Source organism: Adiantum capillus-veneris, chromosome 4 (assembly GCF_014529385.1).
Source record: "Adiantum capillus-veneris isolate H3 chromosome 4, ASM1452938v2, whole genome shotgun sequence".
Taxonomy (NCBI): Eukaryota; Viridiplantae; Streptophyta; class Polypodiopsida; order Polypodiales; family Pteridaceae; genus Adiantum; species Adiantum capillus-veneris.
This window is the reverse complement of record NC_140934.1, coordinates 12,907,828-12,979,916: the sequence shown is the minus strand read 5'-3', so window position 1 is coordinate 12,979,916 and position 72,089 is coordinate 12,907,828.

The following is a 72,089-nucleotide window of genomic DNA, read 5'->3' as shown; positions in this document are numbered from 1 at the left end:
GCACTTTACATCTTGTCTTGTTTTATCCCAAGGGGGGATCATTGCCGCTAGACTTACATGCTTTTTCAGACTCAGACTGGGCTGGTTGTTTTGACATGCGAGTGTCCATAAGTGGTTTTTGTTTCATGCTTGGCAGTTCATGTATATCATGGTTGAGCAAGAAGCAGCCTATTGTGGCCACTTTGAGTTGTGAGGCTGAGTACAGGGAAGTCTTCACAGCTACGGTTAAGTGTGTATGGCTCAGACACCTTATGGATCATTTGGGTGTTGGACAGGAAACTTCTAACACTATTTATATCACCAGTCAGAGTGCATTGCCAGTTGCGAGGAACCCAGTTTTTCTCTTGCACAAAGCACATTGAGATGCATTACCACTATGTCAGGGAGAGTCTCTCAGCAGGAGAGATCAGCTTAGCTTATGTGCCAACACAACAAAACCTTGCAGATCTTTTCACAAAGGCATTGTCTTGTGAGAAGCTCAAAGCTTTCCGCAAAGCTTTGGGCTTACTCCCCTTTGTGGACTGATCATGTCCTCAGGGCATGGCACTTCCCTTTACTCATGTGCCAGCTCTCGTTCACCGCATCACTCCAGTGAGGATTTGTTACCATATACATGTGGTAGTGATGTGTGTGAACACACTAGAACCATCGGGGGCATTTTTTTCCCTCTTTAGGAGGTTTTTTCCCCCGTGCCTTGTATATACTCCCATCACTCTAGGGCTATCTATCTTTCCATTGCACACTAAGTAACACACTCTCTATTGTGTGCCTTGAGCTTCCTTCGTCTTCTCCAAGCTGTGTGCAATTCTCTACAAGCCTAATTACACTTTTTCTCCACTTGGGGTGGATATCCTCTGAGCCTTCTCCCTGCATATCCTTCTATAATCTTTCCTTTACCTGTAATAGCTCCACTTTGATCAAGGGGTATGGCAGTGATTGATGATGGCACTCTGCATTCATTTGGTTTGGAGTGAGTTGAGTTACATTGACTGAGTTACCCAATCCATCACCGATTTCCATTCATCCGTTTCCTGGGCAATCTGCTCTTTGCGTGCATCTTCCTCATATTTAGAAAGTTGGGTTATGGGCACTTGCTCAGCTTCAGTGAGTGGTACTTGAAAATCAGACTCCCCTTCTAGCCCTTCTGACGACTATGTTTCCATCTCAGCAAATGAGAGTGAGGGTATGTCAATAGTTGGTTGCTCAAAGGTCCTTGCTTCTTCTTGATGTTCTAGTTGTCCCTCTCTTAGAAACTGATTAATTCTTTTTAATTCGGCTATTTATTTGATCAGTTGCCCTTCTCTTTGGACCCGCATCAGTGCAAGGTCTCATCTTTGTGATTGCTCAGCTTCAGTGAGTGGTACTTGAAAATCAGACTCCCCTTCTAGCCCTTCTGACGACTGTGTTTCCATCTCAGCAAATGAGAGTGAGGGTATGTCAATAGTTGGTTGCTCAAAGGTCCTTGCTTCTTCTTGATGTTCTAGTTGTCCCTCTCTTAGAAACTGATTAATTCTTTTTAATTCGGCTATTTATTTGATCAGTTGCCCTTCTCTTTGGACCCGCATCAGTGCAAGGTCTCATCTTTGTGATTGCTCTAGCTTCAGCTCTAACTCAAGATCCTTGTTCCTCTTTTCCAAAGTCTTATAGATTCATCTGTACCTTTGATCGAGGCGACAACAAGATTTTCTCTTACCTATCTCAAATAGGCTGCCTGATCATTGATCCTTTTCTTAGAGTACTGCAAAGAAGCATTTGCTATATTGAGCTACACTTGGATCTTTTGTACTGACAGAGTAGTGGTGAGAAGTTCATTAGTTACTTCTGTCAGTTGTTGATCTTTACTTTTTCAGGCATCGGATAACTTGGTTAGAAGTTCTCCCAGCTCCTCCATTTCTTTCTGTTGCTTCTCTTTACAACCTGATGTTGTTTTGCTTCATCTTTCAGCTCTTTGATCTATCTTTGGAGATCTACAATAATGCTCATTCAGTCATCTAACTGTCCTTGTAGAGCTTTAATAACTAATGCCAACTCCCTAGCCTTAGCACTGTGGCTAAGTACTGTTGTTCGTATTTTATCTATCATCAACTGCATTTGCTTGGCATATTCATTGACCTGCATGATGACTTCGTCATTCGTTTCCCAATCTTCAGGCTCTACTTGAGTATGTCTAGAGGTTTTGACCGTTTTAGTGTGTGGCTCTTTGGGTGGTGCTATGGTGGCTACTTGTGGTTGCGACAGGGGTTCTTCTCCTTGAGGCATTGCAGTTTCCTCGGCTGCTTTTGCGTCTTGAGGCATTAGGAGAAAGTTGGACTCACTTTTGGGCATTTTAGTTCTAGAGAGAGAGTGATGCTCGACCAATGAGGAAGAGGCTAATGTGACATTGAGAATCGCCATTTTGGAGCCAAGATCTTTTAGAAAAAAGGGAGAAAATTTTATTTTTGTTCATCAAATTGCACAATTTCACGCTTTCAAGGCATCAATGCCATAAGTCGTACTAACTCTGTACCAACGAATTTCAAAACTTCATTGAAGACTCTATCTAGTATCTACGTTCCCGCCCAAATATGACTTTGATTAGCTCTACTTCCCTCTCAAAACTTCTTCCCTTTTTCATATTTGTGCTAACTTCCCTCTCAAAACTTCTTCCCTTTTTCATATTTGCGCTAACTTTTTTGTGTATTCTAGTGCACACCATGACTACTTCTCGAAGACCTAACACTACCATTGACTCTGTTAGCATTTTCAACAATTATACTAGAGATGATCAAGCATGGATACCATCTCGAATAACTATCGGAAGTTGGGTACTACTGCAAACTAGGAGGAGGAAGAGAAGGCAGCGCAATGATTTTTTCAAGGCTTTCAAGGGACAAGTTAAAGAGTTTAAAGTGTGTGCACAAAGCAAGTGGGTGAAAGAGGTCCTCATACAACATGCTTTCCAGCATGCAGACTTAAGGTTACAATCATCTTCTCCAAGTTTTCCATGGCATCGACCCAACAGTAAGTTATTTTGAGCATCTCACTCAGTGCATGATTATATTCGAAGGTTAAGTGGTGGATATCATCTTTGGATGTTTCAAATATTTATCCCCATCAAATAGGACGGATTGGCAACCAGTTGAGAGAATATTTGAGATTTTTGATGCTTTCTATGCATTTATTGGTGAGCAAATGTACCGAGGAAGACTGCATTTATTGGTGAGCAAATGTACCGAGGAAGACAACACAAGGAACTTGCAGATAATGGAATATTCTTTTATGATATGTCATATTTGGAACCAAGAACTTTCTTTGGTTGGGGTTGTGTAGCTTCTTTGTCACTTCCATCCTTTGACAACAAGGATTGGTCTCTGCCAGCTTCGCAAACTAGTGAAAGCTTTAGAAATAGGTTGTTTTAGGATATACAAAAGTCCCTCAAGTATTCAATTGCAGCAAAAATAGTTTGGCTTGCACTATTTATGCCTCTTGAAGTGTTTGTAGATTTCTTCTTTGATAAGCAAATAAGAACTACCGCAACAATGTTCATTTGCAAGTCTGAGAGCTGTTTGGACTTTTTAGATGATAATTGGGATAGGAAACAGTCACAGGGAAAAATTTGTATTTTGCAAAAGAAGTCCATAATTTGCAAGTTCATTATAAGCTCTCAAAATTTCATAGTGTTGTTTTACTATTTTAGATATCATCTTCTTAGGGGGCAGCTTATTCCACTCGACCAAGATACAGAGTCTAGCGTCGAGAACAAACCTTTATCAATGGAGCTCTACTTTTGAGACGGCCTACTTACGGTGATGGAGACAATGTCAAGCACAACTCTTGCACATCTCAGGGTAGATCTTACATGAAGAACTTCCACTTTTGCTGGAATTGTATGCATTCAATCTCAACAATAGAAAGGTGCTTACTAAATGGATGAATTTTGATTGTCTTTAATACATTAAGACATAGAATCTAACTCTTTCTTCTCCTCAGATTCCAAGATGCAAGGAGAAAACAACATTGTGCAAGGAGTCCCTCTCAAATACATTTCACTTAATTGCTTCCATCGGAAGCTAGGTCACATACCTTGTGCACGCAATGAGCTTTGATGCCATGCAAACCATGATGTACTCTTCAAATTGACTAATACAGAGACATTTTGTGCCGCTCAAAGAATGTTTAAAATGTACACGTTTTATTGTCTCAAAACTTTACAAATTGTGTTGTTTTTGTCAAGATGTATACAAAGAGAGGTAGTTATTCCCTACTACTTCTTCCTGTCCTCTCCCCCAGTTGGTGCCATTCATCCTCTGTCCTCTCCCCCAGTTACTGCCACTGCTCCCTTGCCCTCTTCCCCGGTTGCTACTTTTGCCTCGGGGGACTCTGGTCTCAGGCATCCTTTCGCATTGTTCGAAATCATGGGCCTCTTCCATGGCTTCCCATGCATCTTGCACCTGTGAAGCTTCCCTCTGTTCTTGCTCTTGCCACTAATGTGTAGCCCATTCCTCTACTTCTGCGGTGTCTTCATAATATTTTTTTATTGCTTCTTACATATTTTGAACCTCCTCTTGAATCTGATTGTAGCACTGCGTCATTTCGTCAATGCGAGGCTGTTCAAACTCCTCAGCTCTTGCCCCTTCCTCTCTTGTATGTCTGTTTACCGAGATTATAATATGCAGGGCCATTACAGAAAAATGTCACACATTAGAGGTGTAGTTATGTAATTGAAGTTCCTGTAGAAGCGTGGTAATAGGAAAGTAAGTAAAGATGTTGCTTCTTTTAACACAAATGTTGCAGTAAACAAATAATGAAACAATACAATTACTTACGTTTGATACATCCAAAATTTTACTGAGGAGCAACAAGGCATTCAAAAAAGTTCGTCAGCCACAGCTATAGTCATCAACCTACGTGGGCATGGTGACCCGTTCGTGTTGGATGGTAGTCCCTAGATCATGTTCTAACAAAACATGCTCTACACAACATACTTTTTGTGTTTGTGTTGAAGTTGGATGAGTGTGTAATTGTCAAAGGGAGAAAGTTGGAGAGAATGAGCATCACGCTTATGAATGTGCCTTATGTTTTTACACGACCATGAAACAACTTGCTCTGCCCGGAGTTTGTATAGTAGACAATCTTATCTTCAAGGTCAAATAACAACAAACTCCAAAGATCACTACATCAAAACCATCAAGTATGAGGAGAAAGAAGATCCTAAATCCAACATGGTTTTTACAAGGCAACAAGAAACTCACGATTGATTGTATGCAGTGACCAGAAAACGTGCTAGATCAAAATTGACTTTGCTAAACCAGCCCGACATAGCCAAAAAGGAAACTCTGTTGTTCTGAAGCATAGGCAAGATCAGTGGATCTATTACGTATATTTTATTCTAAACATCAGTGGATATAAGCGAGATAGCGTGCTAACATGAATCAATGGCAGAGATTAGACTTAAGATATTTCAGCGGGCTGTCACTACCACAAACCTGAAGGGGGTCGGGGAGCACCATAGACGGAGAGTGAGAAGAGGAAGGAGAAGAGCACACGATGTGGGTGGGGAGACTGTGAAGTGGCAGCTCCCCCTATACAATATACTCACTATAAGTATAGGGTAACAATGGGCGGGCGCCCATGACCTGGGCGACCGGTCAAGACACATAGGCCTTAACCCCAACAACCTCCCACTTAAAGGCCAATGTGCCTTTAAGCAAGATCTACTAGTGTACAACTAATAGAAGGTGAGAGATTCTCTCAACCTATGCCCACTGACTCTCGATGAGCTAGTGCATCCGGCTCTAATGATAGACAAACATCCCACTGTGGAAGCCACACAGAGCTAGCTCCAAGCTCTCCAAAGAGTCTACAAGAGCTCATGCACTCCTGCAAGTATTGGTCCAATACCTGCAAACCTCCCCTATGCTCTATGCCGAGATCAGTCATCGAACAACTAATCAACCCTGCTGCTGTAAATGCTCCCACTGCAGCTGCTATGTCGGGCCTCGAGATCAGTATCTCGTACATGAGGACACCGAACGTTGATGCAACCCTGGCAACCTCTGCCACCTCCAACTCAGAACTCAACTCATGGCAATCCTGTCCCCTATCATAGAGACCATGGCACTCTGACTCCGAGCTCTGGAGTGACTCCTCGTGCCCACCACATATCACATGTGTACCAAGAGTATCCATCTGTCCTGAATCTGCATCAAGCTCTGGCATAAGCATATCAAGAAATGACTCCACAATAGCCGACATCTCAACATCCATGTGAGTCATCTCTATCATCACCTCTGATGACTCATCCTGCTGTGACTCACTAGAGCTGTCCCGCTCTACCTGTGCATTCGTAGACGCAACCTGCACAACAAGGTCACTGCTCTGCACTCCATGCAAAGCATCTTGCAACCCACAAGCAAAAGAGACTCGCCTGCTCTCTCGCTCTCTACCTGGCTGCATGATCACAGACACAACACCGTCTCTCCCGTGATCCACATGCAATGGGTAACCTGTACCACTCCTGGCACCTCTCGCAATCACTAGCGAACCCAAATGCATCACAAAATCTTTTTCTCGTAGCGAAATCTGACATCCACAATCTCTAAGCTGACCAATCGAGATCAAACTCACTGTCAAATCTGGTACATAGCGCACATGTCGTAACAAGTAAGATTCACCACTCAATAATGACACTCTCACCTCTCCTGCACCTGCTATCGCATGCACCGATCCATCGATCAAACGTACACTGCCAAGCATCCCGCTAGAATAGCTACAAAACCATTCACGATGCGACGTGACATGAAACATAGCATCTGCGTCTAGCAACCACTGCGAAGGGAGTGCACTATCCACATGTATAGCATCTCGTGCATAGCTCGAGGTAAAAGTGACATCCCCGTCACTAGTATACTCCGACACTACATCTACCTCAACTGTCAAAGCAACTGATTCCATGGCATCACTACATACATTTCTGAGACTGCCATGCCTCCTACGATGTCGCATACGACGAGAACAGCGCCGTCTAACGTTTCTAGAATGACCACAATACCAACATGTCACCTGTCGACGTACTCGTGAATGTACATGTCTCACACGAGTCCTTGATGACTTAGACATATCATACATATAATGTAATCTGCGCCAAAGTGCTCTCGAAGTAGTCTCATACATAACAAGAGCATATACAGATTCCGAAAGGTGCAAAGAGAGCGTAGATAGTGCCATCTCCTCTAGCTCCCGCCATTGATTGTCAGACATGTTTGAAGGTCTACCTGCATCACCACTCAATGGTCGATGTAACCCTCGTTGTGTCAGTGCATCAAACATACAATCTCTCGATGTCGCAAAGTCTGACCCATCAAACACGCGCATCTGTGAGAGGTCACAATCTGATCGATCACCTGTCTCTGCCATGAGCACAAGTAGCAAGCTAGATAGCAAAACCACCTCACCAACAACACCTGGAAACTGTCTACAAATATGGCTAGAAACACTATGTAAAACCTGTGAGACACACTCCAAAATAGAGCGCCCGCAATGTCAATACAAGCCTCGCCTGCTCTAGTATCACACTTCAATCTATGAGCTAATCACCAAGCCCACACTGTGCGGTATCGATGCATACACACACACAAATCTCCCACCTGCAGAGAACACCGCACGTAATCACTGAGTGCAATCGCAATCACAACATGGATCGCATCAACTTATGCGTATAAAACTCCTGGGGAAAATTTTGCCAGAGTTTGGACGCACAATGGCTATCAACTCAAAATAACCATTGTCCTGCAAGCTCAATACAATGAGCAATAAATGCGCATCAAACTACACTCAAATACATGCATAAAACCTCTGCGAATCTGTGTCCACACTGCACATCAATTTTATGCATAAGTTGCTCTCCTCGAAACAATGTAACCAGAAACCAAGCTTCCACATGAGCTCAAATTACATGCACATAAACTATGCACAAAACCGATCACAAATAACTCCACACACTGACCGACAATGAGGCGTCACATGCACAAATCCACATATGGCATACATAAGCCAAATCTATGGCAATGAAGCTCACTCCCACATGAGGAGCTCTCTCGACACAAAGTCAAAACCTGTATACCTGTATCCGTAATCAATGCATACATAGCACGTCCGCAACCTGTAGAAGTCGTCTCGCGCATGCACTAATTTGCAATAGGCAAAACCACATTGTCTTGTCAAGCAATCTCGTCACGGATTTGTTTCCCCTTGTCAACAATGACTTCGGGTTTTGGAATGCATGATCCTTGTGGAACCTTAGGAGGATAAGTTTTCAAAACCTGCAAACCTGCAAAAAAACAAATGTGTGTGTGTGTGTGTGTATCTTCCTTGTGCTTATCTTGCAAACAACACGCTCTGACCTTGCTTCACATGATCATTGCCTTGCGGAATGTCAGTCTGTAGCAACCCATGCCTTGCAATCATGACCCACTAGAGCACCTTGCTCAGCCCAATGTCAATTTGCAGTAGCACCAGCACACACTATCATTCTGCAGTAGTTCGCAAAATAGCCCCCTCACTTAGCATACATGCTAACTAGAGCATTGCCCTACGCAATTTCACAGCCCTGACTTGCAACCTTTGCACTCTAGCTACAGAAGCCCATGAGTGAAATTCTTGCTCAGTAGAACCGCCACACAGTAGCATACATGCCTGTTTCCAGCTGCAACAGCCCGTGAGTGAAATTTGTGCTTAGTAGAACCACCACACAGTAGCATACATGCATGTTAAAGCATTTCCATGCTCAATGTCCACTACAACAGCTCAAGGCACACTCAAGCAGCCCGTAATAGCTCTTTGTTGCGCACCTTGCACAATGTTGTCCTAGCACCTGCCTTGCAAGCTCTTCTCACACAAGAGCACCGCCTTGCTCTTGCACTCAGATCTGCAGCAAATCAACAAGCTCCTGAGCTCACAAGCTCCATAGCTCAAGCTCCGCCGCCGCTTCTGCTCTAATACCAATTGAAGGGGGTTGGGGAGCACCACAGACGAAGAGTGAGAAGAGGAAGGAGAAGAGCACACGATGTGGGTGGGGAGACTGTGAAGTGGCAGCTCCCCCTATACAATATACTCACTATAAGTATAGGGTGACAGTGGGCGGGCGCCCATGACCTGGGAGACCGGTCAAGACACATAGGCCTTAACCCCAACAAAACCCATGAGTCAAAATCGAGCGATTGGGGCACCTATCGAATTCCATAAGCCACTGATTAGCTTGGTATTGACCCATGTCTTAGCGGTAGTGAACCATCTAATGAACCAAGCGTGACTTATAAAGAAAAGCTTGAGACGTAACACATACCAACGTTGACGACTACCACAAAGACATGGGTCAATACCGAGCGAGCGGTATCACTATCCAATTCCGTAAGCCACTGACTCCCTTGGTATTGACCCAAGTCTTAGCGGTGGTGAGTCATCTAATGAACCAAGCATGACTTATAAAGAAAATCTTGAGACGTAACACATAGCAACGTTGACGATTGAATCTAAGATATGGGTCAATACTGAGTGAGTGGTATAACTATCCAATTCCATAAGCCATAACTTGCTTGGTATTGACCCCTGTCTTAGAGAAAGTGAGCACCGCATCCGTTGCGTTGGAGTTGAAGAAATTGCGCATGCACAGAAAGTCTTGTTGATCGAGGTTGAAAATACAGGCCTCCTCTGACCTTCCAAGCAACAATATATGTGCATGCAGAGGCCTTGCACCGATTAGAACTTGCAACTCCTCTTTGTTTTTGTCGTTCATTTGCTCTAAAATAATCAATTCCTTTGATAAAGGCTCCTCGTTGGATGGCCCTTGTGAAGCAGAGCCTTTCCCTTGCCTTTCTTGAGCTTTATCCATGGCTGCCTCATTCTCCTCCCTTAATGGCACAAGCTCCTCCCTAAAATGATCCTCCCTTAGAGGCACAGGCTCCTCCCTTATAAGCACATGATCCTCCCTTACAGGCACAGGCTCCAAATCATCCATACCTTGTTCATTTTGCTTCAAAATTGGTTCCTCCATAACTGTCTCTATTTCTTCAATGACCACCTGAGGGTCCACCGTGACCTACTCATGCCCCTCATCGACTGGCTCAGCCTGCCCATCTGTGTCATTTCTCTCGACCCGTGATCGTATCCTTCTGCTGTTTAATCGAGCCCTAGAAAGCTCTGTCTGTCGTGCACGAGGATGGAGAGGGGGGATGTTAAGAATATCCATGGTTCTACTATCCCAAATGGATAGTGGCTGAAGCAGCCCATCATAGCGGAAGTGCAGCCTTCGAAGAGTGTCAAAATCCTGCGGCATGATAGTAACGTGGTGTGCATGGGCAGCCAGGATATATCCATCGCTGAAGAATTCAACGAGGTAGTCTTCTGCAATTTCTTGCAGGCAGAGAAGTGCATTGCTGGCCCATCGCATGCCCACTACTCGCTGGAAAGGAAGACGTGGAATTGCCGGTTGCATGTGTCTTTCGATCCTTCGCATCTCTTGCAGGACACCTCTATGTGCCTCATATCAGCATCTTCTTGCTTGAGCATTCAAAGAGTCACATGTTGCCCTTCTAGGCGTGGCCTTTGCATGAGGCATCTCTACAAATAACATAACACAAAACTACATGTCATTTGTTGCACAAGGGACTTAAGATTTCTAGGGTCAGCACGAAGCGAAGAAGTGCACCAAATATGGTTGTATTGCCTCTACTTGCTTGGTATTGACCTCAAAAAAGTATAATAGCAGACATCATTTATAAAGACGATGGTCAATACCAAGCGAACAGGTGCAATGAATAGAGTTTTACCTTCCCTTATTCGCTTGGTACTGACCTCAAAAAAGTATAATAGCAAACATCATCAATAAAGAGATGGTCAATACCAAGCGAACAGGTGCAACGAACAAAGTTTGCCTTCCCTTATTCACTTGGTATTGACCTCAAAAAAGTATAATAGCAAACATCATTAATAAAGACGATGGTTAGTACCAAGTGAACAGGTGCAACGAACAGAGTTTTCCTTCCCTTATTCGCTTGGTATTGACCTCAAAAAAGTATAATATCAAACATTATTAATAAAGACGATGGTCAGTACCAAGCGAACAGGTGCAATGAACAAAGTTTTCCTTCCCTTATTTGTTTTGTACTGACCTCAGAAAAGTATAATAGCAAACATCATTAATTAAGACGATGGTCAGTACCAAGCAAACACGTGCAATGAATAGAGTTTGCCTTCCCTTATTCACTTTGTACTGACCTTAGAAAAGTATAATGGCAAACATCATTAATAAAGACGATGGTCAGTACCAAGCAAACACGTGCAACGAATAGAGTTTGCCTTCCCTTATTCACTTTGTACTGACCTCAGAAAAGTATAGTAGCAAACATCATTAATAAAGACGATGGTCAGTACCAAGCAAACAGGTGCAACGAACAGATTTTTCCTTCCCTTATTCGCTTGGTGCTGACCTCACAAAATACAAGTGCACAAAAGTGTAGTAGCATACCTCTTCACTGTGTGTAGAGTTCTGTGTCACTAAAGCACTGCAACAGGAGTAAGAGGAGGATGCGCAAAAAGGAGGAGCACTAGAGAGTAAGAGGAGATGTGCAAAAAAGGTTGGGATCACAAAAGAGATTGTTTGCTTACTGCGTAGCCTTGACGGGGGAAGAGTTAAAACATTGGGTAGTAGAGGATGCAAAAGGGGCAGAAGAGCGCTCAAGATTTTACTGTTTGCTCAATGCATGTGCGCTCATTTGGGACGAGGGTATAGTTAAAATGTTAAGCGGGGGTACTGCCTCTAAACTTAGAATTCTTACCTCGGTTCTCTCTCTCTCTCTCTCTCTCTCTCTCTCTCTCTCTCTCTCTCTCTCTCTCTCTCTCTCTCTCTCTCTCTCTCTCTCTCTCACTCACTCTCACTCTCTCTCCCCTGCCTATGTGCTGTTAACTATGTGCGCACCGAAGCCAGTGCATTACGGGGTTAGAGCACAAGGGGAACAGCACTCCAAGGGCCAAGAGTGGTCGTTAGGGTAAGATTAGAAGTCTTGCACTGCATGGTTGGAATAATAACTCCTGAGTTTTTATTCAATGCTATGTTTGGGCATAGTGAGTGAGTAGGCCTATATATCTTTTATTGATATATAGGCCTACTCACTTGTTTTGAATGGACGTGGGTACAATGTAAATTCAACTTGGGTTAGAACCAAGCGAATAGGGCCCTTTGAAGATTATTGGGGCCCTTATTTGCTGGTTTTGACTCTAGTCACATCACCTATTATGACATTAGCGCATGGGACAGGACCAAGCGAATAGAGACCTTGAGGGATACTCCAGGCCCAATATTTGCGTGGTTATGACACCAAATACAGACCAATTTTGAATAGTAGTTTTGGCTGGCTTTTTCTTTCATACATGGGGATCATAGTCCTCGAGACAGACGATGTGGGCGAGGATACAAAGCATTTACTGATAACATTAAATGCTCTGTTCCAATCCACATGTTCCCAATGGACGTGGGTACAACGTAAATTCAACTTGGGTCAGAACCAAGCAAATAGGGCCCTTTGGAGATTCTTTGGGGCCCTATTTGCCTGGTTTTGACTCAAGGGATGCCACCTATTATGACATTAGCGCACGAGACAGAACCAAGCAAATAGAGACCTTGAGGGATACTCCATGCTGAATATTTGCTTGGTTATGACACCAAATACAAACCAATTTTCAATAGTAGTTTTGGCTTGATTTTTTTCCCAGTCATGGGGATCATAGTCCTGGAGGCAGACAATGTGGGCGAGGATACATGTGAAGAAAAACTATTCACGTTCTTATACAACACCCGTGCTCATCACAGTGCACCAGAAATATCAAGAATGTTTAATGCAGAGTTTTCTATACAGAGGATCATAGATTGCTCATTTAAGTACCTACAAACCCATTTGCAATAGTACGAGGCAGCCATTTGCGACAAATCCATGACATCTAATGGCATGAGATATGTGTACCCAACCGACCTTGACCCTAACAAGAGTGCAGCAAGGAGAGTGAATCGCTGACTAGAAAAGTGTCCCTCCAATGTAGTGCTTGTACAAGACATGTGTATGAAGCACTTAAAAAAGTGTCGTTTAGTGGAATTCTACCAGGGGTTTGTCTGTTACTTGTACTTGCAGATGGATGGTGAGTCAGAGACTTTTAGTCACCAACTTTTGGTAGTTGTCCATTGGTGCCGGAGGAAGAGGTAGAGGATGTGGAGGTGCACTTTGACCCAGAACAAGAGCAGGTAGAGGTATTAATGGAAACATTTGTTGCAAGCTTAACTCTTGCTTCTCTTATGGATGCATCATTAGAGTGCAAGCAAGAAAGCACAAATAAGGAAGTGACTTTGCCTCTGAATTGTGCTCCCAGATTTGCTATGGAGGGTGACACCCACTACGTTCTGCTCACAGATATCATGCATGAGCTGAATATACGGGAGGACTACTACCTAGCTTCAATTGTGAATTTTTGTGAGGCAAACATGGGATTGTGGATGATGGAGTGGACCAACATCTTATTGCTTACACAGGTCCACGACTCATAGTTCACTTCAGGGTGGAAACTGATCAAAGATACATTTAATGAAGTGAAGTCCAGAGAGGAAAATTTGCCAATAGATGAACAGTTTCAATCGACAACAAAACAACTCGGCTTGGAAAACATGGACAGGCCCGTGGCACCCAGAGCTTAGGTAATGAATAGTCAGTCTATTCACTTGTGGGGAAGGTCGATGCTGGAAATGGACGAGAATCTGATGGTAATTTTTAAAGGCATTCAGATGGTATTGGAGATGGCCCAGTGATAAAATATCATGATCAATCTTTTTGTTGACAGGTGCTAGTGTATGACGATAGTTTCCTTAGAAGAGCGAGAGGCTCACGGCAAGGACTTCTCACTGGAGTACAAGGCAAGCATGCGGCGTTGTCTCATTACATCGGGTGTTTCAACCACACAAAGGTATGTAAAAACAAATCGAGTACTTGGCAATTGTACTCATCTCACTTATGGTCCATAAATGTTTTACTATTGTTTTGTAGATCATAATATACCACAAGGAATACTCCGAGGACAATGCAAAGTTCCCACTGTTTGCAATGAAAGTTATTACAAAATTGTGTGGTGGACACCCCCTCCCACTAAATGCAGAAAGACTAATTCTGATTGAAAAATAGTTTGCTTTACGCGTCTTTGGCATTGGGTATGGGTGCCAAGCACTCAGAGCCCCCTATTTCATGTTCTACACAGCTCAAGCTCCGATTGTAGGGGTTGAAAACCGGGAGAGCTTAGATCCATACAACAAGCGGCTGTTTTTTAGGGAAAGAAGATGCCTGATGCCCATGGGGATGCTGCCATGAACAGAGGAACAAGCTCGTCTACAGAGCTTGCACATCGAAGAGGTACAAAGTGAGGAAGAAGGAGGTGCATTGAAGAGGATAAAAACGACGGGCTCAGGTCCATCTTCTCCCGCTCCTGACTCATGACTGTCGCCACCTTGCATGGCGCTCCCCCACATTTGAATGTCCCCAATCCATTTTTTTCTTCTCTTTGCGGATGTGTTGTAAAGATCGTGTAATTTCTGAACTCTTAAGAAGCTCCTTCTGCCTTGCTCTATGAATTAGTCATCTATAAGTCCATTGGTGTAACTCTAATAGGCTATTGGCCTTATCCTTTCCTCCCCCATGTCTAGTGTGCTTGAAGTAACCTGTTCTTGCCATGTAGTGGTTTTTTCCATACCGCTTTGTGTGGACCATATTGATAGAAAGTTGTGTGTCTTGGCAAAATATGGACCATGGTTGAACAGTATGTGCTGCATTGAAATAAAACAAAATGGTGAGTAGAGTACAATTTAAAATTTTGTTTTGTATACATAGAATGGTAACCCACCATGTAATGTGTGATATATTTCCCACCCCACCCTGTAAGGTAAGTCTTCTTTCAATCCAGCAAGGCTGCTTGAAATGATGTAAGCTTACTTTGGTCCCAAGAATGCTGCTCAACGTAGTGGAAAATTTTACCTAGTGATTTCCACACGTTCGCCTTGTGATTTTGGATTGCCCCACCACGAGCATTGTCTTTACCCACTTTATAACTGTTTCCATTTGTTGAATAGATCTTCTGGCCTTCTGTCGCCTATCGATGCTTTCCTAGGTACCTTGTAACGACTTTGAGACATTTTAGGGTCCTCTTCGATTTTGACATTGCCTCCATGCAAAGCAATGTCTGAGAGCACTCCCTCTAATGCTTTGATCACTCTTTTTGACTCACTCTCTGGCTTTAATGTCCATGCAAAACATATGTACAAATGAACAACCTTTTCAATTATCCGACAGAGTGCATGAAGTGTATAGACGTAAACTCTACTAAGAGGAGTATCAAGCACTGGCCTAAAAGTTTTATCTTGAAGATGTCTGTTGGGAGCTCTATTCCATTGCACACTCTTAAGAGATTGTGAATCAGCCATGCAATATAAGCATGGATTTTCCATAGCTGCTCCGTGTGTTATGTTGTACATACACTTAAGAGTCTTTAAGTCACCTGCCATGTGCCATTCCACTGTATAGTCATCAAAAAATTCTTCCACTAAAAGAATGACTCTATTTCTTTGTTCACTGATGATAGAAGGAATTTGGGTTTGACTAAAAACCCAATCGAGGATTTCAAAATCTTCCTTATCAACCTGCAACGAAAAACAAAAAGAGAAAATCAACAACCAAATAATCAATATTTTTGTTATTATAGAGTGTACTAAGTATACTTCAAATGATCCTAGAGTTAGAATGTTGTTTTCAGATTGCACGCTGAAGTATCGTGGATCCTCTTTCGTTATTGATGGATCCAGAGCTCTATTCATGAGGGTAATGGTGACTCTCTCCAGCTTCTTGTTCTTCAGGGCCTCGAACTTGTTGAGCTTCAAAACAAACTTGAGAACCCCACCGCACTCCTCTCGACTAATGTCAAAGAAGTGAACTGCATACCTTTACAATGCTTCAAGATCAATGAAGAGGTTGTTATACTCGTTAAACTGTACCTCTCTGCCGCCCTTACCTAAGAACATGGCTTCAATATAGAATGGTGACCCAAGTTTCTCAAACACCTCATCGTTTACGTGTCGGTGAGCATCCTTTACATGTGATGGCTTTGGCAGCAATGACCATGTATCCCATCTGCGAGATGCCACTCTCATCAAGTATTGCTTTCACTTCCATTGGTTCCAACTGATTCTCGTTCATGAAGGAGGTAAGGAGCCTCCCTTCCAAATTACAATTTTTTTTTTGAGTTATCATCTCTTCAACTACTTGTTTTGGAACTAAACGGCTGTAATGTAATGCACTCCGACATTGAAGCCTACACCGTCCGCGTTAAGATGCAGTAAAGACCTGCCAAAAAAGCACCATGCGTTATGATCATTTATAGGAAAGTGTATCCATTTCTTAGTGAAGCACATTGAAGATACAAAAGCAGAAACAAACTTTCATTTACCTTAAAGCTTGTATTTGTTTTTTCAGGCCACCACTACCAATCTTCATGTTCTCAATGTTGCAGAGATCTTGTTTTCTTTTCCGACTACCAAGCACGGTGTCGTTCTCTCGCAAACTTGTGATCTTCTTCTCAAGGCTTTGGATTGTGTCTTTGTTTGATGAAATCTTCCGAGAGCATGTTTCATTAAGTTTCTTCAGCTGCATGTTCTCCATCGCCAGGAGGTTTCTTTGCCTTTCCGTATTCAATCCTCTCATTTCCAAATGTTCAATGTATCCCAATAGCCCATCATTGCCATCGCCTGTGAAATGTAAGAAATTAGTGATATTAGCAAAGGGAGGTGGCACATTTGTCGTAGGATTCTTGGGATAAATAGACCCATCGGTCCACAAATCCAAATGATGTTCCTTGTTTGTCCTTCTAAGTTCTTTCTCCCATTGAGATAAGAAAGACTCCCTCCTATGTTTCTGCAATAGTGCATACTCTTGCAATACATCAACATGAAGATGATGTCTATTCTTTTTTGGGTAAGTGTTGAAGATGAAGGGGTTGAGGATTCCAAGTTCAAATTGGTGTTTTCATCAAAAAAATAAGCGTTCTCCATTCCTAGAGTTGATAGAGAAATAGACAAACACTCAAAACTCATGAAATATCTCAGGTTTCGGGAGGGACGGCCATATTCTCATGTTTAAAGTTGATAGAGTTTGTGTGGCTTATGTTTCTGGAGGGAACGCTTGTAAGTTGGCATTTCAAATCATTAGTCATACGGTTAGTTGGATTTTTGACTAGAGAACGAAGGAGAAGAATGATAAAGACGGCGGCTACCTACCAAAGAATGTCATTTTGTATTTTTGTTGGTGCAAAAAAAGTATCACATAAAATGCCCAATTTAACATTTTCATTTTCTCTCTCTAAGCTGATGTGGAACTTCTTACAGGGCCCAAAAGTGAGTCCAACTTTCTCCTAATGCTTAGTAGATACCTCAGCTATTTCTGGTTGGGTGGTTGTAGAAGATTCTACCTTAGTTTGTTCTGTTGGTTTTGGTTGTTCAAAACTTGTTGCTTCCTGCGGTTCAAGCTCTTTTTCTTTGGCTTCCTCTCCCTCATTGGGTTTAGCTGTTGTTGAAGGGCTCGGGCTTGGCATTGGGTGGTCTCCTTGTTCCATAGAGGGTGAGGTGGGTTTTGGAGACATCTCCCTCTGATCGTGATGTGTCTCACTTTGTTCAATAGCCTCAATTTGTTTTTGTTGTTCAGTTGCTTCCTCCTTTGCTTTCCTTTCAGCTTCTTGAGCTTCTTTCAACTTTAAAGCTTCTGCCTCTACATACATGCGTTCAAGAAAGACTGTGGGATCCTCTGCTCCTTTCCCTACAGAGCTTTTGGTTCTGGGTCCCCTTATGTCTCTTGGAACCCATCTTTCAGGGTCCTCACCTGTAGGTTGGCAGTTCCTTTCACAAGTCTGTTTTTCTCTTTCAAACCTCACCTTCTTTTGCTGAGGTTCTTCCTGGTGTGTGGCTACTGCTTTCTTCTTCATCTCTTCAAGTCTTGCCCTTCTTTCCTCATTGTATGAGCTCTCACTACTATGAGCTTCGTGGGAGCTTTTGGTAGATTCTTCATCTAAGTTAAACACTGTTTTTTATGAACAAGTGGTTCTTGGAGAAGATTGCGCAGATACAATCCATGTGTTCTGATATGGGGCTCGTGGCAAATTATCGGTTATGCCAATAGCATGATATGCTATCCTTGTCAGCACTTCAGGGGCACCCAAATATGTGATTTTGCCTTCTTTCTTCATGTCTTTCAACGTTGTCATCACATACTACGCATGATCAATTAGCTGCCTGGTTGTTTACTTCAAGACCTAAGTGAAGGTGGTTGCAACCGCATGGTTTGGGGTGGTGTACCGTGGCGGTCTCTTTGATAAAAAGTGGAAGTGTTGATGGTATAGGCAAGTTGGTTCTTCCACTTGCCTTTGAATGAGGTCAAAAAATGTGGTAGCAGTAGTCTCTTTGGTAAATGTGTCTGTTGTCTTTCTATCTCGGGCCCGCATCGTCATACCTTCAGTCGGCAGCTTCAGTGCCTCGGCCACAATCTCTTTTGTGAGTAGTACTTCTACCTTCTGCCCTTGTTGGTCGGTGATTTGGGCTGATCCATCTTTTTTTATTGTAGACAGTAGTTTATATGCTTTCTAGAAATATACGCCACATGGTTTTCGGTCGTAGAAGTCCTTTAGGCCCAACCTTCTGTTGGCTTCTTTGGTGTCTGGCTTTGCAGCTACATCATATATCTCTTTTGGAATCATTTGCAGTTCCACTTGGTGTCATTCTTCGCTCTTGAACCTTCCAATGAAAAATGTGGTGTTGTTTTCTTCTAGCTGTTCTTTTGACAAGTACGTTGCCTTGGTCGTCTTTACTGAACTTGGGTCTAGTTGGTAAGGTGGAAGCTCTTGCAACTTTTCTTTCTGGGACACCCTTTTCTTGGCCTTCTTGGAAGCTTGCATTGCTCCTATTAAGTGAATAGAGTGCTAAAGTTAGAAAATTTTACAAATTTCGCTGTGAAATGCCTTGAGTCTGAATTGCTGACAAATGATGTCCATTTTGCTTCAAATCAATTTTGGAGCATGCATAGATGCAGAAAAACATGTAAAGATCAAAATCATACAGTTCAGGCAAAAATTGCAACAAAAGTAAATAATTGCAATTATTTATAGCTGGGGATTTTTTCCAACTTTTTGCATTTTTGACTTGATAGCTTGAAGCAAATAGCATTTAGGTGCTCTGAGTGAAGTGTGGGCTCATTTGAGTGCACTGGGTGGAAATGGTGCCAGATTTAGGCTTTTCGTCTCCGACACAATAGATATACTAAGATTTTAAGTTTTTGAGCTCCAAACTTGCTCAAACTTGATCAGTGGACTTGGGAAATCATGTTCTTTGGTCGCATAAGGTCAAATTTTATAATTTTCACCCATTTTTGCAAGAAAGTAAATAATCGCGATTACTAACTTTTTCATCAAAATGTACATTTTTTGTTGCAACTTGGTTGTATGCATGATGTAGACTCTGTGTATGAGATATGGGGTGATTTGCATCAAAAATGTGATAGATGACTCAAAAATTGGATTGGAAAGACTTCTTTGCATTTTTTGACAATTTTCAAGTTTTTCTTGTTCATTTTGGTTCATACTTGAAATGTGGCATATAATAGATGTGTACAAGTGATATGTGAAGTGAAGGTGTCATTTTCAAGCAAAAAACAACACAAAAGTAAATAATCGCGATTATTTATAGCAGTCAATTTTTTTGCAAGACTTGACAATTTGATGACCTAGACATATTCAATACATCTAAAACAAGTCCTAAACTGAATTTGGTAAAGTTTTGTTGTGTCGACATCACTTCGTGCTCTTGTCGACTCTGAAATCACTGATTTTTGCGACTAGATGGCCTGTGGAGTTGGTCAGTCACTTTTGAAGCTATGGACTTGTCCACTACATGGTCTTGATGCTACCCATCCAGTTTTGGCCCATTTGGAGTCAGTTTGACTTCATATGTCAAATTTGACACTTTGTAGCTTTCGAGCTGTTTTCTGCTTTTCGAGAGCTTGCCTTGACGGTTTTCATGAAACCATCCATGTACATTGTGTATAGACCCAGTCTATAAGCTGTCTATGGAGTCAAAATCCAATTTTGGCATCTGGTAAAAACCTAGATTTTCTACTTGGGACCCCCCTCGACCCCTGCCGAATGGTCATCTGGTGATATAGAAGTGTTCTATTATATAGGGGATGCTACAGTTCAAGTCTCATCCACTTGTTTTTGACATCGAGGATAATTTTTTACAAATGAGTAAACATCACTCCTCATAGTTGGCCAAAATACTCCAAGTCTCAAGATCCATTGCATAGTTTGGTCTTCCGCAAAGTGAAGTCCTACTATGGTAATATGTGCTTGACTTAGGTATTAGGTTTTCTCCTCAAGATTAATGCATAAAAGCAGTATTCCATCTCGATTTCTTTTGTACAGTTTTCCAGCTAGTAATTGATACATAGCCGATTGCTCAATTAATCCAGTTCTAATAGGAAGTAGTATTTGCGAATCCACTTAAGCTATGGTCATCAATGATACCATATTTTTGGCTTGTTGATCAGGTACAATAAAGTTTGATGGTCCACAAAGAACACAAATTTGTTAGCTAGTAGGTAATGTCTATACTTTTTTATGGCACAGATCATTCCTAATCCTTCCCTTTTGGTGGTTGTATAGTTTTTCTCAACCATATTCAACTGTCTACTAGCATAAGAAATAGGAAAATGAATTTTCCCATCTCCTGGTTGAGCTAGTATACACCCAATTGCAAATGTGGAAGCATCTACATGTATGTGGAATATCTTATTCCAATCTGGTACTTTCAATATTGGAGCTGAAGTGAGAGCTTGCTTAAGCTTCATGAAGGATTCTTCACACTCATCAGTCCATTCAAAGATTGTAATCAAGTTGTACATGTGTTTTGCAATTATAGAGTACATGTAAATGAATCGTCTATAATATCCACAATGTCCCATGAAAGCTTGAACCCCTTTGATTGTTGTCGGTCTAGGAGATTCAGAAATAGCATGAACTTCATCCATATCAGTAGCTATGCCATTTTTAGACACTACATATCCAAGAATTTTTCCTTGTCTACCCATAAACTTGCACTTTTCAGGATTTAAGAAAATCCTATAAAGTCTACATTATTCGAATACCTTTTTGAGGTGTTCAAAATGATCAGCCCAGATTGATGAATGTACACATAGATCATCCATATATACTTCCAAGAAATTCCAAAGATATTCCCCGGCAGTGGCGCCAATGTTTTAGGGCAAGACTACTCCCCTGTTCATGCTCACAAGCACGACACAGACAACATACTTATCATCCGATGACACGACTAACCCGTAGGTGCACGGAGGCAATATCGTTAGCTTGTCATGCTGAGACCAATCTACACATACACACTTCTATGATGCATCAATCATTAATTCTTGTAGAATGCAACCCACTCTATCCCTAAACGCTCACAACACCGTTTACACCTCAAATGAACTCGGAATCGCATCAAACTTACTAGGCACCATCCTCTCAATAGGATATACTTACCTAAAAGTCTAATCTCACCAGATTTGAACCTTAGTTATCTCGAATACAGTCGCGATAGACTCACAGGTCATAATCCAAAAGTGTGTGAAACCTAAGTTTATGGGTATCTATGTGTAGCTATTCTCTTTCTCATTCCATGAAGCACTTGATTGTTGAAAACAAACACTGTTTGTGCTACTTACAAGCAAAACAAGCTCGAGGAAGGATTGATAGCGAACAACTTGAAAATGTGAATGCGTGGCGTGGGCGCGTAGCTCTCGGAGAGGCTACCGCGATGGTGTGGTCACATCGTGAATCCGGTGAGGGAGAAGCGCGTAGCAAAGAGGATAAGACTCTCTCTCTCTCTCTCTCTCTCTCTCTCTCTCTCTCTCTCTCTCTCTCTCTCTCTCTCTCTCTCTCTCTCTCTCTCTCTGTCAGACTCGTACGACCCAGGATTAATATTCAAATGTTATATTTAAAAAAATGGTTCTAAGGTGACTTTTATACTTTAGTCACCTTAGCTCAAAAATATACATTGGGGTTCTCTTTATCATAATTACAAAGTGGGAACAAATCTAGGTCCTGACTGACTGATTAATCTTTACATAACCCACACAAGTGGATCAAATTGATAAGACATCTTTGACATAAAAATGGGAATTTAATAGGCTTTACAAGGTGGGCTCATTACAACAGTTGGACAAGTTGGGATCCAACACTAATGTTTTAGGGCAAGACTACTCCCATGTTCATGCTCACAAGCACGACACAGACAACATACTTATCATCCAATGACACTACTAACCCGTAGGTGCACGGAGGCAATCTCGTTAGCTTGTCAGGCTGAGACCAATCTACACATACACACTTCTATGATGCATCAATCATTAACCCTTGTAGAATGAAACCCACTCTATCCCTAAACGCTCACAACACCGTTTACACTTCAAATGAACTCGGAATCGCATCAAACATACTAGGCACCATCCTCTCAATAGGATATACTTACCTATAAGTCTAATCTCATCATATTTGAACCCTAGTTATCTCGAATACAGTCGCGATAGACTCACAAGTCATAATCCAAAAGTGTGCAAAACCTAAGTTTATGAGTATCTATGTGTAGCTATTCTCTTTCTCATTCCATGAAGCACTTGATTGTTGAAAACAGACACTGTTTGTGCTACTTACAAGCAAAACAAGCTCGAGGAAGGATTGATAGCGAACAGCTCGAAAATGTGAATGCGTGGTGTGGGCGCGTAGCTCACGGAGAGGCTACTGCGATGGTGTGGTCACGTCGTGAATCTGGTGAGGGAGAAGCGCGTAGTGAAGAGGATAAGACACACTCTCTCTCTATCTCTCTCTCAGACTCGTACGACCCAGGATTAATATTCAAATGTTATCTTTAAAAAAATGGTTCTAAGGTGACTTTTATCCTTTAGTCACCTTAGCTCAAAGATGTACATTGGGGTTCTCTTCATAATTACAAAGTGGGAAAAAATCTGGGTCCTGACTGATTGATTAATCTTTACATAACCCAGACAAGTGGATCAAAATGATAAGACGTCTTTGACATAAAACTGGGAATTTGATAGGCTTTACAAGGTGGACTCATTACAACATTTGGACAAGTTGGGCTCCAACACTCCCTCCCTCCTAGTTCATGTCTACCACGACATGATCGTCTTTGTCTTCAGTGTCGATGTCTTCCTTCCTGGTTCATTTGATGTAGAAACGCATCATATCACATAGACTCGCTTGCCATTAATGGGCCAAAAATTTTGGATTTGTACATGAAGAAGCCTATGTAAAATGCTTCTTCGAATGTTTGGAGATGGTAGCTTGGCAGAAACATTAGCCGTCTGAAGTAGGCATACAAAACTGGCTCTGTAGGTGGCCCACTTAGATCATATGACAGCTCTGATATGCTTCTTTCTGTATTCATGTACTCTGAAGTCCAGCTTTCTGAGAACACTGTGAGACAGGCCAAAAAAGTCCGAGCTATTTTACATAGCATCTTGCAGGATAGGTCGGGAGAGCCTCCGAATTCTGCGATGGCGCCTTGAAGGGTTTTCACCATGTAAGAACCGGATATTATCTCTCCCTCGGTAGGCCCTGGCAATAGTGGAATGTAGAATTTCTGCTTTGTAATGCTTTATGTTGGCTGTAAGTGTAAGTTCGGGGTGTTGGGCAAAAAGTCCTATCATTCCTCATCTCAGGCGGTGCATTGACTAAGTGGATCAAGTTGTTAGGGTGATCCAAAAGCCATTGACACCTCCACTTTGGCTGACTGTCTACTATCCTGTTTTGTTGTTCTCGATCCTGTAATTCTCCTTCAAATACTGGCACTTGTTCTTCCTTTGCGAGCTGTCTTTGATGTGTCAGAGTTTCATATTTCAGCAGAGCATAGGGTACCATCGGGGCATTCCATTCTTCCCATAGCTCTGCTGCTGTCTTGCCTGATCTGGAGATCCCTTGTAGCATCTCCTTCTCTAGTTGCATGGCCTTGTACCACATCATCTCTTATTGCTTTTCCATTTGTTCGGCCAGCTTCTGCTCTTCAAATTTTGTGACTGAATCTTCGTCTTCTTCTTGGTTTTTGGAGCCAATTTGATCAGTCTGCGTATCTGGGGCCTCATGGTCATCTGATTCTTCCTCATAGTCATCTTCACCCCCATATATTTCTGCCAGTCCAGCCAAATCCGTGGCTGCTTGCTCCAGGTGCACCCGTACGTGCCCTTGGCTTTGCCTTGCAGTTTGGAGACTTGCAATTTGTCCAGCCATTGTTCTATTATTGATTTGGAGAGTTTGAAATTCCATCTTCTTTTGGGCTGCAGACTCCTCTAACTCTTTTACCCTCATGTGCAAATTTTCATTTTTCTCCCTGAGGGACTTGGAAACAATGCTTTCTATTTCACTGTCATGAGCTGGTCCTTGTTGCTGTTCACTTTGTAAGTCCGAAATTTGCCTTTGTAATTGATCCTCTTCTCTAAGCGCACTTTCGGCTATCATTAAGCGCCGTTTTCTTTCCAATTCCAGCTCTCTCTTTAGTGCTGCCACTTCTTCTTGCGGTTGGACCACCGGTGTTGCTGGTAGCAACGTTTTTTGTTTCTTTGCTCGCTCTATCTCCCTTGATTGTATATCTGTTACTGCTCTCAAATCCTTCACTTCAATTTGTAAGTCATCGATTACGACTTGCAAACTTTTGACTGTTTCCAGGGCATCTTGCTTTTCTTTTTCCAACCTTTGGATTTGTTCATCTCTGTCTCACTGAGATCTTCAAGAAATACATTGATTGTATCTTCACAAATGGCATTGAAATTTTCTAACTTCTGTAAATTTTCCTTGAGGAGATTTACTCTGCTTTTGAGCCCTAAGATCTCAGCATCTTTGATGCTGATCAGTTTTAGGGCGTCATCTCTTTGCTCCTGCAACTTCAGAACTTCTTGATGGGTTTTTTCTAACTTCGTTTTGTTGGACCTGTTTTGATCGGCTAACCACTGACTGTGCAGTCTTGTTCGGTTTAGTAGGGTCTCCATTGACTGTAAATCCAGGTCTATAGTAGCTTCCTGGTCAATTTCTTGAGAGGAGGAAGCTTTTTCTTTTGTCAGATCCATCTCTTTTTGCTTGCCTTTATCAATGTGTGATAATGTTCCAGTGTTTGGGTGACCATTTGTCCTTTCTTCTTCTTCTTCATTGGGTGGTGTATGAACCCTCTCATCACGATGTGAGATTTCTGAATGCGAAGGAGAGTCAGCAGGTGGGGTTGATTGCCTCTCACTTGTCTCTAGCCTTGGAGATGGAGGTGGTGTTTCCTGATCTCGTGAAGTTGGCCTTAACTGATCTCTCAAGGTTTGGAGATCCTCCTCTTCTAGTAGTAGTTCTGGTTCATCCATAGCATTCCTTTCTTGGATGTACCTCTCGAACCAGTCCAACTCAAAAGCTGGGTTGTGTGTATTCTTTGTTCTCAATGTGTAAGTGCTACTAGAAGGTCTCCAAGTGGCGCCTACATCGCCTCGTAGAGATCTCTCGAGAACAAAGCCTTCTAGCATTCTTTCCATTTTTGCTACCTTCTGCAATCTGGTGTTGTTCTCCATTTCCGCTTTCCGCTTCTTTAGTCACAAATATTCTTCTTCAGTTTTTCTTTCTTCTTCCATCTTTTCCTGTGTACTTCTGGTTACTCTTTCCAGCCTGCGTCCTCCAATGGTGTTAGTAGAGTCCGGTACTCGCCTTTGTGATTTGTCTTCGATATTCTCTCTTAACACGAGCCAGTCGTTTTGATGAGGAGCAGGTGGCAGTTGATCTGCCGCGCCTATGGCCTGGTGAGGACTTCTCCTCCTGCAATGTAATTTGGCTTGTCCTGCCGTAGCTTTGTCACTTCTTCAAACAGATATGATGCATGATCTATATAGAACTCATGTGTCATTCCCATAGCACAGGTCAATGTTGTTGAGATGACCCCGTGTGGTGTAGTGTATCTAGGCAGTCTCTTGCTGTAGCTCAACAAACACTGACTATATACCTGTGTCAGTTCTCTTACTTCCGGGTTTGCTATGAGTTTGAAAGAAGGAAGTTTGGATCTTTGCAGGTAAACTGTGAGGTTCTTCCTCTTTCTCTCATGTTGGCTCCCTGATCAGATAATTTCAATGCCTCTTTGATGATTTCCTTGGTGATCTGAATCTCCATTACTTCATTATCCATGCCTTCCACACTGCAAGTTCCATCTTCTTGGATAGTCTCAATTAAGTGTTGTACCCTCTTGAAATCTATCCCCACTGGTGGTAGTGAAACAAAGTTCCACAAGCCAACTTTTTTCAGCCATGACCTTTGCGGTGATCTTTTCAGGTAATTTTCTACCTCCTTGGGGATCATCACTGTATCCACTAAATTTCCTTTGTCATCCACATATGAACCTTGATAGATTTTAAAGGCTGCTGCCTATTGCACGTCTGCAGGTATCCACCTGGCGGCCGGCTTTAATGAATTGGGTAGAAGTGCATAGGGTATTGCACCTTCCGTTGCCAGGTTCTTGCCTTTTCTTTTTCTCGGAGAAGCATCCATGGATCCTGTATTATTAACTGTTAATTTACAAACATAATACTTCTCTTCTAAATTAATTACCACTTAATCATTCATCTAGATGAGCCTTCTTAATCCCAAGATGAGTTAAGGTAAAATGTTAGCAGATAGACAAGCTCTTTCATTGTCCGACTCTGACGGCTTCAAATTAATGTTGTTGATGAAGGAGAACAAGTCCAAATGCCTTGAAATTTTGTGTAGTGTATGTGCATAGGGCATGTAAGGTCACCCTATAGTCACAAACTGAAAATCAGCTCATTTGCAATTTTTGCCCAGTCTATCGCGATAGACTGTCTATCTTTTGACAAGGGATATATATTCCACTTGTGACTCCACCAATTGGTTTCTCATGTCTTGCACACGATCTGATCCCATTTCCACCTCAAATGAATGTCAACTGACCCCCTTTTTGGATCAACTTCCATTTTTTCATATTCCCTCCAAGGAGATGTTGGCCTATCTCCTTCATTTTGTGTTGTTTTGGGCTCAAACTTAGTGGGTAGTCCTCTTGCATCATGCTAAAGCCAATTGTTGATTCCATTTTTTGATCAGATGGCCCTGCATCACTCTACTTAGTCTATCATGATAGACTGGGACTTAGTGTCATTTTTTCATATTTTGGCTCTATGATCATCTGTCTACCTTCTCCTAGTTGATGTAAGGTTTCTTGACCTCTCACATGTGAATTTTAACTATCTGCCCTTGAGGTGCCCTGTTCTAACTCTGAGTTACTGTCAAGTCTATCTCGGCTTGCCATATGAGTCCATCTTGTCACCAAATTTGGTGTACTGCCTCCATATGCTTCCCCAAGTCTATCTTGTGAAAATTTTGAAAAGCCTTCCCCCCTAAGATAAAAATAGCAAGTCTATCGCGATAGACTCAGTTACTTGGTCAAGAGATCGCGATAGACTCAGTTACTTGGTCAAGAGAGAGCAATTTTTCACTTTGATTTGATATTTGTGATCATTATCCCTTGTTAGCACCCCTCATGAAGTCAAAATCAAAATTTTACTTGTCTAAGTGTAATAGCAAGTCTATCACGATAGACTGAGCATTTAGTCATTTTTACAAGTTTTTTTATGTTAGTTGACCACAATGGTGTTAGTAGGCTCTCCTAGACACACACATTAAGTTTTAATCAATTTAGAAAAGTGTACTCCCTGTTTGCAGCACTTAGCTGGTTCTAGAGTCGGAGTAGACCACTTAGGTGATGGTCGCCGTTCCTTTTGGTCATTGTATGACTCAGGATGTCTTTCATTTCCTTTTGACCTTCCGTCAAAGCAGTCGGTTGTTCTTTTGGTGTTTACATCACCAAGAAAGACCATTTGGACATCTTTCTGGCCTGTTGCTGGCATTTTCCCTAGTGGACGAGCTTTTTCTTGAGTGGACACATTCCAACTCGTAGTTGACCTCTTTTGGATGTACCCTGTCAAATTTGGTGCCATTTGGTCACTTGGTCGGCCCGTTAGAGTATCGTGACGCTTTGTGCAGTTTCCGTCAGATAGGGACTTTAGGCTCCGTTTTGAAGAACTTTTTCATGGTCTAACCATTCAGTTGGTTTGTCGAGGTTATTGGCTTGCTGCCTATGAGTTTTGGCTCATTTCCGATCACTTTGGTTCAGCAGCCCTTCTGCAGGTCCTGTTAAATTAGGGTTTTCTGGGTGGCTTCCTTCACGCTTTTCAAGGTCATAGGCTTGATCCCTAAGCTATAGGCATTGTGCCTTTCAATTTGGTTCCATTTGGTGGCCTCTAGGTCTTCCTAACAACCAGTCTACAGTATGTGTACACCGGTTGTGATGGTGGTGCTGGCGAGGTTTTGCGACTAACTGAAGTAAACAACACTTAGTGTCAGTGTTGACGAGCATACCTCTCATATCTGATGTTGATCTGGTGACCATGTGCGATGGATGAGCTCCTGGAAGTCTCAACTGTTGTAGGGAGCTCTCTCTCTCTCTCTCACAATGGAAAATGACTCAAATGAGAGATTTCTAGCCTAGCCCCTCCCCTCTATATGTAATCGAGACTCCGACACAAAATTTTCCCATCTTTTACCTGTGGCCATAACTTTTTGCGAGATGCAGTTTAGGCTCGCAAATTTCCTGAGTTGGACCTCGTTTGCTCCAGTTCTACAATTTTTGCAGATTTGTCCTTTTGGATGTCCCGTCATGACGGTGGTCATTTTGCCTATCACCTTCGCAGTCCCTATTTTTTCTGTGTCTTCTTTACCTTGCTATGATCAGGCATCTCTTTTGTTGTGTTTCCATCTGGATTATGGATTTTTTTCTATATTTTTTGCTAGAAAATGGCTAAAATAAAGCAAATAAATCCCAAAATAACCCAAAAATAGCAATTTTAACCTATAAAAATACCAATGAAAAGAAAAACACTTTGTAGCTCACTTTTCTCTCGTCTATGTACATTCTCACTCTGAATCGTCAACCTTGGCCTATTTTTTGCTGTTTTTCGACGGTTTTTGGCCAGTTTTGACTCTTTTTATAGTATATACACATCCTAGGGACTCATATATGATCATTTGGTCCCCAATTCTGATTAATTACGAGGGAATATTCTTTTTCCCAAAATCACACAATAAAACGCAAAAATGGTTGAATAATTAATCACAAACATTGCCCTCTAATATATGACGTGAGTCCGCATTTGGAATGCCTCCCCCCTCCTAGTTGGAGTCCTCCCGGACGACAGGGTATCGTCAAGGTTATGTGCTGTGCATGGGCGTGAACTCATGCTAATGCAGGCCTTGTAATGTAGCTCTATATGCATGCACAGTCAATGCATTTAGAAAAAATTTATGTGGTGTAAGAGGAAGGTATAAGCGATTCGCTTATTGGCATTTGTCGTTGAGGTTTCCTGTGGTAGCCTGAGTTGGCTAGCAGATTTTCTTTGCAAGAAGAAGTTGTAAATCTGCCGCTCTTTGTTTGATTGTTTTCCACGGTTTTTGAATTGGTGTATGTGGCTCCTTTGAAGTCGATATTGTTGTATATTTTGTTGCATGTTCTGGTGGAACATTCTTTCGTTTCCATTGGATGACTTTGGTCGTACAGATCCTCGTAGTTATTGTGGTGGATTCTGCTGGTCTCCGCGTGCTGGTTGTATGATTTAGCTTGTCATTCACAGTTTGTAGACAACTGTTCATTGGTCTTCTTTGGCATCCATACTTGTGTTGTTGGCACGTTCTGAATTGGTAATTTTGGCCGCCATACCAATATAGTCCGTTGCGGATTCGACTGGTTGATAATTGTTCTTTGAAGCTTTGCTGGCTTTGGGTGTTTTGTATGTTCTTTTGTCCACTCTTTTACAGGAATTAAGCTGTCTTGCTTGAGCCAAACTTTATATTTCCGCCCTTGATGAAATTGTGCCTCGGCTAGATCTGTACGTCGTACCCAAACTTGTCTGGTTCCCTACATGATTGTTGATTTTTGATAATACATGTCTTGACATGTAAAATTTGTTTGTTGTTGGTCAATGCTTTGTGGATGTATTGGCTCCTGTCTCCACCTTGACATGTATTGGTCATATGATAAGAAGGGTTCTGAAAATTTTTCATTTCTGAACAGTGCTTCATTCGTATCCAAATCAATGAATACCCTGTTAGCTTTCATCCATGACACCTCTAAGATACACGGCGTTGCTGATCTACTTGGTGGCAGTACATGGAACTTGGTAGTGTACGGGTGTGCCTGCACTGTGATTGGTAATATAATAGACCACAACGTGGTCACCTCATCACCTGATGCTACTTTCAACCTGTGTGTCTCTAGGAATTTCCTCATTGGTCCAAGTTTTTGAAATAGCTCAAAGCTGATGACACTCATTTTTGCTCCAGTGTCAAGCAATGCATAGATTTCAACTTGTTCTGTGCCTGCATAAGCTTTTATGTAAGGACTACACCACGTATTTTCCAAGTTGTCAATGGTGCTTTCGTCCTTAGCCATAAAGTCTGTTATTGTCCTTGCTAATTCTTCGCTTTGTATATCCGTTTCAATTGTTCAGAATGTCGAAAGAGGATATTCGTCAGTCATCGTTGGTGTGACCATGTTTATTGTCCTTAGAAACTGCTTTCGCTTAGCAATGCGTTCCTTGGCTTCTTGTTGTGCTTGATCCTGAATTCGTTGCTATTCCTGTCTATAGGCTTTGCCATAATGCAATTGAAACAACATTTCCGGTGTTAAAGGTAGATGATACTTTTTCAAACGACACCCACTAATCCAGTTCGGCATTTCTTTTCCATCTACGGTCGACAGTTTTACTGCTCCACTGGACGATATTTTTTGGATCAAATAAGGCCCCATTCCCCTTTTCTTTAGCTTCTTGGCATGCTGTTTAAGGGTGTATACTAAGACATAGTCGCCCATTTTGAAGTCCTCGTTTTTGACATATATGGCTGCTACAGCATTGAGTCGTAACTCATCTAATTTTTCAAGGTCCGCTAACCGTTCTGAAAGCTCATGCCCCGTCCATTCTAATTGTGTAGCTACCCTTAGTGTGGGAATCAAGAATTCAATAGGCAGTGTTGCATTTAACCCATATACCATATTAAATGGTGTAGCATTGAGTGTTGTTTTATATGCAACTTGATAAGCCCACAATGCCGAATATAGCATTTGATCCCAATCTGTTCTTGTTTCACTAACCAGTTTTGTAAGAACTGTGCACAATATTTTGTTGGTCGCTTCTGTTTGACCATTGTCTTGTGGATGGTAGGGTGCAGATTTGCGATGAATTACCATAAACTCATTTAAGAGATGTTGGATAACTTCATTTACAAAGTGTGTCCCTCTAGCACTCACCAGCTCGATTGGAAGGCCATAACATGTAAACACATATTCATATAAGAATTGTGCCATGGTTCTAGCGTCTGCTTTCGTTGTGGCTTTTGCTTCCACCCATTTGGTCATGTAATCCATGGCCACTATGATATATTGTGCTTGTGAACGATATGTTGGTGGAGTAATAGGACCAACACCAATCCCCATTTAGAGAATGCTCGAGCACTCATCATTGGTCTTAAAGGCATTTTGTCTCTTTTAACTGGTACCTTAGTGCGTTGACATTCATCACACCTTTTCACGAATTCTGCTGCATCTTGAATCATGGTCGGCCACCATATGCCTGCAACCATAATGATTTTTACGGTTCTCTCCTCGCTGAAAAATGACCTCCTGCTATGTCTGCATGAGCTTGTTCCAATAATGGAAAGTAGTCATTTTCATGAGGAACTAACCTCAGCTGGTCATCAGTTCCTCTTTTATACAATTGGTCACTAATGAGGGTATACCTATTCGCTTCGATTTGTAAAGCCTTTTGTCTGGCTTTAGACCAATCTCCTAGCAACTCCTTATTAGTCAAGTATTCCACAATAGCATGACTCCATGCGGGTGCTACTGTCACTTGGTATAATGTGGCATAATCCACAGTGGTATTGGATGTGCAAAAGTTTCATTTCTTGATGTAATTAGCTACATCGCCTGCCATTCCTGGCCGATACACTCCAAGTCTTCTTAATTGTTTATAGGTCATTTGATTTCCTCGATGGAATCCCCCTATTTGTGTATGGGCCTCCTCTAGATACACGTCGTACTCCTCTGGGCCTATACACAACCTTAGAATCCCATCGTTTCCATGATGGTACATTCTTCCCGCAAGCATTGTGTAATTTCGTGCTTGTCTAACGTCTTCCACCGTGTGTTTGTCGTCAAGATTCATTCCATATGTTAGCAACGGAATAATTTGCTCTGACCATTTCGGTACCATCTCTATATTAAACAGGTATGCGTCTGGGAGATCATCATCTACCCTAGTAGCTTTTTCGCCATGTAGTAATCGAGAAAGGTGGTCTGCTCTTTGATGCGTTTTTCCTTTCTTAACTACTACCGTAAACTCAAACTCCAGCAACACAATGAACCATCTTACAATTCGTCCCGTGTTACAAGGTCTGTTTACTAAGTACAAGAGTGCATGATGATCCACAAAAAACGTGAATTTGTTCGCAAGTAAGTAATGCCGAAATTTCTTTACCGCATTTATCATACCCAATCCTTCTCTTTCAGTGGTTGTATAATTCTTCTCTGCAATGTTGAGTTGTCTACTAGCATAACTGATAGGAAAATCTGTATTACCCTCCCCTAGTTGTGCTAATATACAGCCTATTGAAAATGCCGAAGCATCTACATGTACATGGAAGATCTTTGACCAATCTGGTGCTTTTAGAATTGGTGCAGATACCATTGCATCTTTTAGTTTCTGGAATGACTCCTCACATTCGTTGGTCCATATGAAGATCGTGATTAAACTATACAAGGGTTTTTCTATTATAGCGTACATGTAGATAAAACGTCGATAGTATCCACAATGTCTCATAAATGATTGTACCTCTTGTACAGTATTTGGTCTTGGCAATTCTATGATCACCTTTACCTTGTCTTCATCAGTGGTAATTCCATTAGCCGATACTATGTGGCCTAAGATTTTACCTTGTCGTACCATGAATACATATTTTTCTGGGTTGAGGCAAATCCCATACGTTCTGCATTTTTCGAATACCTTTCTAAGATGATCTATATGGTCTTCTCTCAATAGAGAATAGACACATAAGTCATCCATGTAAATATCCAAGAATATTCTCAAGTATTCTTTAAAATCATGTGTCATTAATCTCTGAAATGTGGCTAGAGCATTGGTCAAGCCAAATGGCATTACCCTAAACGCATATATGCCCCATTCTGTTGCAAACGCTGTTTTATATTGATCTTCTAGTTTGACCCCCAATTGGTTATAACCAGAGAATCCGTCCATAAAGCTATAGGCTTGCTTGCCTGCTACTCATTCCAGGACGTGTTCCGTGATAGGAAGAGGATAGTTGTCCCTTATTGTTGCTGCGTTTACCTTCTTGAGATTCACACACACTCGTAATTTCCCGTTTTTCTTAGGTACCACCACTATCGGCGACACCCAGTCCGTGTGCTCTATCTCATAAATAAATTCAGCCTCCATAAGTTTGTCTATCTCTTCCTTTATCCTTTTGGCGAATGTCTCATTGTACGTGTATGGACGTTGTTTGCTTGGCTTTGCATCAGACTTCAGAGGGATTGAATGTTCACAAATTTTAGGATCCACCCCCTTCAGATCTTTGTACAACCAGGCAAATACATCACGAAATTCCTTAAGTGTTTTGATCATTTTAGTGTCCAATTGATTTGACCCTCCTACTACTCTTTGAGAAGGTACTCTTCGAATTTCTGACCTTGCCTCGTAGTCTCCCATGTATGGCGGCAAAGTTCTGAGTGATGCTGGTCTGCTATCTTCGGATGCAACTGAACCATTATCCCCTTGAAATGATTTAGTGTCTAAATCCCATGGAGGCTTATTCAAGTTCAACTTCGAGAAAGGCGTTGACTCGACTGTTTTTGTCTCATATTTTTCTTGAGCTTTTCTCACCGTTTCCCATATCTCTTTAGGCCAATTTTCTTCCACAATAGGTGTATATGGTGGAAAATCTTTCAGCGATTCATCAGTGCTATTAGGCACGATTCTTGCATCCTCTACATCAAGCAAGGATTTAGCGTTTTCTATCTTGTCAGGTACCCTTTGTTCAGTTTTGAGAGGTGTTTCATTGGTTGGTGGTTTGATTATTCTATCTCCCACTTCCATAGGTGGAGGCTCTAGTAAAGCTTGTGCAGTTTCAATCAGCTGCTTGCACATCTCTAGTCTCTGTTTTTCTATCTCTGGATATGGATATGTCATCCACCTTTGCTCTAGAGTCTGTCTGTTCTTCAATCTTACTTCATATGCTTGCAAGATCGCATCTAAGGGTTCATTGACCTTATCTACCAATACAGACCCTCCTGAGCTTGTGCTTCTTGATCCCTCCGTTGATTTTAGAGAATCTGACTCTCTTTGCTGTTTAAATTGCTCTCGACCTATTGTTAGCTCAGCTTCTACATCTTTCTATTTTCGCTCACGTCTAGCTTTCATTTTCGCTCTTCGTTCTTTCCATGGATTATCACGACTGACGCTAGACTTGTCAGTCTTGATTTCCTCTTGATTTTCATCGTTACTCTTGGGCTGATTGTCATTTTTCCTTGTTTGGGCTCTCATCAAGACCTTAACAGGAATCGAAGTTTCGTTTTTTGACCCTCCACTGAAAGAGAGTGCTCCCAACATATTCAAAGTAGTTTTTGCTTCTTTGATTAGGTTCTTAGGGAAATCAGGGATCAAGTGAGTAATTCCACACTCAGTGCAATATGCGTTGACCCTAATGATTTCATCATGAGGACAATCCCTCAGCCAATGGTCTCCACCACACTTGTAGCATGGTCCCTTATGTTGTTGAGGTGCTCCTTGAGCTCCTCTTTGTTGGTGTGAAAACCTCTGCCCGCTCATGCCTCTGTTGGCTATGAACTACAGTGTTCTTTCATCCAAGCTATATCTTCCTTCCCCCGCTGCCTATGTAATAGTTGGTGGTCCTGTATTTCCTATCATGCTCCATGGTTATGGTGTGGAGGGTTCTTCCGGTGGATAATAGAAAGAGTTTTCCGCATATCCATTGGGCTCTTCGTAGTATGCATGCATAGGGACTAAAGCCTTCTCTTATGATTTAGTTACTGTTGGTGTGTATCTTATGTCGACTGGTCGTAATCTTAGTAGGGGTGGTTGTTGTCTCAACACTGGTTGTGGTCTTTTTACACCTACAGGTCCTGGTAGGTTGCTTGTTTGATATCTAGGCATCGGTGGGACTTGAGGGGATGTCGCTTGAGCTTGCGGAGCATATGGTTGTTCTCTCACATATCCCTTGTTATAATAACATTCCTCCGTCCCATGGTTTGTCCATTTTTGTTCAATCACACATCATTTTGGCTATTTAGCTTGTGGTTTGGAATACAAGTTAATCTTTTTAAGCACTTCCTCTACAAGCTGCCCTTAGCTCACAGCTACTTATCCTTTCGGTGTTGTCTTAGCAGACTTGCTTCGGCTTTGTTGCGAGGAGGAATCATCATCAAGATCCTTGAACTCACCCTCTTTGTAGACCGCACAATTGTCCACAAGGTATAGAGCCTCCTTGGTTAACTCATTCAACGTCGTGCTCCTTTTCATATGTAAGTTCTTCTGGAGATCTGCATTCCTTAGTCCTCGGATAAATATAAGCATAAGTCTGGACTGAGTTGGCAGTTCTTCCACGGGGCAGATCTTAACATATCTTTTTAATCAGAGGGCTGCCTTTTGTACAGACTCTCCATCTTTCTGCTTGAATTTATGGATTTGTGAGACTGTATTATGAGCTATTCCCCTTTGTGAGAATTCCTTGATAAACTCGTCAAACACTTTCTCCATAGACTCAAAGTCTCTTCGCTCCACAGAGTCAAACCAAGTAGCAGCATCATCCTCTAAGGTTAAACCAAATCCCGCAAATTGGGTTGGGAAGTCTAACACCTCTTCAGCTCTAATTACACGCACAAAGGCTGCTACATGATCTCTCGGATCCCTGCTTCCCATGTATTTCTTGTTTACCCATTTTTGCACTTGAGAAGGTCTAATTCTATGATGGTCTACAAATCTCATCATTGGATCTCCACGTCCTAGTCGATATACCTCCTCTGGTCTTCTGTAGTGGCCAAGTTCCTCTCCCAATGGTGCTCCTAAGCCATAATTTCTAACAGTTCTTGCAAGAGATGGTTCATCTCTCCGAACTCGTTCTAGGGGTGGTCTTCCAGGCTCTGTTGACCCCTGAGTCTTTGGCTTACTCTCTCCTTGATACTGTGCATAGAGAGGTGGTTCTTGTAAATCCCTTAGCCCTCGTGCGGTTTGATAACCCTCTCGGGTTCAGTCTTGTTCTAATGTAGCACTCTGTCGAAGCCATGCCTGTAATGATGGCTGAGTAGCTGGTTGGTCCTGGTAGTTGAACGTCGGTTGTCGGGTAGAATGTGAGGTAGCGTCATACTCTTCTGAAAAGGGATTTGTCGACTTGCTAGGGGTGTAGGTGGCTCTTGGTACTTCGTTGGGGGAATAGGTTGATACTCCCGGAACTGTTGCCTTTTCAACCTCCTTTGGGAGAATATGTTTGTATTCTCGCCCGTAACTGTCAACAAAAACAATATCCTTCCCCATAGAAGTTTCATAAGAAAATAAGTAAAGAACCTTGTCTTTGCTTAATTCATTTGGGTAGGGTTCCTTGCATCGAAAGTAAGAGACTATTCCCTCACTTTCATTCTTGTAAATCCCCACATTCTCATTATAGGTTGGGACCCTAGTTGTTTTCTTATCATACATAAAAAGCGCTCCAGGTCGATCAATGTTAGGAGGCGGTTCTTGGGTTTCTGAAACCATGTTCCCTTTTGCCACGTTATCTCCATATCTATTGTAATCCTCAGGGTTACTAACTATCAGATAATGGTTCCCCTTTTCATCTCGGAATTTGTCTCCATCATCATAGACTCGAATTATCTCCAGTCTCTGAGCCGGTCTTTCTTCAATACAAATACACTTGCGTCCTCGATAGTCAGAATAAACTAAGGCTCCCCTCAAGTTTGTTCCTTCCAAGAAGATTATAGTGAACTTGGTTTCGTTTAAAGGATGTAGGGAGGTGCTTCCCCCTGGCATTGGTCCTTCACCGTAGGAACCTCCTGGTTGTTGACTCCCATCACGAAGAAGGACTTCGCCGACGAAGTGTCAGTATCACTACCCTCTTCAATGATCGGTGCTAATGGGTCTGGTCTCGTCTGAGTTACACTCTCTTCGGTGGACGTGGTGCTTACTTGACTTTTGACTTTTAGCTCCTCACTTAACAAAGGCTCCAGACCTTAAATACATAAGAATGAAAGCTGGGTTGCAAACTTAAAGCTTACCTGGACTCCTTCTTCCTGTGCGGCTCTGTGATGATCTCCTTCTGGGATCTACACAAGTATGGTTAGTCTCTTCACAAGGGTTTTCCTTGAACCACAAAAAAATCTTTCAAGTATGTACAACAACCACTCAATCAGTCTTCTGGTGGTCCAATTTCAAATATGAAATGATGGTTGGGATCTATGAGGAGAGTATGTCCTAGCAGTATAGTCACAACTTGCAAAATATATCTGAATCACCACTTTCCTAGTCTATCGCGATAGACTGACAAATTGCTCAGCATAAGTCAATTTAAAATTGTGACTTCACCTTTGAGTTCCTTTTACCCTCTATAGTCTATCCCTCAAGTTTTATGAAGTTTGGACACTTGGTTTGGGTTTTGGTCCAATTTTAGTATTTTGGTCAGAGTTTGATTCTCTATCTGGGCCTTAGATTGACTTTTAGTGATCTAAATGCCTTGAAATTTGGTGTGTATGCTGTATAGGCTCTGCTAAATCTCTCCCTTAGGGAAATTTGGAAGATAAGGTCCTCAGCAGTTTCCCTAGTCTATCGCGATAGACTAGACATGTTCTCCCCTGTTGGCATTTTTCTCAAGTTATCTCCACAGCTGGTTCACCCTCTCCCTGTGTAGTGCACTGACCAAGTTTTGCACTGTTTGGACATTTGTTCAAAGCCTTCTTGCCCTTGTCTCTGAATTCAGACTCTAAAACACCAGTTTTAAAGTTTTGTGGTCAAGATGGTGTTCAGTTTCACTAAATTTTTGTGAGTACCCTTGTATTGATGTGTTAAACCTGTGGTATGAAGGGTTTTTCCAGTTGTTAGTCAATCACCACCTCCACCAGTCTATCGCGATAGACTCGGCAGAGAGCAATTGGGATTTGATTTTTTGTCTGTTTTTGGACAGTTGTGTTCTCTGAGCCCATATAAGTCTATCCCTCAAGTTTTATGAAGTTTGGACTTATTTTGATCTTGGACTCAAGCACTTCACAAATTTCACTTTATAGCAATTCACAACTCAAATGCACTTAAAGTGATGCAAATTTGATGACACTTCATCTTAAGCTTGTGAATATCAGTCGTACCACATGACACAGTCAGTTTACCCTAGGCTAATGGTTATATCTCTTCTTGGCCTCTTTAGGTTCACTTAGTGTTTTCTTATGACAATCACCTGTTTCTTTTTGTTGGTTTTGGTCGCAATTTTTTTGTTTTCTCAAGTGTTGGATCATAAATTCCAATGTCTACTCTTTTCACCCCCTTAAAGAGTATATGGTGTGGGTTTTGCTTTCAAGGCAAGCAAACAGCCTTATTGTTTCTTCTTTTTGTTTGTTTTGCGTTTTTACAACGTTTTTCTACTCTATTTCTATACAAGCACTCAAAACCAAAAAACCATAGCTCCACATTATCCTAGTTAACTAAATCTAACTAGTCACAGACCCTCGGCAAGACACAGGCTTCCTGGCTATCCGCTAGACCTCATGATACTCTATCCTGGATCTTGTTCTAAAAGTTTAAGCTCTCTCTAGTCGAAACTAAAGTAAGCTAACCATCACACAAGTGGCGTATATCTCCCTACTTAAGGTCTTGTGTCCCCGGCAACGGTGCCAATGTTTTAGGGCAAGACTACTCCCCTGTTCATGCTCACAAGCATGACATAGACAACATACTTATCATCCGATGACATGACTAACCCGTAGGTGCACGAAGGCAATCTCGTTAGCTTGTCATGATGAGACCAATCTACACATACACACTTCTATGATGCATCAATCATTAACCCTTGTAGAATGCAACCCACTCTATCCCTAAACGCTCACAACACCGTTTACATCTCAAATGAACTCGGAATCACATCAAAATTACTAGGCACCATCCTCTCACCAGATTTGAACCCTAGTTATCTTGAATACAGTCGCAATAGACTCACAGGTCATAATCCAAAAGTGCGTGAAACCTAAGTTTATGAGTATCTATGTGTAGCTATTCTCTTTCTCATTCCATGAAGCACTTGATTGTTGAAAACAATCACTGTTTGTGCTACTTACAAGCAAAACAAGATCGAGGAAGGATTGATAGCGAACAACTCAAAAATGTGAATGCGTGGCGTGGGCACGTAGCTCTCGGAGAGGCTACCGCGATGGTGTGGTCACGTCGTGAATCCGGTGAGGGAGAAGCACGTAGCGAAGAGGATAAGACTCTCTCTCTCTCTCTCTCTCTCTCTCTCTCTCTCTCTCTCTCTCTCTCTCTCTCTCTCTCTCTCTCTCTCTCAGACTCGTACGACCCAGGATTAATATTCAAATGTTATATTTAAAAAAATGGTTCTAAGGTGACTTTTATACTTTAGTCACCTTAGCTCAAAAATGTGCATTGGGGTTCTCTTCATCATAATTACAAAGTGGGAACAAATATGGGTCTTGACTGACTGATTAATCTTTACATAACCCAAACAAGTGGATCAAAATGATAAGACGTCTTTGAAATAAAAATGGGAATTTGATAGGCTTTACAAGGTGGGCTCATTACAACAGTTGGACAAGTTGGGCTCCAACACATATATAATTCCAAGAAATTCCAAAGATATTCTTTAAAAGCATGGCTCATCAATCTTTGAAAGGTGGTAGGAGCATTAGTTAACCCAAAAGGCATAACCTGATAGGAAAAAATACCCCATTTAGTTGCAAAGGCAGTTTTATGTTGATCTTTGGGGTCAACCAAAAGTTGATTGTATCCCAAAAAGCCATGTAAAAATCTATAAGCTTCTTTTTCTACAACTCGCTCTAAAACATGCTCCGTGATTGAAAGAGGAAAGTTGTCACTAATGGTAGCTGCATTCACTTTCTTGAGATTGACACACACCCTTAGTTTTCTATTTTTCTTAGGTACTACCACAATTGGAGACACCCAATCTGTGTGTTCAATTTCGTAAATGAATTCGGTCTCCTTTAGCTTTTCTATCTCTTTTTTTATCTTCCTGGAAAATGTCTCATTATAAGTGTATGGCCTTTGTCTGCTTGGTTTCGCGTCATCTCTCATAGGTATGGTATGTTAACAGATTTCTGGATCAACACCCTTGAGATCCTTATAAGACCAAGCAAAGATATCTCGGTATTCTTTCAGTAAGCTTAACAAAAGCTCTTTGTCTTCTTCTATCAGGTCGTTTGTAATGTAGGCAGATCTAGGCTCTTCTCCTGGTTCGGCCAGATCTATGCATTTTCAGGTCCTTCGTAGGATTCTCCCTGTTTTTGTAGTTCCCTGACAGGTTGTTCGGCTATGATTTTTTGGTCTTGAAGAGTATATTTCTTGTAATGGGATGGAACACTCATTACATCTTTACCTTCCTCCTCAGTGGTTTCCATTTCAGTTGTATATATCTCCTTTAGAGATTTCTTCAACTCTTGATACTTCTTTCTCCGTTCAACCCTTGTCATGGTTGAGTCTTTGTCCTGGTACTTAGGTTTTGCTTGAGTTTCCTTTCTCGTTTTTCTCAATGTTTTTTATTTTTCCTGATTTTCGTTCAAAGGATATCTACCAGTGATTTTGTATTTGACACAATCATGTGCATCTATTTGCATCAAAAACTGTGTTCTACTTGGGAGACTAATGGCATAGGTTTAGATTTCAAGTTTCTCGTGTCTCTTTTTTTTTCTATACCATTTATGTCTTCTTAGTTTCTGGTTTGGAAAGTCAAAAAACTTTTCCTCCCTCCTTTCATGAGTAGTTTAGCTCTCACATGTTCTTTTTCTGACCCCGAATCATCTTAGCTAGCTGAATGTTCTTCTAACCCATCTGTTGCATCATAGTAGAGGTCAGAAAAGACTTGTTGAGCTTTCATCAAGTCCTTGGATTCCTAAATTTCATCTTCAATGTGAAGGGTTGAGATCATATGTATGGGAACTATGTCATAACCGTCCTCATTGCAAAATTGAGTAGGCATAGACGTATTTACGCATACATCCATTGTTGCTAAAATTTAAGTCCACTCAAATGGCTCAACCAAATGCTCCGGAAAGGGTTCAGGTACATAGGCTTCGTCGGTGCTATCCCTTTCTAAGATACATTCTTCTCGTTTTAAGCTCCCATTTTCTGAGGCTCCGCATATCCAAATAGGTGTGTCTTTGTTCAACCAAGATGGAAGCTTAGTTTCAGCCGAAGAGACTGAGTCAAATTTTTGTATGGGCATTTTCATGACATCTCTATAAGTGTGATCTTTTAGATTACCCCTTGTTATTGGTCCCACTTGCTTCAAGTACAGATAATTGTTTCCCCAACCCTGGATGAGTTGTACTTGTCGCATGAAAGGTCTTCCCAAGATGATTTCATAATTGAGTTTCTTTCCAAAGTCCACTATTGCAAAAGTACGTTAATAATCAATCCACAGGAATTAACTATCACTTTTTCAAGCAGTCTTAAGGGTCTTTCGTGTGTCCATCAGCCAATTGCAACTTCATTCGAGTTTGTCTAATAGTTGGTCTTCCCCATGATTTCCATACGACTTTTATGGCTATGGCTATGCCTGCCCCACTATCTAGTATTGCTATGGTTCCTATATCATTGTATCTCACCAGAAGGGTTGTGTTTCCTTCTTCCCCTTCATAGTATTCTCCGACTTTGTTCATCGGAACGGATTTAGTCTCTTTGTTATCTAATTCGTATTTCAATTTTTCCAATTTTTTTGCAATTAGCCTTGTTATCCCCACCTTCTCTAGTGTTTTCTATAGATCATTCCATAAATATGGTCTAATTTTTAACAGTTCTCCTAAAGTAAGAGTGCATTGAATGGGTATAGACATGATTGAATGGATGTTGTCTACTTCTAGAGTCTGCTCCACTCTTTTTATCTAAGTGGTTTTACACTCTATGGATTCGTCTCTGTTATCTCCCAAGTAAGAGGGTAGTGTTTTCAGAGTCATTGGTTTAGACATTCTTGAAGCTTCAGAGCCACAATCCCCATACAAGGACTATACATCAATGTCCATATCAGGAGGTACATTGTCTAACCAAAATTCCTCTATAGGAGACGACTTCAGAGTTAGGCTCCCATCATTAATCTCTCTAACTTTTTCCCATAAGTGTCCTTGCCAGTCTTTTTCTACGAATTTAATTCCATCCTACGCATCTTCACTATCAGGCACTATGAGTTCTTGCTCTTTAGTTTCAAGGTGGGGTTCTACTACCACTTTGGATTTCTCTTTAGTGGTTCCTACCATAAGCTCCTTAGGTTTTGCCATACTCTCGAGCTTGGGTTTTTGTTTTTCCAGCATCTCTTGAGTAATTCTTACCAAATTTTGATAAGCTTCAAGCTTAGCTGCTTCCATATCTGGAGAAGGATAGTATTTCCATTTGTTTTCCATGTTTTGACATGCTTTAAGTCCTGCTTAGTAAGCTTCCAAGGCTGCATTAATTGGCTCAAAAAATTTGTCTACCAAAATTGATCCTCCAGATTTTATTGTGGTTTCCTTGATTTCACTTCCAGTTTCTTTCACTTTTTCCTGGAATAGTTTCTTGGCTTTCTCCTCAATTTCAGCCCTTTGTTTCTGTTTTCTCATCTCATACCTTTTGCTTTTGCTTCTCTTGGTCTTTTGAGAGAAAATTTTAGTATTCTCCGAATCATTAGAGGAGTTATGTTTCTTTTTCTTAGCCTGTGCTTTGGTGATTACCTTGATTGGAACAATAGGTTCACTCTCAAATGAGCTACTAGATATCACTTGGACTACGTTCACTATTACCCTTGTTTAAAGGATTCTTTGGACAATCTTCAGGGAAGTGTCCTCCCTTTTTGCAACCTCAGATTTAGGTGGGAGAGCATTTTATGTGTTTGTCAGCATAAATCATGTTGTGAGCTCTCTTGAGAGCATTATCCCCGCTGAGATTAATTTTCTTGAACATTATTGGTGCTTGTTTATGTTCATCCCTGCACTATTGTAGTATTTACTTATCATATGTACGTTGAGTTGTAGATACTACCTTTTATGTCCTTTGTGGAACCGTTTTTGGGTTGATTTGGCAGCTACCTGGTCATTTTTGAGACTCGGTTTAGAAGATCCCTTTTCAAGATTATGGATAGTCTATGTCTACTGATCTTTTGGAGGGGTCTTGCATGAGGTCTTCTTTGAGCTGGGGTTTTCTCGGATGTTAAGACACTTGCAGTGATATAGGTTGCTAGAGATCCCCTATCGTGGCCTTGTTATAAGATAGTGGTGCTTATCGGTGCATTAAATTCCATGTTGGCAGTCACATGATAACACAATGATTGGTTTATACTCTATTTTACACTTTTTATGCGTTATTTTTACTTTTGGATTTGAGGTTTTGCTCCACATATACAGTACAAACCCTATGGGTTTTTCCCACAAGTCCTCCATTTTTTGCATTTGGCACACAATTGGCATTGATTTTGCCTAGTTTCAATTAAGATTTTGATTGTAGTACAAAGAAGACTTTGTTGAAATTCTATCAAAAAATTTGATCCCCCTACAAAGGAGACAATGTTAAAATTCTATCAAAAAATTTGACATAAATCTTTCATTGTATTCTCTTGTAAGTTAAAGATGCCACTAGTACTTCCAACAAGGATGACTACTACATCAAGAATTTTGACGGTACAAACTTCACCATTTGAAAGAAACTCATGCGTGATGCTCTGATCAACAAGGCTCTTTTAGTGTCATTGAAAATCACAAAGAGAATGCTTACATTGATAGTGGAAACATCTTAATGAGCGTGCTATGCCGACCATTGCCAACACCTTGGTGAGTCTATTTTCTTCATGATTATGGACAAGACCAATGTAGAGGATTTATGGTATTGACAATATATTTTCATAGCTTATGTCAAAAGGGATTAGCTTATTTTGTTGCTATGCTCTTTGCCTTTGTCTTGGGATACATTCAACATAGCCACTAGTAATTTTGCATTTGGTGGGAAACATGTTTTCAGAGATGTTACTAGCGGTTTTCTTGCAGAAGAGATCTGATGTCAATCTCTTGACTCTAGTGGGCATGGTGATGCATACATGGCAAAGGAATTCTGGTTGTAATTGCAATTGTTTGAATCACAAAAATGGTTGTAGAGAGAGTCATCGATGTGACATGCATAATGTTGACTGCTACCATTGTCACAAGAAAGGACACTTAAAAAAAGATTTGCAAAGAGAGAAAGCTAAAGCCATTGTGAAGTTTGATACTCTAAAGAGTATCATAAAGAGTAAGGAAATCAATGTTGTTGAGTCTCCTTTCATTAAGAATGTTCCTGACGTGTTACAACAGTCAAATGTGTTGATTTTTATTGTTGATGTTAGTCTAGATGCAATATTGGTTGTTAATTAGTGCTATGCACAGAATTGGATTGTTGACTCAGAGACTAGTTTTCATGTTACTCTCCACAAAAAATGGTTCTCCACTTATGCCCCTATATATAGTTTGGTCAAGCTGAAAGATTCCTATCAGCTTGATGTTTGTGCCATTGGGGATGGGAAGTTTTCTACTCGTAAGGACACTAGTTCACGCTCCAAATCTGACTAAGAGCTTGATGTCAGCTGGTCATTTGGATGATTTGAGATACACTACAATATTTGGCAATGGCTCTTGGACGATACACAAAGGCAACTTGGTCACTCTAGAAGGCCAAAAGTCTGGCCCATTGTATTCTTTGTTTTTCTTTTTCATCCAAGAGAAGTCTATCCATGTTATTGAGTTGCCTTCTACTGAGTTGTAACATAGCCAGCTAGGTCATATAAGTAAAAAAGGAATGAAATAGATTCAATGTTTTGGCTACTTAACTACCTCAAAATTTCATAATGTTAGTTTATGTGAGCATTGCACTTATAACAAGCAGACCGGGCTTACTTCTTTGCCATCGAATAGAGGAGTTAGGGGATTCTCTAGACTTGGTACACAATGATTTATGCAAGCTTATGCATCCTAAGTCTCTAGGGGGGACATTATATTTCTTGGCATTCATGGATGACTCTACTAGGAAAGTGTGGATCTACCTCTTGAAAAGGAAAGACAAAGTTTTTGCTACATATAAAAAATTCATCGCCAATGGTTGAGAATCAATCAAGCAAGAATCTTAAGGCCTTGTGTATTGACAATAGGGTAGAATACATCTCCTCAAGCTCAAAGACTTTTGTAGCAAAAGAGGCCTTCGGTGATCGTTTACTATGCCATACACACGTGCTCAAAGTGGCATTCCTGAGCGTATAAATATGAGAGAGTCACAACCATGTTGTCTACGGACGAATTTACCTCAAGCAGAGTATTGGGGAGAGGCTACTATGATGACGGCTCATATCTTAATTAGATCGCTTAGTACGCCATTGAGTTACAAGATTCTATAGGAGATGTGGACTGCCAAGAAGCCAAATTATGATAGAATATGTGTATTTGGGTGTGAGGCATTCTCACATGTCCCTAAAGAGCTATGCAAGAAGATAGATCCCAGATTACACAAATGCATCTTCATTGGCTATGGTGCAGATGGAGAGATGGGATATCGTCTCCGACACTCGGAAAGTAGAAAATTTGCAACTCACAAGCAATTTTCGATAAGTGAAAAATGCACAAACAACCTATCAAAGAGGTTGAGTACCACAAATCAAATTTAAAGATGTAGCCTCATCTCAAATTAGAGAGGCAACTCAGTCTACTAGTGATCCACCTACCACTAGTAGTGCTCAAGGGAGAGCAAAGTCTAGCTGCTAGGCAGTGAGGAGATCTACATGTGTATCTTGTGCCCCTAAGCGATTTGAGCTAGGGTTCCACTATTTGTTAGTCAACACTGAATGCGGTGAGCCTACCTGCTACAAAGAAGCTATGGAGATGGAAGATAGCATTAAGTTGGAGCATGCTATGCAATCAAAATACAATTCAATTGCGGCAAATGAACTTGGAAATCAATAAAGTTACCAGAGGGAAAACAAGCCTTACCTTGCAAATGGGTGTGTAAGAAAAATACACAACAGATGATCCCGAGCTTAAGTAATAAGCCAAATTGGTTGCTAAGGGATTCAAGCAGATTAGATGACTACATTGTGTCTTGTGCTTACATTAGTAGCCACTGAAGACATGGAGCTTGTCTACATGGATGTGAAGACAACTTTTCTTCATGGAGATCCAGAAGAGGATGTCTACATGAAACAACTATAAGGTTTTGAAGTCAAGCCTAAGAAGCCTAAGTAAGGAATTATATGGCCTAAAGCAAGGTTCAGGGTAGTGGTACCTTAAGTTTGGCAAGTACATGCAGTCCCAAGGTTATGTGAGGAGCCAAGAATATCACTCCTTGTATAGCGGACATTGAACGATGGTTCAATGATAATCTTGAAATTTTATGTCAATGATATGCTCATTGTCACAAAGTCTGAGGATAAGATTGCTATCTTCAAGAATGCTATTAGAGCAAACAATTTGCTATGAAAGATTTGGGTGATTCAAATAATTTTCTTGGTTTGAGTATCAAAGAGATAAAAAACATGGAATACTAGAGTTATCTTAGGAAGTGTCCACAAGGTCTTGCGGCGTTTTAATATGCAAGGGGGAAAGCAATGGGAGTGGTTTGCAGATATATGGAAAATCCTAGCAAAAAGTATTGGGAAATTGTGAAGCATGTTATGTGATACCTCAAGGGTACAAGGAGCAAGTGCTTACGTTTTGATGCATCCATGGTGGGTTACATTTATTCAGATTATGCAGGTTGTATGGACACTTGATGGTCAACATCTGGCTACATTTTCATTTTTGCTGGAGCAATAGTCTCCTGGAGATAATCTCTTTGGTGTTGCACTTTTTCTTCCACCACGGAGGCAAAGTATGTTGTAGTTTTGAGCGCCACTAAGGAAGCTATATAGTTAGCTCGTCTAGTGGAGACTTTGGCGTTTATTAGTCTCCAGTGCTACACTGTGATAGTCAGAGTGCTATAGCTTTAACAAAAAACCCATGCTTCATTCCAAGTCAAAATGGAAAGAAGTTAGACATCATGTGATTCGGGACATTTTGGCTACTGAGCGCATTGAGCTAGCCAAAATTCATACTGACAACAACCTAATAGATGCTCTTACTAAGAGCCTAGTCTCAAAGTGGTTTGCACATTACGCTGACATGATGAGCATAGGGTGAAGCCATGACGATGCTTCATAGTAGTACATGTTTGTACATATATATGTCACTTGGGCCACATTGACCTTCAAGTGAGAGATTATAGGGGCTCAGGCCAACTTGCCGGACACCCACACATCACTAGCACTTGATTGACCTTATTCATTATACTTGATAGTGGGTACGCATCACACGGGCATCTGGTTCTGTTGGAGTTTTGACTCCACCACCCACCCTTGGGTTTCTATCAACCACACATGGGAGGCTAATGTCCATAGACGGGTGGTTACTGTAATGAGTATAACCATGCACCACACCCACAATAAGGCTAAGTCCAGACAGTGCGCATGGAAGGGGATTCTAAAGGTGGATGAATGCTTATGGGTGAAGCTTAATTGGAGCACAAAAAGATTACCAGTTCTTGGACCTACCACTTGCATGGGCAACCTTTCCCCCTCGAAACACAATAATTCCGCTACCTTTTGAACGTTCAACATGGGGAGAGGTATCGAACTCAAGACACGTGAGATATTCCCCATATGCCATAACCACTTGGCCAAAGGCCATTTGCTAGAAGAAATGGGTGTTTTATTAATATGTGTCAGTGTGAACCACATAGCCAAACAAACAAAGGGAAAATAGGAGATTGCCTTAGTGCAATTTGAACTCACCCTAAGAAAGTGCCAGTTTTAATTAGAATTGGCATAAATGATTAGTGATTCATCACAACAATGATCCCTTCAGTGTTTAAGCCATCATCCCACATTTCCACTAAAAATGTGGTTGACGGATTGCAGAGTAGCTAACATACGTTTCTCAAGGCTGTACCTTACTAAGCCTCAACACTAAGTCACACCGGCATGATGGGGTGTAATCTACAGTGGGATCATCTAGAGCCGTAGACTTAGCGGCACCGACCAAAGTAATATTGGGTATTCGGATTTCAAAAGGTAGTCTCAAGTACCCACCGACCAAAGTAATCACCTACTCTAGGGCACCCTCTCCATTGTACACTTGTGGATTAAACTAACCCGATATACCAAGATTATCGAGCAAGATCTATGGCTTTCGTTGACCTCACCATAGACCCCACCTCTCCATGCCCGTGTCATTTAGTGCTGAGGCTTTACTAAGTAGTTTCTCTAGCCCTCTGCGTGTCTGTGTGTGTCATGGCATCACGTCGCCATGAGAGGTGGAGCTTCCATGATCGAATCCTCTTTTCAACCAGTGATTCTCTCACTAATTTGTACTCTCGCAGGTGACCTTGACACATGCGCATGCACGCACACACACACACACATGTGCATGCATCACGCACGCATACACACAAGAAAACTTTGTAGAGCCAGCTAACAGGAGCGCTCAGCTTACTGATGGCTAAAACTACTTATGATGCCTCAAGTTGATGTTCTACTCCATGAATTTAGGGGATGGAACACTCAAAGAGCCCTTGCTGATATTCTCCCAAGGCCTCTCTCTCTCTCTCTCTCTCTCTCTCTCTCTCTCTCTCTCTCTCTCTCTCTCTCTCTCTCTCTCTCTCTCTCTCTCTCTCTCTCTCTCTCTCTCTCTCTCTCTCTCTTGTAAATTTTCTTTGATTAATTTTCAAGTGGGAAACTCGAGATGAGGAAAAACCACCCAAAAGAGCACATACAAAGGTGGGACCACAAGAGTGTTCCATGACATTAGAACTCTAAAAACAAACATAGAAAAGTTGTAAGGTATCCAGAGTCTGTAGTAGCTGCTGGTAATATAAGTGACCAAATCTCGCATACCATAGTGAAGAAGACATAGCAGTGGTAGAGAGAAGAGTTGTGAGGTGGAAAAGAGAGCCATCGCGTTCACCGCGTGCAGGTACATCACTTGTAGCATAATCTGTAATGGTACCATTACCACCACCAAAGTGGACGTCAGCCCCGTAGGAGTCCAAACTCGCCACAGAGAGGAGGTTGAAGGGCATGTCCGTGCCTCCCTTGAACTGAACTCAGATTCGGTAGGTATAGTGTTGAAGAGGGTATTCTGGCCTTTGCTAGAAAGAGGGATCTCTTGGTTGTCACCCATAGTGACGGTCTGCCCATGTGTAGGTGTGAGAGAAATGAAGCATGACTTTTGGGGTGTCATGTGCCGAGTGACACCACCGACCACAACCCAAGTACCTGACAGCGAGGATGTGAGAGTAGCATCCGTGGTCGCAACAAGGATGGTGCTCGCTGTATCCTTAGAGGAAATAATAGTTTTCGAGGCTGATGGTTTCTCCCACCTCCCTCTTCACGCTTCTTTTTGCATTCGGCTTCCTTATGCCCTTTTTTGTGGCAATAGAAGCACTCGAGTTCTTTGTTTTTGTTGTTGTTGTTGTTGTTGTTGTTGTTGTTGTTCTGTTTACCCTTCTTTTTACCTCCTTGGAAAACCAATGCCCCATCTGCATCAGTAGCACCCCCAGCTCTATAAGTGGAGTGATCAAAGCGCTAAGAATCTTGAACATTAGTAACCTTGCCATCCTTGCCGAGGTGATGTCGCCTCTAGCTTGGACAAGGTAGTCCCATAGCTCTCGCATGCGGTAGGTCAACCCATCAAGAGAGTTGAAATCTTTGAACTAGAGGTTGTAGAGTTCCCGCCCAAGTGTGATTTGTAGCTTTTCTTGAGTTAGGTATGGGCCTTTCTTGAGTTAGAACCATATCGTGCATTCTTTGTCAAAGAAGAGGTGCCCACACTCATGCTCATTGTCGGCAAAGAAACATCTATGTGCACCTTGCTCGGCCCCTTTTGAATTTCAAGTTCCAAATTCACACAAGCATGTTTTACATGTAAAACTCAAGGTTGAGTATTACCTTCCGTCTCTTTTTCTGGTGGCCCATCTGCCTGCTTTGTATCCTTCCTTAGTGGTGCCTTCAAAGGAGAGCGACCGTCATTCTTACATGGTGGCAACAAGAGGAATGCAAAGAAGTTGAAACAATTGAATCTTAAGAAAAATATTTGGATGCACACATGTCAGCTATTACATCATATCGGAGTAATTCCATCATTGTTGTCCCCGTTTTCATGGCTATAATGCTCAACTTTTCACGTTCATGTAATCAAGCATTCTTGTATGCTGGAGAGGTTCTAGTAGTCACTAACTTGTACAATCTCAAAACGCCATTTGACAAAGTAACGGGCATGTCAAATGTCACAAAATCAGTAACATTGGATTGTAGGGGTATCCACTTTCCATGCTTGCACATCCAACACTCATAGTGGAAGCACAGGTACACAGTAGCATGCACTTTAAGATACCGTAACTCGATACCTGAAGCCCCCACCTTGCATTTGTATTGGTGCACTCCCTCAACCATTCCCCAATTATATCTCCAATATAGGTTTTAGTGCTTCATACATAACATTCTTGCTACATAGAGGGTGTGAGAGTGAATGGCAATGTCTTGAACAAATATACAAATATATGCACAGGGCAGCACCAAATGAGTCCAACTGATCTGAAAAACTTCCCAACTTTTAATGAGGAGAAAATGTCCAAGAAAATATTATCTTTCATATAGAAGAGTGACCAAACATCGGGTTGTGGCCATTCCATGCTAAGTAATGACGGCTTGTCAAAAGCAATGAACTTACCATATCCATCCTCCAAGGTTTGCACTACAAATGTGTGCGAGAGGAAGAAGATTCTACACTACAAATGTGTGTGAGTAGAAGAAGATTCTGCATTGCAGCGTCATTGATGGTGGCGAGTTGGGAAGCATCATAGAACCAATCTCGGCATGAAGAGCGTCGAAGGTTCCTGTGAGACTTTTGATTGGTTGTTCCTCAATAAAGTCGAATGGAATATATCTATGATAACACCAAAAACAATCAAGTCAAAACCAAATAACAAGCATTTTGAATTTGCAACCAACAATGTTTTATGACTTACAATTTAATTGGAAACCTCTTGAGCTTCCATTCCTCAAGCACATGGAATGCCAAGAGTACACATGTTGAAAAATGACCAATGTGCCATTGACCCTATGGTTCTTGAAACCAAGAATTCTCCTCTTCCAATGTTTATCAAGGTTGCCACAGTTTCAAACACAATGACGTCCGATAGCTACAGGTTGCATGGAAACTCAAGATCCTTTAGTAAACACTTGTGGCATGCATTCCCCATCAAAATCTCTATTGTTATGCAAGAAAACCGCTTCTATCTCATCCTTTGGCTTCCTTGAAGTGGAGGGGGTTGACATGGTAGCACCAAAAGAAGAAGAGTTATGGTGTTACAGAGATAGGCGTGTTGCTACAACAATGAAGTGAGGAGGAGAAGTGGTGTCATGGGGAGCAAGGGGAGAAGAAGTATTTCAAAGCGATGGTGTGGATGAAAGGGGCAGACAGGTGGTGCAACTATGAAAAGCTTGGGAGGGGGGGGGAGCATCCAAAAACATAAAAAGTAACTTATATACAATCTTTTAACATTATATGCGTGCCATGGCATGACACCGCGAGGCATCCTGCTACCCACGAGGCATCCCACTAACCACAAGGCATCTTGCTACCTGCGAGGCATCCGCTAACTGCAAAGCATCTCGCTACCCTCGAGGTATCTCAATAACTGCAAGGCACCTCGCTACCCCAGCAAGATGCCTCACTACCCCAGCGAGGCATCTCGCTAACCATGAGGCATCTTACTAACTGTTGTCAAGCATGTCGCTACCCACGAGGCATCTCGCTAACCACAAGGATAAAAAGAAGAGCTGATAATCTCAGCTTAACCTCTGCTATAACAACGAGAAATCTCGCTAATTGTGAGTTCCATTAAAAAGTTCTTTCAACATGATCAAATTAACTCAAATAGCATTCATTAGTAAATCCTTTCAACAAAATCTCATCAAAGAGGTCTTTCAAAACATAATCAATTCATATGCGTGCTCGTTTCTTGTGAGTGACTCATGTTTCATGGTCCGTTTACGGGAATTCCTAGGTTTACACACTAAGTCAAATGCACAATAATGCATAATTATAAACTTGATTACCATATTGATATGGGGTTTGATTATGTCTAGTGTTGGATGTTGGTTTACGTCTGCTTTTTCGAGTGTCGTTTTTTTTTGCTTGCACGTTGGTTGGTGCAAAAGAAACCTTCTTCGACACCTTCCTTGGTAGTGGAGCAAGAGTTCCCGTAGAACTTTGTGTAGATCATTTAGGAGCCATCTTCGGGTTGATGTGTGGGAGCAGAGATAAGATGTTTGAAGGGTTTATCTAGAAGCGCGTCTACACAGCAAAGCAGAGAGCTTCTTGCTTCTCTACTTACCAAAGAGGTGGTAAGAGAGTAAAGTAACCAAGGGACAAGCAAGAAGATGGACATGGAGATGGAGATGAGCTTGTGAGGGAGAAGCACCTCAAGTCTCTATGTGAGAGAGCTTCCACCTCTATGTGTGTGTATATGTGAGAGTGAGGAGAGGGGCCTTTATATAGGCTCCCATGGATGGAAAGAGGCAGTATGAATAGGAAAAGAAGAAAAGTAAATTTGCACAAGTACGATCCATGTATGTATATGTATGTATGTATGTATGTATGTATATATATATATATATATATATATATATATATATATATATATATATATATATATACAAACACACATACATACACACATATATATAGGTATTATTTTAAATTATTATTTTTACGCACCCAAGTGTGTAGGTGTGAGTCCCAATGCAGCTTTTTGAGACACTCTTAATTAAGAAAGTCCCTACTTACTTTAGAGAAAGAGAGAGAGGACTCTATTCTTGCCACTTGGTCTCTTGCTTTTTCACAAAGTGCTCTTTCTTTCTCTAAATTAGTCTAAATCTTATCCACGTTTCTCTTTGTCAACTCTTATCCCAAACCATAGTCTAAAAACTAGTTCAAATGCCTCATAAACGTTTTAATGATCCCAAAGAAAATAAAGAACCATAATTAATGATTTTGAAGTCCAATTGACATGCCAAAAAATCATGTCGTGCGTCTTGAAATTCAACTAGGCCAACGAAATACATTACTAAGGCTAAATTGTCTCTGTATTAAGATGCATAATAATTACAGACTTTCGCAAAGTATCTTTTTCACTTAATTTGCGGAAAATCTGCTAAACAATATCCGATTTTTGATCCAATTGTTTCACTAAAATCCTCTATAACTCAATCAAAATGGGAAGTTGAATTACTTCAAAAACAATTGCAAAATTTTATTCATAAAAGTTGGGCATGTTACACTTAAACTAGCCACTTAATTAAACACTATCAAAATCTCTAGTTGTTTACCGCAATGTTTTACCGCGTTTTGTAGACAGAAGGTCTAAACTCAGTTGGAGAGGAAAGAGAGAGGAGGGTGGGGAATTTTTTTTTGTATTTAAACTATTATTACGACTATTTCCGCTATTATTATCGCGTTTATTAACTAAGTTATTACCACTGATATTGCTGTGTTTATTTTCGAGGGAATATTTAGCGCCTAAACTTTCAAATTCTGGCTTAAACATCCCTCCCCTCTCAGATTTTGGTGTTTCCCTCCTCTCAATAAAAATTAAAGAATATTGATGAAAATTTTAAATTTAAAAAGAAAAGAGAAAGAAAGAGAAAGAGGGATAGAGAGAGAGCGGGGGGAGGGGGGGGGGGGGGGGGGGGAGGGGGATAATAAGATTACACTTGGTTATAGCTAAAATAATCACTGTCACTTGTCACTTGATTAACATAATTGAACATGTTCACAAAATTAGAGAGAGGAAGAGGGGGGAGAGAGGGATGAATGGATTACACGACCAAAAATCTCCATAACTTAAAGTATGCAAAATGTTTATGAATCATCTTCCAAAAGATCCCTACATGAAGCACCATCCAAAGCCCATGGCTCCTAAATCAATAAAGAGAGAGACGGAATTGTCGTTTTGGATGCGTTGGCTTCATCATCTTCGAATTTGTTATCCTCCATCTCATCATCTCCAATGATCATGACAATTATCCTCGCTAAGACTTGTCATCGCCCGGACTTGATTCATCGACCTCCCTCTCCTCTATCTCCACCTTATCCAAAGTGGGAGGTGGAAAAGGGTCAAAGTGGTCTCCACTTCATTAGTGGAAAAAATGGTTTTCCCTCGAGATGTTACATGAATTACAAACCAAAGTTTTGGTTGGTGGATTTGTGGAATATAGATGAACTATAAAAGAGAAGATAAAAGTGAGTAACATTGGTATAATTAATGTTACAAGCAAATAAGAATAAAAAGGTAGCTGTCACTCACCTGCTCACAATTGTGCAGTAAAACTAAATTGTCATACCTCCCTGTGTGATGCACACTAGAGTCCACCATATAGAGGGCATTCTCATGTCGTCTAGACATATTTGCAAACCACTTGCACTCAAAGATGAAGGTATGAAAGGTTCTAAAATTAAGCTTTAGTATCATTTCAATAGTTCCACATTACCTGGCTTCATCATCGTCTGTGTCAAAGTTGCCCATGATGCCGCAATCCATGGTGGTTCTATGCTCGTCAATGTGGCACGTACGAAAGTGACGACCCTTTGACCACATAGAGTTAAAGGAAAGGCACTACAAAATAGGAAAATATCTTCTATCAAATACAAACATAAAATCAAGAAAAAAAATTACAATATGGTTTAGGTATATGAGTACTCTACCTTTGGTACGTAGCCTCATGCATACTCCCATTCTTTGTTGGTGATGTCTTCTCTGTGCGCTTTTGCTTTGGTCATTCCCTCATGAATCCACTCCGCACTAATGAGATATGGAAAACATGCAAGGTGTCTATGCACTGGGGGGTGCCCTCCTTCCTCCGAGTGCTTGTTTCCATGCTTCTCTCTCTTGCAAAGGCCTTGCCTTTGCCACTGTCCACAAGTCCACCCTGTAGGTCATGGGGGCAACAACTTCCCGGGAGGTCACCCATCCCAGTACTGTTTCCGCGCATATGCGCTTAACTATGACGTTCCACAAATTGGTCTATCCATCTAGACCCCAAAACCTTAAGGTGTTAGGGACCTCCGGTCTAACCAATTTATGCAAGCCTCATAGATAGACACCACTTTGTCACCACAAGTTGGGCTTACCCCAACAATCGCCCCTTTAAGCCAAACTTGGGACTTTCCCGTCCCCTTGAGTACCAACGTGTTCTGCCTTTTTCTAGGCTCAGAGGTTGAGAGCTTCAACGTGGCCGAGAGCTAGCTCAGAGGTTGAAGTCAACATCAACATGTCCTGTTCCACGGACTCAGAGGTTGGACTTTGAACCATGGCTATGATACCATTTGTAGGTCATGGGGGCAACAACTTCCTGGGAGGTCACCCATCCCAGTACTGTTTCCGCGCATATGCGCTTAACTATGACGTTCCACAAATTGGTCTATCCATCCAGACCCCAAAACCTTAAGGTGTTAGGGACCTCCAGTCTAACCAATTTATGCAAGCCTCATAGATAGACACCACTTTGTCACCACAAGTTGGGCTTACCCCAATTGAAGGGGATCGGGGAGCACCACAGACGGAGAGTGAGAGAGAGAGAAGGAGACACACACACGATGTGGGTGGAGAGACTCAAAAGAGTGAGCAGCCCCCTATACACTTATGCTATGTATAAGGTATACAAGTCAGTGGGCGCCCAGACTCTGGGCGGCCGGGCAAGGCACAGACGCCTATACCCCAACAACCTCCCACTTAAAGGCGACTGTGCCTTTAAGCAAGGGAACCTAGTCTAAAGACTACAAAAGGTGAGAGAAAACCACTCTCAACCGATGCCCACTGGCTGGCTGTGATCGTGTGCATCCGGTTGTCCTGCTCCCGTGTAAGTCCATACACCACCAGACGTACCGCACACGTACTGCAAGTATGTATGCAATACCTGCATATCTCCCTCGTGCACTATGCCATCATCAGTCAACAAACGACTGACAACCCCAACTGCAAATACTCCCACTGCAGCTGCGGTATCCGGTCTCAAGATCAACATCTCATACATGAGACCACCGAATGCCGATGCAATGCTAGCGGGCCCTGCTAGCTCTACGGAGCATGCATCAACATATATATCCCTAGCAATAGGCATCTCTGACTGATAAGGCGTGTCAGCCACATGCATCTCCTGACTGTCCGCAAAAGACGCATCAACCTGTCGTGCAACCTTAGAGCAAACCAGCTGCTCTAGGTGTCTGCTGGAAGACATATCCTGCACAACTATATCCCCATGCTCACTGTCGAGCATAGAAAGGAATGACTGCATAATTGCTGACATCTCAGCCTCCTCTGCAATCATCCACTGCAAACATGACCACTCAATCTGCTGTGACTCACTAGAGCTCTCATGCTCTAACTCCGTATGCATAGACTCTTGCACAACGTCCTCCTGTCGTGACTCACTAGAGCAAGACCGCTCTACCTGTCTATCCTGCATAGAAGTATCTCGCACAACTGACTCTCTGCTTTGCTTAGTCACTAGCAAAGCATGCATGTCTGACTCTGTCACCTCTCTGTGTGACTGCTCAAGTTGTGCCCCAACTGTGTGCACAACGAGCTCACTACTCTGCACTCCATGCAAAGTACCCTGCAACCCATGAGCAAAAGAGACTCGCCTGCTCTCTCGTTGTCTACCTGGCTGCATGATCACAGAGACAACACCGTCTCTCGTGTGATCCATATGCAATGGGTAACGTGTACCACTCCTGGCACCTCTCGCAATCACTAGCGAACCCAAATGCATCACAAAATCTCGCTCTCGTAGCGAAATCTGACATCCACTATCCCGTAACTGTCTGACTGAGATCAAATCCCGTCTCAGATCTGGCACATAACGCACATGACGCAGGGTAAATCTCATACCACTGGGCAAGGACAAACATACGTCTCCTGTACCCTCAATGTCATACACAGCACCATCAACCATGTGCACACAACCAAGTCTCCCACTAGAAAACGTGCTAAACCACTCACGATGCGACGTGACATGGAATGTAGCATCTGAATCTAGTAACCAATGTGAAGACAATGTGCAATCCAATATGCAATCCGTAGACATAAGATTGTCTGAAGACAAGCTAGATGTAAATGTGACATCGCCGTCACAAGCATACTCAGTATCCACCGTACTGATCTCACTAGCATCTGTCATGCCCAAATCTGCATCACGCATCTGTCGCCTCCGTTGTCTCAAACGCCTGAAACATCAACGCCTAATGTGCCCTCTGTGTCCACAATGCCAACATGTCAAGTCTCTATGCCGTCGAGACTTGCGTGTGGGATCAATCTCTCCCATGGACATAGAAGTGGGACTAGACTCCCCTGAAGACATGGATGTCGCGTACATAGCATGTAAACTCTGCCATAGAGCATGAGTTGTAGTCTCCCTCGAGACCTGCCAGTAAACAGACTCAACCAAATGCAAACAAATCGTAGACATGGCTAACTCATCAAGATCCTGCCAATCATCATCACGCATAGAATTGGGCTTCGCCGATAAACCACACAAGGGTTTATCCTGCCCCAAATCCGCCAATGCAACAAGCATATGTTCCTTCCAAGCAACAAAATCTACACCATCAAACTGTGTCAGACCATAACGCTGGAAGTCAAATGAAAAATCAGCCATAATGCTCTCAAAAGAGCAACCAACAATGAGTAGCAAATGTCAACCAAATCAGCCCTAAACTGGCTCGAATCGCATCAACAAAAGTCTGCAAATATGGCTGCAAAATCTGATGCAAAGTTGCACCAATAACCGTGCAAAACCTTGCACAAAATCACAAGTCAATATGACTCAATCGCGCATAAATATCTGACAAAATTTTGGCAGAGTCTCCTTTGTAATTGGAGCAAAATCTCAACAGTAAACCTCAAAGAGACAATAATATATGCCACAATGGCCAATCCGGGAATAAACTCGACCGGAATCACCTCACAAAGTCATACATATGAGCATACCCGCTCTTGCCGGAGTACCACTCAAATAATCTCAGCCATAAACAAATACACAAATCCATATATGGCATACATAAACCTCCAAGACCATGGCAACATAGCTCACTCTCGCATGAGTGGCTCTCTGGACAAATGCATATCCAAAAACCTGTGTACACCTATGAATTTGCTGGTTGCTGTAGAAAATACTCCGTGTGTGTGAGATATACCAAAAACAGTGTTTTTGGGACCCGAAAGTGCACAAATAAACCTGCTGCTGTACCTGCTGTAATTCAAAGCATAATTTCAGCAAATAGACATCACCATCGCGTCCGGAGAGTGCCAAAACCCTGACCTAGACTCCTGGATCATGTAGATCTGACTCTGTATGACGGAGCTACGCAAAAAACTGTGTTTTAGAGCCCGAAAATGGCAAAAACGAGCTGCACACAGTCTTGAACCCGCTCCTACTCCACTCTGCGTGATGCAATGTCCTCTCAATGCAAGCTCCAACACAAGAGCTAAGCCACAACAGCATCCAAGCACTCAAATGTCAAGCTCTCCTCCGCCGAGCACTTCTCTAACGAGCTCCACTGAGCTCAAAAGCTCCTCTCAACAAGGAAGCCGCAACCGCCTCCTCGACCAAGCTTGACCACACCAAGCTCCTAAGCTCCAAAGACAATGCTCCTCAAGCTAAAATCGCTCTCAGTGAAACTCCGCGATCGAACTCCACCGTCGAGAGCGAGCGAGCTATCACCTCGAAGCTCTCAAAGCCGTCGTGCTCTCCGCGGTCACCATAGCTCTGATACCAATTGAAGGGGATCGGGGAGCACCACAGACGGAGAGTGAGAGAGAGAGAAGGAGACACACACACGATGTGGGTGGAGTGACTCAAAAGAGTGAGCAGCCCCCTATACACTTATGCTATGTATAAGGTATACAAATCAGTGGGCGCCCAGACTCTGGGCGGCCGGGCAAGGCACAGACGCCTATACCCCAACACACCCACTTGGTCAGAATCTTTGCATTGAGAATACAAAAGTTATTGACCACTCGGGATAGATTCATATCCATGTTAAGTAGTTTACCCTTTCCACTTGGCAAGTGTGAAGTCATCCTTGCATCTTTCTCGTTTGACCACATAATGCGAGGCATTGAAGGATAAACTTGTGCCAAATACTCTGAGATGTAAACAAATGCCTCTTGCGCGATTCACCCTTCAGCCATACATGCCTCTGGTTGAGACCCTAGCCGCACAAAATCTTTGAGAGTCTTTAAAAACCTCTCTAAGAAGAACATCCATCATGCGTGCACTAATCCACATATAGCGATCTCCACTATGTGAACCAAGATATGGATTTGACTAAGAAGGATCGATCGAGGAAATGCATCCTCAATGGCACACACATTTTTTGTTTCAAGTGTTTGAGAAGTATGGATAGCATCTATTTCAATCTCCTTGGAGCTCACAAATCTACAAGAAAACACACAAGGATACCCTAAGTGCTAGTTGACATTATTGTGTACATAAAAAAAGTGTAGTTGAGTGGAGTCTTGTCGTGTACCTTACTAGCTCTATAAATTTGAAAATAGCATCCCTGACTTTCTTGTCCCAACATATACACATACTCACCGCCGGCAGAATGAACTACAATGTAAATTAGGGGAAGTAAAAGTGACAAAAAGTCATACACACAAACAATAGATAGAATAGGGAGAGGGACATTACCTGAAGCATATAATTGAACCCATACAATTGAACGCTTCCACCCTTCTTCTCTTTTGTGAAAGCTCCCTTTAGCGACCTCATGTATCCTATTGGTGTGCGAATAGAAGCAATGGTACCCTTCACTTTGTCTAGTTCTTCTTTGGCTAGCATCCATGGTGCTTTAGGAAGCACAATCTTTCCATTGGGGGCATGGTGTGGAATAGCAGAGGCGGGGAGACGTTTCAAAAGCGTCAAATCCTCCCTCGCACCCAAAGAGTCCTTCTTGCCAATAATGTGGTCCCATAGTGTTTGGGCTACATTCTTGAATTTGTGCATGGGATCCAAGAGGTGTTTTATTTTGAAGTCCTTCCATTATGGAAGCCTTAAAATATGGAATACCTTGACATACCTTTTGGTAGAGGACACGGAGCCGGATTGTTGTTGTAGTGCTCTTCCCAAATGGCTGCCCAATCTGCCATCATGAGCTTTAGAGGGGTCTTCCCATTTGTTAGAGCCTTGTGCTTGCTATGCCCTTGGGATAAGAAACGATGGTTGTTTGGATAGATTACCTTGCACAAGCCATCAGACCTCTCTGTCACCAATGATGGCTTGCAAGTAGGATATGCATTGTGACCCGATGTGGACAACCCTGCATACATATCATATTGTTAGAGATAGACAAAACTAAAGGGAGAGAGAGAGAGAGAGAGAGAGAGAGAGAGAGAGAGAGAGAGAGAGGAAAAGGGAGATACCAAAAATCTCTCCAAGCCTAGGATAGTCGTGCATATTCCACATAAGGATTCCCCTCACAATGGCTTCTCTCCCCCCCCCCCTTTGCAAGTGAGACATCTACAACAGGAATGCCTCTTTATAACTCCTCCAACTCCTCAATGAGGGGCTTGAGGTAGACGTCAATATTTGAAACTTTGTACTTCCCTGGCACAAGCAAGGAAAGAAGTATATTTTCCTTCTTGGTTGTCTCCCATGGTGGAATATTGTAGCTGACGATCACCACACGCCAAGTGCTCCATGAGGTAGACTTCGTGTCGAAGGGGTTTACACCATCACTTGCTAACCCAAGCCTCAAGTGTCAAGGCTCCAACCCAAACTTTGGCCATTGAGTTTCGATGTGCCTCCATGCAGGTGAATCAGCAGGGACACGCACCATTCCATCATTTGAGTGGTGGTTGGCATGCCACGCGAGAAGCTCCACGACAGACTTTCTTTTAAACATGTGTTGAATGCGAGAAATTAATGGAAAATGTCTCAATACCTCGAGGGTAGGTGCACCCCACTCACTCCGGTCTTGTATCGTGCTTTCTCGCACACGAGACATAAGGTGTCATGTGTGTACTCATTGCGGACACACGCATGTATGCGCTCATACTCCATTCCAAGTGCAATGACATACGATCTAGCTTGTCGACGATCTGGAGGCATATGGTGATCTTTTGGCAACATTTTGCCCATCAAACTACAACAAACAAGCGTATTACTACAATTGCAAGGAGGCGGCACCATAAAGCCAGTGAAGGGTATATAAAAAACCATACCATGCATCGACACTTGCATTACTCCAACCAAATTTCACTTGCAAGTTGAGGACTTCCAACGATGCCCGGAGCACCGATACTATGCACCTCGTACAGAGGTGTTCGAGCACTCACCATCAATCTATCCTCCGTTGCCGCTGCCATTGAGTACAGTGCGGGCAATCCTCCTCGCACACGTCACATTCATGAGCCAATAACTCATCATACATGTCGAACTTTGAGACAGAGGATGAGGACACGTTCGACATTGGCATCCATGCGGTGCACCCAAATCGTCCAATAGCTCTTGCCTCCACTGTTCGGCCTTGCGCGTTGGTGCACCACCACCAAACGTAGACCAATGGGGCACCTCCTCAAGCAATGGGTGAGTGTCCCTGTCATCTCTCCGAGCGCTTTTTCAAGGATGCCAAAGCCCTTCGTTCTCCACATGCTCCAGCCTCCAATGCAATGTGCCTCAAGCGAGGGATTGCCCTTTTGCACTTGGCGCAAGGACAGGGGAGTTTTTTCTTGAGCCACCAATCGTGCTTAGGGCCTCTAGGTGGGGCCACGATCATTCCAGTCTCGATGTCCTGCACACATGATAAATTATTTATTTAGTCATACGTGCCCTAAAAAGTAAATAATTAATTTGAAAAAGTTTTTTTTTTTCAAAGACGTTAAATTCAAAGAGAATAACGTGCAATAATAGCTACAACTAATTTTAAATAAAAGTGGACTTAAAAAATGCAATTAGGAAACATCTAAAAGTACTCATTAAAAAATTAAAAATCTTCATCAAAAAATTCAAAAGGCTAAGATATGAAAAATTGATATCTAAGGGTAGAGGGGGTGGTTTGTACCCCTCCCCCCCCCCCCCCCCCCCCCCCCCTTTCCCTGCAACCTCGGATACGCTTGTATCCATTTGAAATGATGTTGCGTGGATATAAGTGCTTCAAAAGCTGTGATAATGGTCGCGATAATAACTGCGGTAAAACCTGGCGCCTAAAAAAGGAAGAAAGGTAGAGTATGCTACGTCTTTGCAGCATTCCCTACCCTCCTTCCTCTCCACCATCGCTGCATCTTTAAGCTCCTTCTCCCCCTCTCCACCTCCCACACCCTCACTCCCTCTCTCCCTAATCCATCTCTCTCTGCCTTCTCCCTTCCACAAACACAACAACAACAACACACACACACACACACACATACGCATGTCGGTGTCAAGGAGGAGCTTCAATTTTTTTTCTGCAACTTTATCGAAGGGGGTTTACCGCGCTCATCCTTGGAAGCTCAACCTAACAGGCAACAACCTATGGTAATCACAAAACAAACCCCACCCCCCCCCCCCCCCCCCCCTATTGTATTCCACTCCACAAACACACACATAGACAGACAGACACACACACACACACATGCATAAATGAAAAAACAAAATGAGAAAGATAGAGATAGAGAGACATACCTCGTTCATTTCATATAGGTTGCATTGTGACGTAGATGATATCTTTTCGTGCGTGGTAGATATGCTAGATTTTTTTGCAAATGTTAGAATCACTTTGTGTTAGATTTGTTTGCAAATGAATGTGCAAAATGGATTTGTTAGGAAATGGGTTATGTGTGTGTGTGTGTGTGTGTGTGTGTGTGAGAGAGAGAGAGAGAGAGAGAGAGAGAGAGAGAGAGAGAGAAAGAGGATAGAGAGATAGAGAGGTGAAAGAGAGAGAGAGAGAGAGAGAGAGAGAGAGAGAGAGAGAGAGATAGAGAGGGAGAGGGAGAGGGAGATAGAGATAAAGAGGGGAAAGAGAGAGAGATATAGAGAGAGGTAAAGGTAGAGGAAAAGAGAGATAGACATAGAGATAAAGGGAGAGAGGGAAAGAGGAAAAGAGAGAGGGAGAAATAGATAGGTAAAGGTAGAGGGAGAGGGAGGAAGAGAGAAAGAGAGAGAGAGAGAGAGAGAGAGAGAGAGAGAGAGAAATAGAGAAAGAGGAGAGAGAGAGAGAGAGAGAGAGAAATAGGGAAAGAGAGAGGGAGAAATAGAGAAGGAGGAAAGAGGGAAAGAGAGAGAATGTGCGTGTGTGTGTGTGTGTGAGAGAGAGAGAGAGAGAGAGAGAGAGAGTGAAAGAGAGGGAAAGAGGGAGGGAGAGAGAGAGAGAGAGAGAGAGAGAGAGAGAGAGAGAGAGAGAGAGAGAGAGAGAGAGAGAGGGGGGGGGGAAATAGGAAAAGAGAGAGAGAAATAGAGGGAGAGAGGGAGAGGGGGAAAAAGAGAAAGAGGGATTGAGAGAGAGATAGATAGAGGGAGGGAGGGAAAGAGAGAGAGAAAGAGAGGAAAGAGGGAAAGAGTAAGAGAGAGAGAGAGAGAGAGAGAGAGAGAGGGAAGGAGGGAAATAGAGAGAGAGAGAGAGAGAGAGAGAGAGAGAGAGAGAGAGAGAGAAATAGAGATCCATGGAGAGAAAGAGGGAGAGAGAGAAAGAGAGATATCCATCGGGAGAAAGATATAGATAGAGAGAGGAAAATAAAGAGCAATGGGTGTAGGCGGAGCAACCATTTTGTGGTGTACGCAGTGCGGGTATGATTCTGCTTCTGTAGAGTGCTATGAAAAATACCTTCTTTATGTGAAGCTGATGGACCCTCAAAAGTTACTTTCTACTCTCTTCTCCTTAGCTTCTCTCTCTCTCTCTCTCTCTCTCTCTCTCTCTCTCTCTCTCTCTCTCTCTCTCTCTCTCTCTCTCTTTTCATATCTCTTTCTCCCCACCAAATAGGCATTAGGTTGGACAACTTTTAATGGTACCGTGCCTCAGAATGGAGGCAGACATGCAATGTGCACCCTAAACCCTCGAAAAACGAGTTACTGTGAAGAGATGCTACGTAAGAAGCACAATAAAGAAGCTCTTCTTCATAGCACTCTACAGAAGCGACGAGCACTCTCGTGCTGCACACAACACAAAACGATGGCTACATTTACAACGTTAACTATTTATCTATACTCAAAACGATGGCTACATTATGTAATTGCATATATATTTGTGTGTACCTATACATTTGTTTATGCATGTATGTAGGCACTAAGTATGGGAGCATAGCACCCGAAGGTTAGACGCTTTCTCTTGGGTATAGTCCTTTTTTAATCGTGGCATTGCGATCATTGATCCACTCATGCATGGATTGCCGCAATGTACCTTTGGTTCTACCACGGTTGAGACTATGATGATATCTAAAGAGGTGCCACTTGACCTTTGGCACTACTAGCCTCTACTTAGGTCTACTAGTATGTATATGTATCTACGTGCTTGTGTGCTAATATACTTGTGCACTATTTATAGATGAGTGAGTAGGGGGGAAAGCTAAATCTTATATTTCTCTTTGTAATGTAGATGTCAAACGAGAGACCACCTGGTGGGGAGCAGCCATCTGGCTCTTCTTTTGGTGGTTCACATCCCAGGTGGGCTCCCAACCGAGGTGGACATCGCATCCAGTGGACCTGAGTCTTGAGGCGGTGAGAACAAGCAAAGAAATAAAGATTTTTTCTGTTTAGTTAACCCTAAACCATAAGTGTCATAGGTTTATTTTTGTTATTTGCAGGCATGGCCATCCTACACCTACTCTACTCAAGTTCCTCCACTGATCGTAGATCCAGACCTACAAAAGGCTTTCTCCTTATGATACTAGTACCTACGTTTGACAGAGGGATTGTTTGGCTGCTACACTCCACAGCAGCTTGCGACTTGTGGTCTTTCTCTGCAGTCCACACCATGGGGGAGTCAGGGAGGGACTCCTTACATCCAAAGCCTCACAACGACGACACCTCAATCTACGGCCCCTTCTTATCGTCCTACTCCCCTTCCATCGCAGGGTCCCACTCCCATGGCATCACATGGTCCTACGCCTCTTCCCTTAGTGTAGCTACAAGATTTTCCTCTATTAGAAGAAGAGCTAGGTGTCAAAAAACAAGTAAAAGAGTTGGGGGTAGCAAGAGAATTGGGTCTTTTTAGAGAAGGGGATCCATCTTCATCAATACAAGGTTTGAGTAAGCTAGTGATAGTCTTTACACCTTTGTAATTGGCATAAGTGGTTAGATAGATCCCAAGTTCATAAGAATTAAGTTCCTTTAGAATATCCAACATTAGCCCACAAAAGATGTTAAAAGCAATCTGAGCAATTACTATCTATTTTGCTTGGCCACCTAGCAAAGAGAAAATAAGGAAGAGATGAAAGTCCACGGGTTTTTCCGGGAAGAGTAGGTCTAGATGGTTGAGAATAAACCATATGGCATGATCAAACCACATGATGCTGGATTCGCATGAAGCTTTAGGGTCAAGAAATTTTCAGGCACATTTAACATAGGGCCAAAAAAATTTCCAAATGGATTCTGTGTAGAAGTCACGGTTGCTTTTGAAAAACTCCATGTTTCCCTTTGTACATATGTAGAGGCCTGTATTGGAAAGGCATTTGGAATGATTGGTGAGGTTGAGGTTGAAGGGGGCTTTTATGAGTTCCCCTTTATCAAGGAGCTGACCACCTTTCAGAATTTTGAGTTTGCAGTCTTCAATAGTAGAGGCAGGGAGGTTAGCAAGGTAAACCCAGGTTTCACTTAGAATAGGTGCTAAAAAAGGCTTTGTTAGGTAAGACCCAGAGCTGATAATCTACCCCAAAAGATTCAATTTCAATCTGCCTATAACAGGTAGGAAAGGAAATACTTTGGAGATTTTTGGTACCATTTCTAAGAGGTTAGAGTCATTGAGGGAGCAGAGATTGCTCCAAAAGTTTTTGACGGCTTCCAGAGTAGCACGATTCCTACAAACGATGCCACCTGTGCAGGGGTACTTACAAAGGTAGAATTGAGGCAGGTTTTTCAAGAAGTTGGACATATCAGCTCCAGAAGATGAGAATGAGGCAAGTGCTTACTGATATTGTACAGAGAGTATAGGAAGATATGATGTGTATTGGGAAATCAAATTAACACCATCTTTTGAATCCTTGCTCAATCCTTGTCCAAGGTAGCCAAAATTTTGACCCAATCATTAGAAGATAACATGTGTAAGATAGACATCTTTTTGTCTGAGGTAAGAGCCAAGTCATATATTAGTTGAGAAGCATCCAGGCTACTAGTACATCTGAGGACAAGAGATTTTGCCACAAAGAGGGGCTCAGAGGATAATTCCAAACCTTGCGAGAGAGCAAGGGTCTGCAATATACAAAACAGTTAATGAGGCTATGACTACTTATTGTAGTAAGTAATACAATATTTGGCCTTTCTTGCCAGAAAAGGTCGGGTTCTAACTACAAAGGCATTTTTTGGAGTATGGTCTTTTAGGTAAAGTTTAATCTACTCTAGAATCCTTGTATGATTCTCAGGGTTGTGTTTTATTTTCATGCGGGTTGTCATTCTAAAGTGAATTAGTCTTGTGGATTGGGCGTGCAATCCTTAAACCGGCAAAGTCAGAGACTATGATAGCCGTGATCAAGAGACCAGAAACATAGTCTATGAAGGGCCACCTAACAACAGTCAGCCGGTCAAGGGTTTACAGACTATGGGTCCAACTTAGAACTAAGTTCCAAAATTATTTTCTAAAGCCAGCGTCCCGATTTCTCCATAAAATGGAAAAAACCTTATGTTTAGGACGTGTGTGTAGCTATTTTACCATAAATAATAAGACATAATTGAACTTTTTACATTCAAAAGGCAGCTAACTCCAGAGAGAAGGAAGGATAAGTACAAAAATAACGCAGTCTTAGAATCATCTTTGTACAATGTTTATATGAATGAAGCTTCATTCCAGTATACAGATATCAGAAGTACTTCCCTTGTCATAGGTGCATGTGTAATCATGTAAGGACAACTGCTTAAGGCACAAAAAACCTCCAAAGATAAGATAGAGTCCTTATCTGCATCCATCCAAACAAGACAACATATACGTTAGCCTTGAATGTGTTTTACAGGTATCAAATGGACTATATCAATTGTTATCCATGTCCATCTTAAAAAGTTTTTTTAGAAACATTCAAGCTTAGTCCAAAGTATTTATAAAAAGATTTATCACCAAAAGTGTAACGTTTTTTTTATGTTTTAGAAGGCCATACCACCTTTGACACCAAGTGAACCAGCTCCATTGAGGAAGCTCCATACTCACTTTTCCATAAAGCAAGAGAATCTTAAATAAAATTTCCTTTAAGAATATCAAACAAGTTTTTTATGACAGATAAAGTTTAACCCCAATTAAGGTTTATGGCATTCTCCTTCCTCAAATTTTGTATGTTACTTATCTTCATTCTCTAATGAGTAAGCCAATTAGCAAAGATCTTTAGATACAAACACGGTATCTAACTAGATCAAGTGCATGAAAAAAGTAAGTGTGTGTGTTTTTTTACACGCTTTTTTTAAAGCCCGTTCATAGGAATGATGAAACAATATAGCATACCCAAAAAAACCAGTAAACCACCAAGTCTAGCGGCAGTATGCATCCGGTGGGGATCCCCCCCAGAACAATCCACTGAACATCTTTTATTCAGAAAGTCTATACGCAATCAGGAAACAACCCCGGTTTCTTACAGTAATTCATGCGCTAAGTAAAAGGAAACAACTAGTACCTTTATGAAGTCCAAAAAGACCAATAAATATAAGGTACAACTACTATGCCACAAGCCAATCAGCTAACCCCCAACCAATGTACAATGCAGAGCCACCATAAGCAGTAGCAGGATCCTTACCTCATGGTTGCTTAGCCCATTCAGCCCTTACCATATAAACCTAGCCAACCCACATAATGGGTTTTACCCGGTTAAGCTATAAGGTGTTGGAATTAGGGTTGCAGAGAAACTCACATAGCTTGGAGAAGATGAAGGAAGCTCAAGGCACACAATAGAGAGTGTGTTACTTAGTGTGCAATGGAAAGATAGATAGCCCTAGAGTGATGGGCGTATATACAACGCTCCGGGTAAAAAACCTCCTAAAGAGGGAAAAAATGCCATGGCGGTCCTAGTGTGTTCAAACACATCACTACCACATGTATATGGTTACAAATCCCCCCTGGAGTGATGCGGTGAATGAGAGATGGCACATGAGAAGTGCCATGCCCTGAGGACATGATCAGTGCACAAAGGGGAGTAAGCCCAAAGCTTTGCACAAAGCTTCAAGATTCTCACAAGACAATTCCTTTGTGAAAAGATCTGCAAGGTTGTCCTGTGTTGGCACATAAGCCAAGTTGATCTCTCCTTCTGAGAGCCTCTCCCTGAGATAGTGGTAATGCACCTCAATGTGCTTTGTGTGAGCATGAAAAATTGGGTTCCTCGCGACTGCCAATGCGCTCTAACTGTCAGTGTAGATAGTGTTGGCAGTGTCCTGTCCAACACCCAAAGCAGCCATAAGGCGTCTGAGCCATACACACTCAACCGTAGCTGTGAAGACTGCCCTGTACTCAGCCTCACAACTTGAAGTGGACACAGTAGGTTGCTTCTTTCTCAACCATGATATACATGAACTGCCAAGCATGAAAGAAAAACCACTTGTGGACACTCGCGTGTCAAAACAATCAGCCCAATCTGAGTCCGAAAAAGCATGTAAGTCTAGCGGCAATGATCCCCCTTGGGATAAAACAATGATCCCCCCTTGGGATAAAAAGCATGTAAGTGTGGCGGCAATGATTCCTCCTTGGGATAAAACAAGCCAAGATGTAAAGTGCCACTAAGGTAGCAAAAAATCCTCTTGACAGCCTACCAATGCTTAGACCCTGGGCTATGCATAAATTTGTTGGCCTATGAAACTGCAAACTGAATATCTAGCCTTGTGTTGCATACATAAATAATGCATCCAACAACAGTTTGGTAAAGAGTGACATCTACAAGATCACCAGCATCATGTAGACTCAATTTCAAACCTATTTCCATGGGAGTGGCAATAGGTTTGCAATCCTCAAGTCCAAACTTACATAGCAATGTCTCTATGTAACTTTTTTGACACAAGGCAATACCACCATCACACTGCTTAAACTGTATGCCCAAGTAATGATGCAGCAGTCCCAAATCTTTCATCTTAAAAGTAGCATTCAAATCAGCCTTAAATTCAGCAATATGTCTCTCATTTGGTCCAGTGATCAGCAAATCATCTACATAAAGAACCACAATGAGAAGTACATCACCCTCACACTTTACATACAATGTGCTTTCTGTTGGACTAGTACGAAAGCCTTGTTTGACCAAATGAGTGTCAGCTTTCTCATACCAAGCACGAGGAGATTGATTCAACCCATTCAAAGCCTTGTTACATTTGCACACTTTGTCCTCTTGTCCTTTCTTGACAAAACCGCGAGGCTGCGTTACATAAACTTCCTCAAATATGTCACCATTCAAGAAAGCAGTAACAATATCTAATTGATGTACATCCCAACCAAAATGAGCTGCCAATGCACATAGAAAATGCACAGTAGTCGTACGACAAGTGGGAGAAAAAGTCTCGTCATAATCTATGCCTTTTTGCTGTGCATAACCTTTTGCAACAAGTTGAGCCTCTAGCTTGCGTTTCAACTTGTAAACCTACTTCGTACCAATGGCCTTTTTGCCATGAGGAAAATTACATAAAGTCCGTGTGTCATTTTCTATAAGTGCAACATATTCTGATTGCATGGCAACCATCCAATTTTTTTAATTTTGTGCTTCATCAAAAGACAGAGGTTCCTCAACATCATGTAAGCTAGATAGAGCCAAAGCATAACAATCTGATGCATAAGATGCATGGCAAGAGCCTGAACGAGTACGAATAGACAAAGGTGCATCTAATTTACTGTCACACAAAGTGTGCACCAGCCATTTTGGCATACCTCTAGCCTGCTCATTTTCAGCCCTTTCCTCATCAAGTACATCATGTACATCTGCATCAGTAATAGGCTGATCTATAACATTTTCAGAAACCCCCATAAGCTGTACATTTGCCTCATTGGAATTTACATTCGAACTTCCACCACTGAAAAGAGGCAACAAAGTGTCATAAATGTCATGTGAGCTTACATTCCTGTCTCTAGTACATGACAGCAAGGACTGAATAGAATCTTCCAAAAACACTACATCCCGTGAAACCAAAATACGCTTTGTTTGTGGATGATACAACCTGTAACCTTTTCTTTCAGCAATATAACCAACAAAAATACATTTGACAGCCTTATCATCCAATTTTCTGTGCTGCACTTGTGGCACTAAGCTATAAGGCAAACAACCAAAAACACGCATGTGCTCAATAGATGGATTTCTATCATGCCATGCTTCATATGGAGTCATAGACTGCAACACTTTCGTAGGACATCTGTTGAGTACATAACTGGCACACATGACAGCCTCGAGCCAAAACGAATAAGGTAAAGCTTGAATCTTGACCATACATCTTGCCGTTTTCGTAAGAGACCTGTTTTTCCTCTCAGCAATACCATTTTGTTGAGGCGTATATGGCACTATACATTGGTGCTTTATCCCATGACTAGCCAGATATGCATTAAATTCATGAGACATATACTCCACCCCTCAATCGAAACGGAGGGTGCCCATAGTACATTTCGATACATTTTTAGTCATAGGCATAAATTGTTTGAAGCACATAAAAACTTTGGACTTCGCTTTAAGCGGAAATACCCATGCATGCCTGGAGTAATAATCAATGAAAGTCACAAAGTACAGATAATTGCCCAAGGATGGAGTTTGCATGGGCCCACAAATATCACTATGCACAAGCTGCAACCTGCATGTGGTCCTAACTGAACCATCCTTTGGAAACTTAGAACGCTGCATTTTACCCAAAATACAGCCTTCACAAACATGTTTGATAGGTGCTTCAAGAGGCGGCAAAGAAGCAACCATATCAAATTCTTGCAAATGCAGCAAACTGGCAAAATCCAAATGCCCAAAACGTGCATGCCAAAGTTTTGCATCTGAAATAGCCCTTGAATTTGCAACTGCATTTGCAAAATTTTGTCCACACTTGTCATACAAAGTGAGCTTATATAGCCCACGGCACAAAAGGCCAGATGCAACAATTTCATCACTAAAACTGAGATCATGAACTGTATATCTGTCATCCACAAATTCGACTACAAGTCCAAGTCTAGCAAGTGCGGATACAGACAAAAGATTCTTCTTGATCCGAGGTACATAAAGTGCATTGACAAGTGTGAAAGAATTTCCATTTGCAACAGTAAGCACAATCTTTCCAACCCCTTGAACCGGGTAAGAGGCATTGTTGGAACAAGTGACTGAATTCCCATGAGGGACAAACTCAAGAGAGGTGAACAATTCACGATGTGAGGTAATGTGCTTTGTAGCACTGCTGTCAAA